A 61,241-nucleotide genomic window follows, 5' to 3' on the forward strand; every position below is an offset into this window, starting at 1 on the left:
TCCTAAGGCAGCATTAAGCTACTACTAGAGTCTTCCTCAGGCAGCGTTAAGCTACTACTCGAGTCTTCCTCAGGCAGCATTAAGCTACTACTAGAATCTTCCTCAGGCAGCGTTAAGCTACTACTAGAGTCTTCCCAAAGCAGCGTTAAGCTACTACTAGAGTCTTCCTCAGGCAGCGTTAAGATACTACTAGAGTCTTCCTCAGGCAGCGTTAAGCTACTACTAGATTCTTCCTCAGGCAGCATTAAGCTACTACTAGAATCTTCCTAAGGCAGCGTTAAGCTACAACTAGAGTCTTCCTCAGGCAGCGTTAAGCTACTACTAGAGTCTTCCTCAGGCAGCGTTAAGCTACTACTAGAGTCTTCCTCAGGCAGCGTTAAGCTACTACTAGAGTCTTCCTCAGGCAGCGTTAAGCTACTACTAGAGTCTTCCTCAGGCAGCGTTAAGCTACTACTAGAGTCTTCCTCAGGCAGCATTAAGCTACTACTAGAATCTTCCTCAGGCAGCGTTAAGCTACTACTAGAGTCTTCCTCAGGCAGCGTTAAGCTACTACTAGAGTCTTCCTCAGGCAGCGTTAAGCTACTACTAGAGTCTTCCTCAGGCAGCATTAAGCTACTACTAGAATCTTCCTCAGGCAGCGGTAAGCTACTACTAGAGTCTTCCTCAGGCAGCGTTAAGCTACTACTAGAGTCTTCCTCAGGCAGCGTTAAGCTACTACTAGAGTCTTCCTCAGGCAGCGTTAAGATACTACTAGAATCTTCCTCAGGCAGCGTTAAGATACTACTAGAGTCTTCCTCAGGCAGCGTTAAGCTACTACTAGAATCTTCCTAAGGCAGCGTTAAGCTACAACTAGAATCTTCCTCAGGCAGCGTTAAGATACTACTAGAATCTTCCTCAGGCAGCGTTAAGAAACTACTAGAATCTTCCTCAGGCAGCGTTAAGCTACTACTAGAATCTTCCTCAGGCAGCGTTAAGCTACTACTAGAATCTTCCTCAGGCAGCGTTAAGCTACTACTAGAGTCTTCCTAAGGCAGTGTTAAGCTACTACTAGAATCTTCCTAAGGCAGCGTTAAGCTACTACTAGAGTCTTCCTCAGGCAGCGTTAAGCTACTACTAGAGTCTTCCTCAGGCAGCGTTAAGCTACTACTCGAGTCTTCCTCAGGCAGCATTAAGCTACTACTAGAATCTTCCTCAGGCAGCGTTAAGATACTACTAGAGTCTTCCTCAGGCAGCGTTAAGCTACTACTAGAGTCTTCCTAAGGCAGCATTAAGCTACTACTAGAGTCTTCCTCAGGCAGCGTTAAGCTACTACTCGAGTCTTCCTCAGGCAGCATTAAGCTACTACTAGAATCTTCCTCAGGCAGCGTTAAGCTACTACTAGAGTCTTCCCAAAGCAGCGTTAAGCTACTACTAGAGTCTTCCTCAGGCAGCGTTAAGATACTACTACAGTCTTCCTCAGGCAGCGTTAAGCTACTACTAGAGTCTTCCTCAGGCAGCATTAAGCTACTACTAGAATCTTCCTAAGGCAGCGTTAAGCTACAACTAGAGTCTTCCTCAGGCAGCGTTAAGCTACTACTAGAGTCTTCCTCAGGCAGCGTTAAGCTACTACTAGAGTCTTCCTCAGGCAGCGTTAAGCTACTACTAGAGTCTTCCTCAGGCAGCGTTAAGCTACTACTAGAGTCTTCCTCAGGCAGCGTTAAGCTACTACTAGAGTCTTCCTCAGGCAGCGTTAAGCTACTACTAGAGTCTTCCTCAGGCAGCATTAAGCTACTACTAGAATCTTCCTCAGGCAGCGTTAAGCTACTACTAGAGTCTTCCTCAGGCAGCGTTAAGCTACTACTAGAGTCTTCCTCAGGCAGCGTTAAGCTACTACTAGAGTCTTCCTCAGGCAGCATTAAGCTACTACTAGAATCTTCCTCAGGCAGCGGTAAGCTACTACTAGAGTCTTCCTCAGACAGCGTTAAGCTACTACTAGAGTCTTCCTCAGGCAGCGTTAAGCTACTACTAGAGTCTTCCTCAGGCAGCGTTAAGATACTACTAGAGTCTTCCTCAGGCAGCGTTAAGATACTACTAGAGTCTTCCTCAGGCAGCGTTAAGCTACTACTAGAATCTTCCTAAGGCAGCGTTAAGCTACAACTAGAATCTTCCTCAGGCAGCGTTAAGATACTACTAGAATCTTCCTCAGGCAGCGTTAAGATACTACTAGAATCTTCCTCAGGCAGCGTTAAGCTACTACTAGAATCTTCCTCAGGCAGCGTTAAGCTACTACTAGAATCTTCCTCAGGCAGCGTTAAGCTACTACTAGAGTCTTCCTAAGGCAGCGTTAAGCTACTACTAGAATCTTCCTAAGGCAGCGTTAAGCTACTACTAGAGTCTTCCTCAGGCAGCGTTAAGCTACTACTAGAATCTTCCTAAGGCAGCGTTAAGCTACAACTAGAGTCTTCCTAAGGCAGCGTTAAGCTACTACTAGAATCTTCCTCAGGCAGCGTTAAGCTACTCCTATATGTATTCCTGTGTAAATATTTTGTTGACATAGAAGTGGGGGCTTTCTCCTTGAAGACACCTATTAGGGAAATACAAAGAGCACATTTTCCATAACCTGAAGGTAGGTCAATTTATTTGGTTGTTCCAAAATTCTTACAATTTCAAATCAATGTGGTTACTATTCTAAAACAAACAATTCAAACAATAAGTAATCAATCCAACTTAATCTAATGAAATCAAAAGAAAAACCAACAAGAAAAAAATATAAAAACGAATGAATGCATTCAATTAAGAAACAGGTAGCAATAATCAGTCTATCAATTAGTTAGTCAGTCAGTCATGGTTGTTCTGGTGGAGTGGTTGAGTGTCTTTGTGTTGGGGGATGGGAAGCGGGGTGGTCTGGGCTGGCAGTTTCTGGATGGAGGGGGTAGTTGTGGTTGGTCAGTGCCGTGTCTAGGGTTGGGGCTGGTGTTTGGGCTGGGACCAGGAAAACCTGGGTTTGTGTTGGGGCCAGGTTGGAAATCATACTGGTACTAGGACTGGAAACCAGGGGTTGGTGCTGGGTCTGTTGCTGGAGACCTGGGAAGAACATGAACCGGGAACTGGGGATGATGCTGGGTCGGGATCTGTAGAGGGGAGGAAGGACAACCTGAGAAGCAAGTAGAGACACCAGGGAGCCATAGACCCAGAGGTCAATGGTGGTACTTCCCTGTGGCCTGCTTACTCCAGGTGAAGGTCTGGTGTTTGGTCCCTCCTCCGCGCCACATCCGGTGTGATGATGAATGGTTCCTGGTCCTGGTTCTGTGAGAGGCTTAGTGTAGATGGAGGAAGAGATGGAGAGGGAATGGGGTGGTGGAGGGTATGTCCATCGGCCTGTGCTGGTGTTGGAGGAGGATCGATGTGGTGGCAAGGCTGGAGGCTGGAAGACAGAGGGAGCAAACAGGGCCCAGACCCTCCTGGACACGGAGCACTCACAAACAGTTGGTGGGTGTGTTCAGTGCGAGTGCCACCGTGGGGGAAGTTTTCTGTAGGTACCTTGTGTCGTTTATAGATGGATTCCCTGGTGGAGAGGCAAACATGAACAGCCAGCCATCTGAGGAAAGTCCTGTTCGGATCAGAGTATGTTGTCATGGTCATGATGATTGTTTATTGGGGGGGAGTCCTGGTTTGATCATTTCGTTGCAGGGGTGGATGAGGGAGGTGGATGAGCGCATCTAGTGGGTCGTTTGTGTTGTTGGGTGGTTCTTGGCTGTTCAAAGGTCTTGACGTGCCTCACCACTGACTGCCTGGTGCCCCCCTGTACTGACTTGATGGTGGACTGGAGGTGCGAAGGGTCTGGACTGAGGCTGTAGGTAGGTAGGTAGGTAGGTAGGTAGGTAGGTAGGTAGGTAGGTAGGTAGGTAGGTAGGTAGGACGGACGGACGGACGGACGGACTGGGGTCTGAACGTATTGTTCAGAGCTTCTGCTCTTTACTATAACCTGTAGGGAACACAATATATTATCTATACTCACTTATGGGTGGCACAAATTGGGATATGGGAATGGGTAGTATTTACTAAAGTGTTTTTTAATGTATTATCTTTGGCAGAAATGGTGGCTTTCTCCTTGAGGAAAACTACTGGGCAAATACTAAGAGCAAATGTTCATTATTCTGTAGAACTGGCATATGAACAGATAGTTCAGTGCCTCTGCTCTTTTCTATAACCTGTAGGGAACACAATGTATGGTTCATACTTGGCATGTAGGTTTCTCACTCATGATTGGCATAAATTGGGATATGGTGGATGGTAATGGATGGAGTATATGCAAATTAAATAATGTAGTAATACTATAGTTTTAAAAAAAATAGTGTTTTTGCATATAATAATGTAGTGTTTAATATATTACTCACCAGTCTACTACACAATTCTATAGTAAGCACTATATTATCAAAGAATACTACAGTGCGGAGTATAGTATTCTACATTATACTACAAAATTATATAGTAAGTACTACACATGACCGAGGGATACTACAGAGTGTAGTATAGTATTTTACAGTATACAAATCAAACTTTATTGGTTGTATAAACATATTCAGCAGATGTTATTGCGGGTGTAGCGAAATGCTTGTCAGGAGCCATAAACAGGGTGACCATGTCTATTGGTGCCATACTACAGTTTCCTTCAGAATACTATACAATTCTATAGTAAGTACCATGGTATTCTATAGCAAACTGTAGTATTTTGTTATGTGGGGTCAACCTCTCTTTTCACACGTGCAACATGTCTCTCAATATATTCAGTGGAATGGACAGATTGCATGGTCCCAGATCTGTTTGTGCTCTTGTCTACTCTATTGTCATTGTCAAGCCAAACAGTATTATTTGTATGTGCTGTGAATGGCAATTCAGCTTTTTGCTGCCAAGTACAGCCTACATGTAGTAATAATAATAATACTAATAAACTACCACTAACTAAAAATGTAATCAATTTCTAATTAGGAGTTAGCAAGAGAGCAGTAAGAGACTTGCAAGCAGGCCACTGGACTGATGCATCACAAACACATACCATGAGTCATGGTGCTTCCCTGCTAATAACAAAAGGACTCAAACATCACACAAGACAACAGAAACTTGGTAAGGGTGTGAGCAGAGACTGATGCCATGCCATCCAGCAAGGTGTTTCACTCAGAACTATTTCCTGTGAGAAAATTGTGCTATTTATAACTTTAGTGTACTGTAGTAGTACTGCATTAAAGAGGAAGAGGTTCATTTATTTGAATGTTAGAAATAATCTAATCATCAAGAGGTGTGCAGAGAGGAAATATTTTGTTTACTATTTGTCCTTCCACATATGTCAGCTAATACATGTGGTACTAATACTTGACCTACTTTATGCATGTGTTTGTGATATCACTTGCCATTTAAATGGGTATCATTTTCCTTGGAGGGATGTTGTTGTAGGCTGCAAGGTTACTGACCTATGAAGAAACCAAAATGTGTGCTATCAGTAACAATTGAATTTAGCGGATACGTGCTTAACAAAGATTATCCATTGATGTTATATGACAAGTCAGGCTGCAAAATTGAATAGAGTCTGGACAACCGCTTTTTTTTATGAACAAATGGTTGAATTCTAGTCAAATATCCAGTGTAGCCAAAGACCGTGGACTAGTTTTATGTAACTCTCTATGTCCCCATTGATTTGTCAATCACTTTGTTTGACATGTTAATGAGACAACCAGAGAGGAGGGCATAATATAGTATGTTGGCCTCATAAAAGTTAACAGAAATGTCTATAACATAACTGAGGTAGGGAGGTCAGGTCATGGTGTAACTGTTTAGTCAGCATTTGTAGTGCCCAACAAGTGAAGCCACATGGCAAGTGGCAACTGTGCTTGAGTGGCATGCCTACAATGGGCGAATTTCACAACTCACACAGGTAGATATGTAATACTATCACTCCTACAGAGCAGAACTCTCACTCTACAACAAACAAGGGTAGAGTTGACTGAAGCCATGCTTGTGTTGCATTCTAGGACACAAATATCCTTCTGAGAAAAACAGCCCATGTGATTTAAAAAAAAAAGTGTATTTCTTAATCTTTTCATTCGGTCAACAACACCCATGGCAAATTCTATACATGTATTAATTCTCCAGTCATCATAAAAAAGGCTATGGAGGGAAGACACTGTCAGAGGTGGAAAGTAACGAATTACAACTTTTACTTGAGTAGTTTTTTTCACCAGTAGTATTACTTCTAGTGAGATTTCATTAAAGTAACAGTACTTCTACTTGTGTAGGATATTTCAGTACTCTTTCCACCCCTGGACACTGTGTTTGCTTATAATTTACTGTATGTGTAGTGCTTGACTTGAACAGGAACACACCAGTTTGTTTTCTACTGCTAGAGTTCCGGTCCCTCTTATAGAATATTGGCTATTTTCTGGCACCTAAATATGTACAGTACTGTGTGGTACCCAGAAGAGTACCAGCACCTATTTCAGTCCACTTCAAGCACTTTGTATGTGTACAAAGCAGTGATATTTTGTGGTGACAGATACCTGCATAGGACTGTGTTTCACCAAGGAGGTAGACAGAAGAAGCAAACACTGTCCAAACCAATGCGACATGATCAAATGCAAATTCCTGTTGATATAGCTCTGGTTTCTTCACCTAGTCATCCCAGCTTGTGCCATGTGTTTCTATACTGAGCTCAGTTAACAACAAACAACAAATACATTGCTACATGTGTTAAATGCATACCTTTCAATAGTTGTGACATGAAAACCCTTGTACCATCCCGTATCAATGCACAAAACAGACCTTACTTTTTTATCCTTAACTGAAAACAAAGCTTCAGCTAACTGACACAATGTTGCGATTGTGACCTTAACATTGTTTCTTGATACCAGTGATTCTAATGTTAAATTGCAGTAAAGTCACAGACCGTAAATCTGAGCCAGAGATTACTTTCTATCCATGACATGAGGTATTTGTAATTATGGTGAACTATCCCTTTAAAAAGATTACAGAGACCCAATTGTCTGTCTAAAACGACCCACTTCCTGTCTATTATTAAAAATGTGATCCTCGGGGTATTTACTTTAATCTTAGCATTGTCTTGTGCTGGATCTGTTTTTCTACTTTATTGTTGGACAAAGTTAGATCGACCTCTCATCAGATTATATTTTGTACTACCATTTGACATTTTAAGATTGTTAATCATCATACTAGCAAACTAAAATCCCTGAAATCAAGTCAAGACTAGGAGAGGTGGGTGAAGGTAAGTAGCGTGTGTTCTCACACAGCAGAGAATAAGAGTCACACATGATGGGCTCCCGGGTGGCGCAGCGGTCTAAGGCACAGCATCTCAGTGCAAGAGTCGTCACTACAGACTCTGGTTTGATTCCAGGCTGTATCACAACCGGCCGTGATTGGGAGTCCCATAGGGCGGCGCACAATTGGCCCAGCATCGTCCGGGTTAGGGTTTGGCCGGGGTAGGCCGTCATTGTAAATAAGAATTTGTTCTTAACTGACATGCCTAGTTAAATTTAAAAAACACACACAAAAAACACTAGGTTACTGGGCATGTGAGGTTAGTGAACCACATAGCAGGAGAGATGGAGGGTACCTAAGCACAGAGGGAAAGACACTTGGAGCGATCACTTTCCCACTTGTCCCAGGTTCACCCAAAGCTCAAACCCTTACACCCTCACTGAGGTCGCTGGCTGGAGTTACAAACATGACCAAGCTCAAGACACAGTCAGCTCAGGTTTCTCTCATGGCAGCACTGGTCAGCTGTCAGAAGTTTTTACTATGCCTGCTGTGTGTGTGTTTGTAACTAATCTGTAATCCACCAGAAGGTAGTTGAAAACAAGCTGCACCCAGAAGAGTCAATTACATGGATACACACAGACCAGTCATCGGTAAATATATCTAACTCACTTCTGAAGGAGGGAGACATGCTGCGCATCTGGTCAGTATGTTAGTAAGAATATCTTACAATAAAACTATGCGAATTCTAAATTGTAGTTCAATGATTTTGCGCTATGTCATCTGTCTATGAGAATTACTATTGTGAAATGACATTCTAATTGCTGATATCTATTGCATACATTCTGGCCAAAATACACATGGCTAGCCTAGCTTTCCCCACGTGTCCAATTTGTTATTTCAATTAGTATAATGTCTTTACATCTCTTTCATCAATTTAAATGTCTCTCTGAGCTGGAGACAAAAATAGGAAATTTTAACGTGTGCTGTTCTTGGATCGTTTACTATTTATGCCTTTACACCCACGGAATGGCGATCATCATTAATATCCTCCTCAATAATGGATTTCAGTTTCTATTCATATTCACTTACTCCAGAGAATTGTCAAGCCATCTAGCACAGTAATTGTGGCTGCTGGCCATCATTTAAAAGGTGTCCTAAAATAACCTAATCATCAACAGACAGCAGATTATTTGACTGTGTGAGTATGTATGTATGTATGTATGTATGTATGTATGTATGTATGTATGTATGTATGTATGTATGTATGTATGTATGTATGTATGTATGTATGTATGTATGTATGTATGTATGTAGAGGTGATATCCATATTTTGGACTGTTGGATTTTTATTTTATTTTATTTAACCTTTATTTAACTAGGCAAGTCAGCTAAGTACAAATCTGTCTGTCTGTCTGTCTGTCTGTCTGTCTGTCTGTCTGTCTGTCTGTCTGTCTGTCTGTCTGTCTGTCTGTCTGTCTGTCTGTCTGTCTGTCTGTCTGTCTGTCTGTCTGTCTGTCTGTCTGTCTGTCTGTCTGACGAGCTGATGACCAGTAAATTAGCTACAAAGATCGAAATGATCAGCTGCGCCCTCTGCTGGTGTAGCCAAATCAGTAAAGATGACGGTTACACGTCATGGCGACGTTGGCTGGCTAAACTCATAAGTAGAAAACGTCATCGGTCTGACGTCGTGTCGCGCCAAACTGCGCATGTGCAGGCCATCAACTCAAAGGCACTCTTTCTCTCTCTATATATATATATATATATATATCACTTTCACGAGGTTGGAGTACTAACATGTTCAACTACTTAAGACATTGGCTCAAATCTAGGTTTTGTCTTTCAAATTTGAGAAAATTAACAACTAAGAACTAATTTTTCACTTGTCTCATTGACTTCACAAACTCCAAACCCTGGTCTGTTTCGCAAGCGTTCCCGGAAGTCTTGCGATGTTGTGCCTCTGGGTTTAGAAACTCTGACCACAGATGTGATCTCATTAAAGTTTTAAAATTCAATATGAAAATGGCTTCCATAACAACCACAGAGCTTTTTGATGCACAACTCCTGGTAATAACGTTATATTGTCCTCTACATGTATTTAAATTGTTGTAAGTTGCCAGCAAACGATACTCAACACAATATTATTTTAATGTTGAGTAAAATCTTATAAGCTTCTTCGCTAAGAACAAAGGAAACCAAAATAGCTAACCAGCCAGCCAGGTTGCCAACAACAAACACAGGGATTATATTTGTGTGCATGCTATGCTAGCTAACCTTGCTTTCTAACGTGCTTCACTTTAAACATAACATACACGTTTTGGTCTTCTGTTTGCGTTGCTGTCTGACAACTCTTTTGGGGTATTTCTGCAAATATCTATTGACTAGAGACAGTAAATAATGACCACCGTAGGAGTTGTCAGACAGCACAAACAGATCTGAGCCCAGGCTAGAATATTAGGTATTGCATTTTCTAATGACAGCAAAACGTATTGGCTGACTGTTTGTTAGACCTGGTTCATACTAGCTTTTGTTTTCTCATAAGGAAGGTGACTTCATCACAGCTACTCACCACAATGCACAACGTTTGGAAGATAAAGTTTCCCAACAAAAGACAGAGTTTCTCAGAAATGCAGAGAAACTTAGGAAACAGTAAGTTCCTCGTATGAATATGCAGGGAATTTAAATTACACATGCACATCTATTGTATTGAGACTCATTTTCTATTGTTCTTAAAACAGGAATGAGAAACTTGAGAAAGAGAAGATGTTGAATACACGAAACAGGAAGAATGGTCTTTCAGATGGATTTAGAGTATTGGAAGAGTTTGATAAAGGACTTCAGGATGATCGAAATACTGAGCGTGTGTATTTTTGTTGTTTTAGTACTCTGACTAAAACTAAATTTGAACATCTTTAATAATCATGTTGTTCATGTTCTTTGTCCCTCAGATATGAATGTGCAAAAGCATCTGGTGAAAATCCATAATGGTGTAAATAAATTTCAGATGCTGCTGACTGACGTGAAGCCTACCCCTGAGTGTAAGTCATATGCTGGTTGATGGTTATACATGTGCACGGAAACAGTACAGATTGGGGAGTCATGACATTCATGTTTTTATGAGGTCAGTTCAATTTGATACCCAATTCACCTCCCTTTATACAGGCTGTTATACTTTAACTACTAGAAATGCTGTTGTTTGTTTTTTAGTAATTGAGAAACTGAAAGAAATAATGACAGAAGTTGAAAATTCAATCAACACTTTCAAGGAGGATCAACGTCAAAGGTATGAGACGTTCAATATTTTAACAGCTGTCAGCTGTCATGTAATGCATGTTTCAAAATGACTTGATTATAGTTTAGACTGAGATGAACTGCCTCTTTCTTTTTAGTTTTGAGGATCTATTGAAAGAGGAAAGAACATGCAGCCAGGAGATAAGTGCTTTTGAAAAGAAGATTGAGACTTGGTCTTTGGCTGTAAAAGCAGACCCAAAGTTGCCCCATGCTCCGTCAGGCAAGGTGTGCCTGGCCAAAGCCCTAGAGGAGGACCTCCCACCAGAGGTGACCGCACTAGAGAGGTTCCTACAACAAACTGGAGGGAAGCAGGGGGGCTGGGACCAGTATGACCATCAGAGCTTTCTGAAAGTGTGGACCAAGCACAATGGCAAACCAGCCTATAGGAAAGAGGCTTTGCTCTACCTGCCAGGCAAAACTCTGGAAGACGTTGAACAGCACGAAGATTGGTATCTTGAGCTCCTGTACCTCCAGGAGAAGAAGAAAGAGGTAGACTGGGCATCACTTTGTAGGCAATGTAATGAGTTTCCAGTCACTTTCAACTGTGGATGGGTAGAACAGTACCGCCATTTATGAGCTCTGAAATGTCAGTCAGCTATTTGTTTTGAGCTGTTAAATCGCATGAATATACTTGTAATATTCGTTTTGTCTTATAATTTTGCGGATTTTCACTATCCATGCACCAGGCCATTCACCGGTGGAAGGCTGAGAGACAGCAGGAGAGGGCGACAAGGCTGCAGCACCAAGATGAGCTGGAGAGCGCTGCCAGGAGGGAGAGGGAGGCGCAGGCTGAGACCCAGCAGCATAGGGCTGAGGAGGAGAGGAGGGAGGCGGTGGCTCGCCTGGAGGGGTGGAAAAGGCAGCGCAGGCTGCGCCTGGAGCAGGAGGAGGAGCAGAGGCTCACTGAGGAGATCCTGCAGCGGAGAAAAGCCAAGGAGGAGCGCAGGAGACAGCTGGAGGTGAAGCTGGCTCTGGAGGCCCACATTCGGCAGAAGAAGAAGGAGGAAAAACTTCTGACCATGCAGAAGGAGGAACAGGAACAGGCTGACATGGAGGAGAAGAAGAGACTGGCAGGCTACGGCATCAAACGCTTTCAGGAAAGGGTATGTGAAGGATCAGTATTTCCAATGGTACTACTCAAGGTATTTTGTATATACAGTGCATTCGGGAAGTATTCAGACCCCTTCACTTTTTCCACATTTTGTTATAGCCTTACGCTAAAATGGATTAAATAAAACATTTTCCTCATCAATCTACACACAGTACCCCATAATGACAAGGCAAAAACCGGTTTTTAGAAATGTTTGCAAATGTATTAAAAATAAAAAACAGATGCCTAATTTATATAAGTATTCAGACCCTTTGCTATGAGACTCAAAATTGAGCTCAGGGTCATCCTGTTTCCATTGATCCTCCTTGAGCTGTTTCTACAACTTGATTGGAGTCCACCTGTGGTAAATTCAATTGATTGGACATGATTTCAAATCAAATCAAACTCTACCTACATGTATATATTACACCAATTGCCTCGACTAACCGGTGCCCACGCACAATGACTCTGTTCCGGTACCCCCTGTATATAGCCACACTTGTTATTTTACTGCTGCAGTTTTAATTATTTGTTACTTTTATTTTCTATTTTTTTACTTAACACTTATTTTAATACATTTTTCTTAATTTCTTAAAGCATTGTTGGTTAAGGGCTTGTAAGTAAGCATTTCACTGTAAGTTCTACACCTGTTGTATTTGGCGCATGTGACAAATACAATTTTATTTGATTTAAATTCAATTGACAGGCACACACCTGTCTATATAAGGTCCCACAGTTGACAGTGCATGTCAGAGATAAAAACCAAGCCACGAGGTCGAAGAAATTGTCCGTAGAGCTCCGAGACAGGATTGTGTCGAGGTACAGATCTGGGGAAGGGTACCAAAACATTTCTGTAGCTTTGAAGGTCCCCAAGAACACAGTGGCCTCCATTGTTCTTAAATGGAGTTTGGAACCACCAAGACTCTTCCTAGAGCTGGCCGCCCAGCCAAACTGAGCAATTTGGGGAGAAGGTCCTTGATCAGGGAGGTGACCAGGAACCTGATGGTCACTCTGACAGAGCTTCAGAGTTCCTCTATGGAGATGGGAGAAACTTCCAGAAGGTCAACCATCTTTGCAGCACTCCACCAATTAGGCCTTTATGGTTGAGTGACAGACGGAAGCCACTCCTCAGTAAAACAAGATTCTCTGGTCTGATGAAACCAAGATTGAACTCTTTGGCCTGAATGCCAACCGTCAGGAGGAAACATAGCACCATCCCTACGGTGAAGCTTGGTGGTGGCAGCATCATGCTGTGGGGATGTTTTTCAGCGGCAGGGACTGGGAGACTAGTCAGGATCGAGGGAAAGATGAACAGAGCAAAGTATAGAGAGATCCTCAATGAAAACTTGCTGAGGACCTCATACTGAGATAACGGTTCACCTTCCAACAAGACAACAACCCTAAGCACACAGCTGAGACAAAGCAGGAGTGGCTTCGGGACAAGTCTCTGAATGTCCTTGAATAACCCAGCCAGAGCCCGGACTTGAACCCGATCAAACGTCTCTGGAGAGACCTGAAAATAGCTGTGCAGCAACGCTCGCCATCCAACCTGACAGAGCTTGAGAAGACTGGGAGAAACTCCCAAATACAGGTGTGCGAAGTTTGTAGAGTCATACCCAAGAAGACTTGAGGCTGTAATCACTGCCAAAGGTGCTTCAACAAAGTACTGAGTACTATTTGAGGTTGCTCAAATAGTACTTTTCCCAGTTATATCTACTGGAGACTGGGGTGGAGGAAAGACTGGGCTGGAGGAAAGACTGGGCTGGAGGAAAGACTGGGCTGGAGGAAAGACTGGGCTGGAGGAAAGTCAAAGTATAATGGTTAACTGACTTATCTGCAGGACTTCCAGAAGTTGGAGACAAAAGTGCAGGAGAGACAGGAGAAGGAAAAGCAGGAGCTGGATAGACAAAAGAGACTGGCTAAGCTGAAGGAGAAGGTAAGACCTTACACAGCAGCAGGCACTGATTCCATTGTACACAATGTATGCCATCAGTAATGTTCTGCTATTCATTTGATCTCATTAGGCAGAGGCTCATATCAGCAGAGACCCTTCCAGGCTCTGCAAACTCACCAAAGGATGGGAGGAACGCACCAAAGAGATTGGACCCACTGGGGGCGGACCTGTATTACAGATGTTTCATAGGTGAATTAGCCCAAAACATTCTCATTACCTACTTTTTCTTCTTTCTCTGTAACTAATCTATGCTCATCACCATCTTCTTACAGGGCTGTCCCAAGCTGGAGACAAGACTTATGAGGATGTCTGACTGGAACAAGTATTTTCTTTGCTAATTAGTTTTTTATTTAATCATGCAAAATTCAAACCTCAGTGTGGTTATTTGTCATTTCAACACACTTGTATCTGTGCTTTGTGTCATTTCCATTTTTATACAATAAATGATCACATTTTTTATCTGAATTAAAACATGAATAACTGTCGGCCTACACTTATTATTCTTGCTACTTATTCTGAAATTAATATTATTATAGAAGTGCATTTGACGGTAAATATTTTACCTTCTTCAAATATATTTATCCTCCAGTGTACCAAAACAAACAAAACATTTAAAACGTTGCAATGCAAAAGAATGGGAAACTGAGCAAAGTTGGGTTGGAAAACAGAAGGTTGAGCTCTGCTGGAGTCCCCACTTATCTTGTGTGGTTTATTGAGGATGACCACCTGGATGAAACTTGAGAAACCCATTTCAGATATGAAGAGGTGGTGGGTGAAGTAAAGGCTGTGAGGATCAAGAGAAGTGGGCTCAGGGAGAGGGACAAGAGGGCGGTTACACCCGAATGGTTGTCGGACGTGGAGATTGAGTCAGAGGAACCCATAGAGGTCGTTAAGAAAGTGGGCAGGGGGAAAAGGAAGAAAGCGGAACATTCTAAATGAGAGTGAGGTTGAATTAACTGCGGTCGCAGGTGTGGTCGTCCCGTCCGTGATTGAAGATGATTTTGGCCCAATTGGAGTGAGATTTTTGGACATAATGGATCGTTGCCTTCTGGTTGATCCATATGTGGTGTCAGGTTGAGTGGAGAAGAGGTTGGGTCAGCGAAAGTGGCTCGAAGTGGAATTGTGTTTTTTTTGCGTTTCTGCCGTCCAGAGGGAGCGTGCGCTCCACACCATGCGACTGGGGTCAAGAACTGTGACTTGCTATGTTATCCGGAGCAGGGCGCCATTGAAAGGAGTGATAACTGGTGTGGCGTTGTATTGAGGAGGATTAACTGAAATTGAAGATTTCCTGTGTCTGTGATGCTCGCTGTTTTGTGTGACGCAGACCCGGTAGAGAGCGTGGGGAAACAGAGAAGACACTATTACTGAGTTGTGATGCAGAGTCTTTAAAAGATAAAGTCAAGTTAGGATCTGTAAGTTATGCTGTGAGAGCTTTTGTCCCGAACAATTTTAACGTGTTTGATGTTGCAGCAGTGTAGGAGGGAGATTCCTAGATGTGAGAAGTGTACAGGAGGACATGAGACAAAGGAATGTGTAGTATTGGTGTGAAAATGTTTGTGTGAAAACTGTAAGGGTACCGATGGTGCTGGAGATGAGAGGTGTCCGGTGAGAGAAAGGCAGGTTGAGGTTGCCAGGATCAGAGAAGTACAGAAGGTGTCATATGCTGAGGCAGTGAAGAGAGTAGTAGTGGAAGATGGGTCCAGGGTGAGGGATCCTAAAAGGGTCCCTGTGACTAGGCTGAGGTCAACAGAGAGTGTTAGGATGTGCTTCAGTAAGGTCGTTTTTTTGGTGTTCATGGTCATGGTTGTCCACTGTACCGCAGGAATGGAACGTAAATCACAGAGGATAGTGTTGTGGTGGCAGTTGCAGAGAAGTACTTGGGTGTCACAGGAGGTTGGTGGCACCTTAATTGGGGAGGATGGGCTTGTGGTAATGGCTGGAGCGGAATAGGTGGAATGGTATAAAATACATCAAGCGTGGTTTGATGCCATTCCATTTGTGCCGTTGCAGACATTATTATGAGCCGTCCTCCCCTCATCAGCCTCCACTGTTGGGTGTATGAGATTTTACTGCAGGAAAGTTACAAGGTGTTTTGAGTGATTAGTGTCCCGTCCTCCCATGTGGCTGGCCTGGACCAGGATCAGATAGGGCCAAAGTAGTGGAATAGTGGTGAGATTTTTAATGGGTGTAGGGTTTGTTGGTCTGGCAAATGTTTCACAAAGTGTAATGATACTACACAAATGTGGGCCTGATACACAGCCAATACAGTAGGTGGTGGAATGTACCTATAACATTTGCTTGCGGACCACTATAATACCAAAGAAGTAGAAGTGGAAAAGAAGGCGCGTGTGGTGAGTCTCACCCATTTCCAGAACTATGATGTGTTGTGCGTTGCTCTTCAGAGCAGGGTATTTGTAAAGGGGATATTATCTGGTGTCCTGAGGGATGTTGATGTTGGACAAATTAAGAATATCCCAGGAATGGTTGATGCACATCGGATGAATCGTGTGGTGAATGGAGTGAATGTAAAGAGTCTGTCTGTTCTTCTGTATTTTTAATACGGAGTCCCTCCCTGCCCAGGTGAAGTTGTGGTATGTGAATCATCATGTCGGAGGGTTCGTCCCAAGACTGATACAGTGTAATCATCACTGTATGGCTTTCGGACATGCCAAGTGTCTGTAGAAAAGAGAAGCTGAGATCAACACCATTATCCCAGAAACCCTAGACCCACACCAATTTGCATACCGCCCAAACAGATCCACAGATGATGCAATCTCTATTGCACTCCACACTGCCCTTTACCTCTTGGACAAAAGGAACACCTACGTGAGAATGCTATTCATTGACTACAGCTCAGCGTTCAACACCATAGTACCCTCAAAGCTCATCACTAAGCTAAGGATCCTGGGACTAAACACCTCCTCTGCAACTGGACCCTGGACTTCCTGACAGGCCACCCCCAGGTGGTAAGGGTAGGTAGCAACACATCTGGCATGCTGATCCTCAACACTGGAGCCCCTCAGGGGTGCATGCTCAGTCCTCTCCTGTACTCCCTGTTCACCCCCGACTGCATGGCCAGGCACGACTCCAACACCATCATTAAGTTTGCAGATGACACAACAGTGGTAGGCCTGATCAACGACAAGACAGCCAATAGGGAGGAGGTCAGAGACCTGGCCGGGTGGTGCCAGAATAACAACCTATCTCTCACCGTAAACAAGACTAAGGAGATGATTGTGGACCACAGGAAAAGGAGGACCGAGCAAGCCCCCATTCTCATCGACGGGGCTGTAGTGGAGCAGGTTGATAGCTTCAAGTTCCAATTGGTGTTCCAATTATTAAAGTGACCAGTGATTTCAAGTCCATGTATAGGGCAGCAGCCTCTAATGTGCTAGTGATGGCTATTTAACAGTCTGGTGGCCTTGAGATAGAAGCTGTCAATGTAGAGGCTGTCAAAAGGGTTGAGGGAACGAATTGTAGGAAGACTCCACTGTGTTGGATAGGCCTTCACTGCAGGCTTCACAGTTTGCCTCTCATCAGCAGGATCCAGATACTGTATGTTACATGTTAATTTTTAAGTAGGTGGACTTTGTGGGTTTTTGACAATGGTGATTAACGGCACTGCCGGAGTGGAGAAGAAGTCCAGTAAGATGGCTGTCATTGTGTCTGCGGCAATGAGCTATAACAAGAATGCGATCTGCGCTAGAACGGCTCCTGGGATTGAAAGATCTTTCAGTGGTGGAGTTATATGGAGTGCTGTCACGAGCAGTGCCACGAGATATGACATGTTTTATTAAGAAGTGGGACTTATTTTTTATTTGTTAAGTTTCTGTTTGTGTGGAATAAGGTCCCAGCTCCCCATTTTTCCCTGTTTCCTTTTTTTCGCCCCAGGCCAGCTGGTGGCGGTAATGCACCATAAACGTTGGATGCCAACCGCCGTTAAACCGCAACAAAGAAGGTTGCAAAGCCTGTTTACGCGGAAGTTGTTTCAAACTCAAAGATGGCGGAAGAAGAGAACCCGCTTGCCGAATTTGAACAAATTGACTTTTTAAAAGATCGACATGTACGATTCTTTCAAAGATGTCTTCAAGTTTTACCAGAGAGATATTCGTCATTAGAAACAAGCAGGTACATATGTTGGCATGAATCTCCTATTTTCATTTGACGTCTTCGCTAGCCAGAATGCTAATGAATGACAGACGAGCCTGCCAGTGCCGCTGTCATCAGGCCAAAAGTGTTTTGGTTAACGTTAGCTAGCTATAACATTTTCAGACAAGATACTCAATATAAAAAATAACAACTAAACATTGGTGCTTTTTGCAATGCAACCAACTGAATTAGCTTGCTACCGTTAGGTACCTAACGTCAGCTACGTTCGGTTAACATCCTATTATCTCGAGTTAGATTTTAGCCTGGCTGGCTAACTATCACATAGAGTTGGCCAACCTTAGATTTGATTCAGTTATGGTCACTACTATCCGTGATCCTTGAGACCATCCCTGGTTTAAACCCTAACCTCAACCCTAGCCGAGGAACGCTCAACTCCGTTCTCGTATATCGAGACGGATATAAATACATACGTTTTCAATAAACGTGAATCAAATGCCACCGACTGTTTCCTTGTTGAGATAACATTATATTCAATTTTAGAGCAACAGCAGTGAGCAAACAGTCGGTTGTATTTGATTAACGTATAATGACTCAAGACGGAGCCAGAGATCAAAATAGTCTAACAAAAGGAAAAAAATCATCCTCCCACTACTGCTGGCCTTGGCAGATTCTGCCATTACAATCCCAAAGTTGCCAAGTAACTTGGTCCAACCTGAAGCTTGCTCTAACAAACTTGCAACATTGTATAAAATATCCTGGACCCTCAGAGTTTCCTGTGCCCTGAGCTCCAGACAGACACGGCTGTAGGCTATTTGTGCAAGGGTTAAGAAGTAATCAGGTAGGCCTATTTTATGAAGTTCCCACCAGATCAGAAAATGACATTTTTTTCCCCCTCTTTCAAATGGAGTGGTTATCAAAAGGGAGATAACTGGAAAGGTTTTTCTAATAGGCTACATTGACAAACTATTGTCATTCTGAATGGATGCAAAAACAGACTTTGTTTACTTGCTGTTTGAGTTTTTTTTTTAAATGTACTTTGAGAAGCTCCACAGTTCATTAGTGGCGGTGAGTTAAGACGATCAGAAAGACTGTCAGATCCCCAAATGGGAACATTTATAGGCCTACATTTGCACACAGGCCAGGTAGCCTAGTCCTAGTTCTATGTGTAATCAGGTGCATGCACTTACTCAGGATTGACAGGAGTGCTCCAAACTAAACACAATTAATACATTGACTACTTGTAAATGGAATGAAATAAACCAAAACTTGTTTCTCACAAGTGTAGCCTAGGTTGTGTGCTCTGCAAACAATGTGTCCACTCCGACAATGACAACAGTAAAAGACTGTAATAATTAATATTTTGAATGCATTAACAGAAATGATGGTAACCAAACAAACAAGAAATGATGGGAATTAACGGTAAATGTAGAACTGGTGATACTGGTGTGCCCTCACTGCGGCCTCCACAATGGATTATTCCACTGAGACGAGCATCAATCAAGATGTGCCACAACAATTGTCATTTTTTTTGCAACTGCTCGACAAAAAAAAAGTTATTGCTCAATCAACAGCCTATTGACCAAACAATTGACCAGCCAACTAAATGGGGTCAGCACTAAATTCTACACTTTTTAATGAAATATGTTAATATTGTATCTGAGTGAGAATGGAGTGTTCACTGGAGGTCAGGGCCCCTGGGCACGTGCCCTGTGGGCCAGGTCGGTATTCGGTCATGATTACTACAAGTTTAGATAGCTGGATAGACTTAACCAATATCAAATTGTTAGCTGACAAGGCTAATTGAGTGACTGTCAGTGACTGACATAACAAACTGCTGATACACAACCACATTTTGAAATTGCACCTGGTGTATTTTACTGTTCTTACTCTCAATAGTAAGTTGTTTTTCTTTGGGTGGCGACCACTTATGTCACTTATGCCTGGAACCAGCCCTGGGGTTAAGGTTTAAGGTAAGGACGTCCTAATGAATCTAAATAGCACAGACCCAATGATGACTCTGTTGTTGGTAGCAAATCCTACGACCAGTTATTAAAACTCTGCCTCAATATGAGAGAACTGAATTGAGCGTTCCACAGCTACCCTAACCTTTTACCCTTACCTTAACCATTTTAAATGTCAACTTCAATGGGGTAGGGATGTCCCAGTGATCCATGATAGCACAGACCATTCAGATATAGCTAGCTAGTTGGTGGCCATACCTGCCATAGCTTGGTGGCCATAGCTGGAGTTCTGCTATCATGCCAACTCCCTGTCACTCATTCTGTCATTGTCATGCCAGCAACACAAACAGGTCTGGACTGGGACCAGGCTTAGTTGGTCATTTAAAAGCATAGATACATAACACAGCACACATTATTTGTTTATTAGTGGTTGTCAAAAACAAACTAGCTATCTAAGTGGTGCACTTGGATTGTTTGGAGTCCTCTAGCTATCCAACTAACACATGTAATCGTGCATTGAGTTGGCTATCCAGCTGTCATCATCATGTAAATTAACCACTCATTTGATTTACTTTTCTGTTCTTACCTCAAATATGCTGTGGCCAATTCTAATAGTATAATATTACTAGGTGAATAAATGTTTGTTTACCTTTGTCCATCCCTGTCTAGGTTGACCATTGTGTTCTTTGCGCTCTCTGGTCTTGATGTCCTGGATTCTCTTAATATAATAGACAAGCCCAGCTTGATTGAATGGGTCTACTCACTACAAGTCATTCCTACAGAAGACCGTAAGTGCTGCTTTGTGATTTATATTGTTTTTGGGCATTCATGTGTCAACAGCCTTCAGGAGGCATCCACGCACGCACGCACGCACACACACACACACACGTAATTCACTTAATTTTGGTGGAACAGAAGAAGGGCGAACTAAACAGTCAGCTAAAACCAACTGATTTTTTTTTTGTATGCCTTGGTACACTGTTGGCTACTGAAAAGCAACCATTTAGCCTAGTTTTCTATGGTTTAGGGGTTATTTGCTCTCTACTCTTAGATTATGTGCATAATACACTGTGCCAAGTCCAGTCGATCAGTGTGAATTCTAGGGCCATTTAGCTATAACAGTGGACAGTATATTAAAAAAGGTTTAGGTCAACCATATATCGCATGTGTAAATCATACAGCACAACAATGCTACACATTACTCCCTGGATTTTGTGTTAAATGCTCTACAACAAAGCTTTCTTAGTGTCCAACAAGCTTTCTCTGCCCTTAACCTTGTTCTGAACACCTCCAAAACAAAGGTCATGTGGTTTGGTAAGAAGAATGCCCCTCTTCCCACAGGTGTTATTACTACCTCTGAGGGTTTAGAGCTTGAGGTAGTCACCTCATACAAGTACTTGGGAGTATGGCTAGATGGTACACTGTACTTCTCTCAGCACATATCAAAGCTGTAGGCTAAAGTTAAATCTAGACTTGGTTTCCTCTATCGTAATCGCTCCTCTTTCACCCCAGCTGCCAAACTAACCCTGATTCAGATGACCATCCTACCCATGCTAGATTACGGAGACATAATTTATAGATCGGCAGGTAAGGGTGCTCTCGAGCGGCTAGATGTCCTTTACCATTTGGCCATCAGATTTGCCACCAATACTAATTATAGGACACATCACTGCACTCTATACTCCTCTGTAAACTGGTGATCTCTGTATACCTGACGCAAGACCCACTGGTTGATGCTTCTTTATAAAACCCTCTTAGGCCTCACTCCCCCCTATCTGAGATATCTACTGCAGCCCTCATCCTCCACATACGACACCCGTTCTGTCAGTCACATTCTGTTAAAGGTCCCCAAAGCACACACATCCCTGGGTAACTCCTCTTTTCAGTTCGCTGCAGCTAGTGACTGGAACGAGCTGCAACAAACACTCAAACTGGACAGTTTTATCTCAATCTCTTCATTCAAAGACTCAGTCATGGTCACTGTTACTGACAGTTGTGGCTGCTTTGTATGATGTATTGTTGTCTCTACCTTCTTGACCTTTGTGCTGTTGACTTTTCCCAATAATGTTTGTACAATGTTTTTGTGCCGCTAGTGCTACCATGTGTTGCTACCCTGCTGTTTTGTCATGTTTTGCTGCCTTGTTATGTTGTTGTCTTAGGTCTCTCTTTATGTCGTGTTGTGATGTGTGTTTTGTCCTATATTTATATTTATATTGTATTTTTTATATATTTTTTTAATCCCAGGCCCCCGTCACTACAGGAGGCCACTTGGTAGGCCGTCATTGTAAATAAGAATTAGTTCTTAACTGGCTTGCCTAGTTAAATACAAAAAATGTGTCAGGCATAGACACAGGTTGTAGAAGCGCTCATGTACTAGAGTTTGCGAGGCATGTATTTGGCCAGCAGCCATACTTTTTCACTTGCCCCACCCAACATCCTGTAGTTTGCTGTGCATATTTTAAAGAGCTCACTCCTCTGGATGATGGGCCAACTCTGACCATCTGCTCAGTGCTCACTTTTTAAATTATTCAGGCGCCGAACGCAAATCAAATCTTATTGGTCACATATACATATTTAGCAGATGTTATTGCGGGTGTAGCAATGCTTGTGTTTCTAGCTCCAACAGTGCTGTAGTATCTAACAATTCACAATACACACACGTCTAAAAGTAAAATAATGGAATTAAGAAATAAATAAATATTACGACAAGCGATGTCAGAGGGGCATTGACTAAAATACAGTAGAATAGAATACAGTATATACATATGAGATGAGTATAGCAGTACGTAAACATTTATTAAAGTGACTAGTGTTCCATTATTAAGTACTTGTTTGTCCATTGGACATAGAAAGTTACAAACATATGTTACTTCTCTGGCCTGCTAATATTCAGAGAATCCATTTCTCCTTTATAAAGCTGACCTTATAGCTACCCACTAGATGGCAGCATTGCACCTAGTTGAGTTGCCCCACAGCAACAGACAATGCCTTGACTTGTGTTTATGGACTGTTATAAATAGTATCAGAGTAGGTAGGAGTGCTGGTCTAGGATCTCTTTATGAATATGGGATCTGATTTTAGAACAGTACACACAGAAAATCTATTTATGCATTCATTTCCTTAAATATTATTATTATTATTATTATTATTATAAAATGTTTAAATTTTTTTAGGTGGTAGATCAGCTTTAGTATTGCAGATAGATGGTGTCTTCCATGAATGCAATTGTCTGCATCATTTCCAATCCCCTCCATATATTTTTATTGTGTGTGTGTGTGTGTGTGTGTGTGTGTGTGTGTGTACACACAGTACCAGTCAAAAGTCGACACACCTACTCATTTCAGGTTTTTCTTTGTTTTTATTATTTTCTACACTTTTGAATAATAGTGAAGACATCAAAACTATGAAATAACACATCAAATCATGTAGTAACCAAAAAAGTGTTCAACAAATCGAAATATATTTTATATTTGCCTTGATGACATCTTTGCACACTCTTGGCATTCTCTCAACCTGCTTAATGAGGAATGCTTTTCCAACGGTCTTGAAGGAGTTCCCACATATGCTGAGCACTTGTTGGCTGCTTTTCCTTCACTCTGCGTTCCAACTCATCCCAAACCATCTCAATTGGGTTGAGGTCGGGTGATTGTGGAGGACAGGTCATCTGAAGGCTGCACTCTCCTTGGTCAAATAGCCCTTACACAGACTGGAGGTGTGCTGGGTCATTGTCCTGTTGAAAAACAAATGATAGTCCCACTAAGCGCAAACCAGGTGGGATTGCGTATCGCTGTGGTGCCATGCTGGTTAAGTGTGCCTTGAATTCTAAATAAATCACTGACACGGTCACCAGCAAAGCACCATCACACCTCCTCCTCCATGCTTCACGGTGGGAACCACACATGGGGAGTTTATCCGTTCACCCTCTCTGCGTCTCACAAAGACTCGGCGGTTGGAACCAAACATCTCAAATTTGGACTCATCAGACCAAAGGACATATTTCCACCGGTCTAATGTCAATTGCTCGTGTTTCTTGGCCAAAGCAAGTCTCTTCTTATTATTGGTGTCCTTTAGTAGTGGTTTCTTTGCAGCAATTTGACCATGAAGGCCTGATTCACACAGTCTCCTCTGAACAGTTGATGTTTAGATGTTTGTTACTTGAACTCTGTGAAGCATTTATTTGGGCTGCAATCTGAGGCTGGTAACTCTAATGAACTTATCCTCTGCAGCAGAGGGAACTCTGGGTCTTCTTTTCCTGTGGCGGTCCTCATGAGAGCCAGTTTCATCATAGCGCTTGATGGTTTTTGCGATTGCACTTGAAGAAACTTTCAAAGTTCTTGAAATGTTCTGGATTGACTGACCTTCATGTCTTAAAGTAATGATGGACTGTCGTTTCTCTTTGCTTATTTGAGCTGTTCTTGCCATAATATGGACTTGATCTTTTACCAAATAGGGATATCTCCTGTATTTCCTCCCCTACTTTGTCACAACACAACTGATTGGTTCAAACGCATTAAGAAGGAAAGAAATTCCACAAATTAACTTTTAACAAGGAACACCTGTTAATTGAAATGTATTCAAGGTGACTACTCATGAAGCTGGTTGAGAGAATGCCAAGAGTTGACAAAGCTGTCATCAAGGCAAAGGGTGGCTACTTTAAAGAATATAACATATATTTTGATTTGTTTAACACTTTTTTTTGGTTACTACATGATTCCATATGTGTTATTTCATAGTTTTGATGTCTTCACTATTATTCTACAATGTAGAAGATTGTAAAAATAAAAAAAAATAGAACCCCTGGAATGAGTAGGTGTCCAAACTTTTGACTGGTACTGTATATTTTTCTTTATTATTTTCCCCTAACCCTACCACCCCTCCCCTAATTGGAGTAAATTAATGAACAACCACTTAGGCTTCTACTTCCAACTTATACATACTATATACTTTTTACTGACAGTATTTTTTTCTAATAGTTATCTATTGTTTGTTTTTAGTCTCATCCTTCAGCTAAACCCCTCCCGTCTATCTCTGAACACCATCCAGTTTTGATTTCTATTTGCCATGTATTTTTCAACTGTGCTGTTTCACAAAAGTTCTGAACCTTTCTATTCTCATGGTTTCAACATATATACATTTTTGCTAAAAGTGTTATTATATTATTGATCAATATGATTTTTTAAATCACCCAGCAGTGCTATTTGCAGAGTTGGCTCCAGGTAAATGTTGCACTTCTTCAGCCATTCCTGAACCTGCGACCAAAAACAAGCTTCATATGGACAGTACCAAAACAAATGATCTAATGATTGTCTCTTCACAGCAAAACCTGCAGTTCTGGGATGGTTGTATCGCCCATATATATAACATTCTATTGGTTGCAAGAATTTTGTATAATCATTTTAAATTGGAAAAACTCAATGTTTTTAATCAAGCGCCGTTTTGTTTATCAGTTAAAGAAAAATGTGCCATGGAATCGGTATATCAAATCTTTTCCCAGCTATTTTTCAATCTATATGGCACATCTGTCACTTTTTTGGTCCTTAAATGAAACTGGCATACTTTTTTAATTTATCCCAATTTTCTTTAACCAATTTGGTCTTTAATGCAGGGCCGACAGACAAGTTCCTTACTTTCTCCCCCTTCCACTAGCCTCTAATCCTGCAGTTAGTTGGTTGTAATTTTGAGTAGAGCAGACATTTCCATATATTTTTGTTAGCTGCATGTATGAGAACTCCACCAGTCCTATTTATGATATAATTTACATAGATTATACCATTTAAAAAATAAATAAATACGATTTTTTTATTTTTTCATCAATTAGTATATTTGAGTTTAACCATACTATTTGTTGTAGTATTTGTTATTTTTTCTGGTGGATTAAACTGAAATTGCAACCAATTTTCTATGGCTTGTTTTAAAAATAGCGATATTCTGGAGATTTCATTTTCAAATAACTGAAAGTGAGAGGTTGTAATCTGAATAAAGGGAAAAAAGCCAATCTTGAACACGGGGTGAGACTTTCTTACTAATCTGCTAGAGAACCAGTTCGGATTTAAGTATACGCCTTTAGTGAGAGGTCTAATGCTTTAATATTGAATCATTTCTGCCCTCCAAATTCATATTCATTATATAAATAGGCCGGTTTAATTTTGTCTGGCTTGTCGTATAAAATGAAATATTTTTTTGCTCATGTAATTTCAAAAGCAAGATGCTAGGTGTAAGCAGGGCCATAGTTAAACTGCAGTATGATTAAAGAGTTAATCGGAGTGATTTTTCCATTTTTATGTCGTCTGGCATTACCATTGTTTCTCATACAACAAAATCCAATTAAAATATTTTGTGTGTGTGTGTGTGTGTGTGTGTGTGTGTGTGTGTGTGTGTGTGTGTGTGTGTGTGTGTGTGTGTGTGTGTGTGTGTCCCCCAGAATCCAATTTAGGACGTTGTGGGTTTCGAGGGTCATCACACATTGGAGTTCCATACAGCACCTCCAAGGTATTGATCTTGAAACACATCCTTGTCCAACATATTGATTAAGTGGTTGCCATTAAAGGGATAGTTTGAAATGTTTTGCAATAAAGCCCTTTATCTACTTCCCTAGAGTCAGATGAACTTGTGGATACCATTTATGCGTACAGTATGAAGGAAGTTAGAGGTAGTTTCATGAGCCAATCCTAACTAGTGTTAGTACAATGACTGGAAGTCTTCGGGATCAGCTAGCATGCTTCCCTTTAAATGTCTATGGCTGTGTTGACACAGGCACCCCAATTCTGGTATTTTGCCCAATTATTGACATTAGTGCTGATCTGATTGGTCCAAAAAGGGGGAAAAAATATCTGAATTGGGCTGCCTGTGTAAACACAGCCTATATAAGATAGCTGATTCAATCAATTTGCCTCCCCAGGGCCCAGGAGTATCCCACCCGTATGACAGTGGCCATGTGGCCATGACGTACACTGGCCTGGCCTGCCTGGTCCTACTGGGGGACGACCTGAGTCGTGTCAATAAGGAGGCCTGTCTGATGGGCCTGAAAGCCCTGCAGCTGGAGGACGGAAGGTAAACACCCAGTTACTCTCCTCTGTCTTTACCATATCTACGAACAATGAGCTACTGTTTTTCTTTCTTCCTGGTAGTGCCTTTCGCAAGGCACTTAACATACACAATTGCTCCAGGGGCACTGTGCCTGATCCAATGCTTCCAACCTAGTGAGGGGTGGGGGTTAGGTTGTGAGCATAATGACACATTTCTGTTCATTATGTGACAGATCACATTTTGTTCTTGGACAAGTATTCTTGTTCTGTTCGTTTTTGGTACTTTATAGGTCTTTGTGCTTTATGTGAAAGGAGACCCTGTTTAACCATGTCAATGGGGCGACCGCTGTGTCAGACAGATCACTGCGTCTTGTTTGAAAGTATTGTTCTGCGAGGATTTAACCAGTAAAACACTTTGACACAGCACACCTCGTCCTTACTAATAGAAAAAAAGCCCTTTAACATCTGCCGCGATGTCTGATTCCAGTTTCTATGCGGTCCCAGAGGGAAGTGAAAATGACATGAGGTTTGTGTACTGCGCAGCATGCATCTGCTACATGCTCGATGACTGGTCAGGCATGGACATCAAGAAGGCCATCGACTACATCAGGGGAAGTATGGTAAGTCCGCTGTTTCACAGTCTCTGTCATCAAGCGTCCTGCGGCCCTGAGCCTTTCAGTATTCTCTAGAAGGGTTCAATCCTCAACCGCTGACCTCTTTCTACTAAATGTACTCTCAAATACTCAAATCTACTTGCTAGATTGTAAAACTGTGTTTTAACCCAACATTGGTTTAACACAGTGTTTATTTCTCTTATCATAGACAACACGTCAGAGAGGTAGGCCTAGGTCAAACAGCTCATCTTGAAGGTGCATTGGAATCAAAGGGCCCTCACCTGTTAACAGCCTGCCTTTAACAGCCCTCTCTGTAGTCCACGACTTCAGAGAGAAACAGTTTACATAGAATTCACCCCAACACAAAATGTCTGAGGGTTTTGTTACCATCCTGTCTTCATTCATTCTAACATTGGTTAGTGCGTTGGACTTGTAACCGAAAGGTTGCAAGATTGAATCCCCGAGCTGACAAGGTAAAAATCTGTCGTTCTGCCCCTGAAGAAGGCAGTTAACCCACTGTTCCTAGGCCGTCATTGAAAATAAAAATGTGTTCTTAACTTACTTGCCTAGTTAAATAAAGGTCAAATAAAAAATTTCTCCCCTCTGCAAGTCACGGGGGGCTGGCCAGACGGGGGTTAGGAGAGCAGGCACTACTGGATCCTGCTGGGTCTAATGATAGTGATGGTCTCCCCTGTGGTCCCCCTTCGTTCCGATGTAATCCAACAGAAGATGATATAATCCAGTCTACACTCCACAGGGCAGGCAGCGGTATTCCTGTTTAGGTGGCTGTAGTGGATTACACTGAGCTGTGGTGTGTGTGTTGTTTGGGCCATGCTGTTGGCTGGTTTTTAAGAGGGCTCCAGGGCTATTCTCAGATGCCTATAAATAGAGGATATGATCCCACGGGAGGAAAGGCCTTTACCGGACTCTAATCCTCTTACTCATTCAAATTTGGTGGGATTTTATCTCCTGGGGCGTGGAGCTCCAGTAAACATCACTACCTGCAACATTGTTACTTCCTCATTGTTATTGTCCCCAAAGCTGATCAGTCTCATCAAGTGTGTGTATGAAGTGTGGTTTCGTACGGTATACAAGCAGCACTGTGGACATGGATAACTCCACGTGGTTGATTGAGCAGCTTGTTTCCTGATCTCTCCTTACGTCATATATCACATCTGTCACACCACACTTGATCTGAAAGTTATTACATGGTTTCAGTGATGGCTATCCATCCCTCACATGGTCTTTGGTGCTATGTTTGCCTAATAGAATGTTGTTTTTGCTTCCTTAGTCATATGACAATGGCATTGGCCAGGGGGCTGGATTGGAATCGCATGGTGAGTATGGCATGCAGCACTCGAGGTTGATGGATAATATGGTTCTAAAAAGGGATTAGCCATTTGTCCAAAACCATATTAGAATAAATATCCTATTTAAAAAATATATATTTAGTGCTTTGGTACTATTCTCCCAAGTATGTGGTACATTTTCACAACTCTTAGTACAAAACTCCATAACTGGTCACACTTGTAACACAGCCAGTCTTTCATTCAAAACCTGTCATGGTGTATTCATTTGGATTGTAAACATCCCTCACCACACAACCATTGATTAAAAATAAGTTTATTGTGAAATGTAATGAGAACATTGGTTTAATCACCAAAACGCAACAAAATAATACACTATATATACAAAAGTATGTGAACAACCCTTCAAATTAGTGGATTCGGCTATTTCGGCGGGGGGGTTTTACTTGGCTCATCTAGCGATTCCTTGTGGCGGTGCGGCTGGCTTCCGGGTTAAACAAGCTGGTGTTAAAAAGCGTGGCTTGGCAGGTAGTTTTTCGGAGGACGCATGACTTCGCCTCTCCCGAGCCCGTTGGGGAGTTGCAACGATGACACAAGATCGTAATCACGAAATTGGGGAGAAAAAGGGGGTAAAAATAAACAAAAAGGTGCTGAAATTAATATGCTACAGTACTGTAAATTACTGTAAATTACTGTAAATTACTGTAAATTACAGTAGATTACAGTTTTCACATTAGGCAATACACTTACATTACCCAACAAAATTGACTGAAAATATAGGGTCACAAATCAGGGATGGGCCTGAAACCATGCCTGAACCACCTCTGCATGGTGGAACCTGACATTGTCCCACACGATGACATAGGTGACTCCTTCACCTTGACAGGCCTGCTCAATTCCATTCAGAAACATAATGAGCTGTGCAGCGTTGTAAGATCCAAGTAATGACCTACGTCCTACCACACCATCTTCTGAGATAGCTGGGCTCATGGAGATGTTGTCCCCACTCTACAGGCACTTGGACGGTCGCCCGTTGGTCGATGAGGTTCTGCCCACGAAGCCGTTATTTGGCCAGGTTGAAGCCTGCCTCATCAACAAAGATATACTTGTGTTTCATGATTCACAGCAGCATTAAGCACCATCACCCTCTAAAATTATTTTTTGGTTAGTTAATTTTACAGTATAGTTCCAGTATGATATTGTGAAGTATCATGTGCATTAATAGTAACAGTAATACAGTATATAGTGCTCTACCTGAACATACTCGGACTGCAGTTCTTTCACCCGGTCGTTGTTTCTCTCAAAAGGCACCAGGTAAATGTCTTTCATAGACACCTGGTGCCTCTTCAAAAGGCGGGCGATTGTTGGTAGGCTGAGGGATGCCACATTGGCAAAGGTGTCATCATTCTCCTCAATCAATAGCCTGCTTTATTTCAGACAGTCGTATGTCATTTCTGGCCCTCACCATTTCCTCCACTGTCCACTCCTGCTGGTTGGTCAGCACATGGCCATGCCATTGTGAACATTGCATTCTGAAAGGCAGTTACTTAATATGAAAAGGTATTTCTAGATGAAACACTGATTAGGTTTGGTGGAAAAGTTATTGTGTGCTTTGATGTGTTGTACTTAGTCAATTGAAAATGTGCTTAAAGTTAGAAAAAATAAACTTTTTGATGACATGTTTGGAATTTTGTACTAAGAGTTTTGACATTTTACTACATACTTGTGAAAATAGTACCAAAACGAATTCCTGCCAATTAAACCCTATTATTCCAGGGAAACCCCCAGGCTTAGCTAAGCTACTACCGGGAGAGATTTGTGTAATGAAACCATGGCACGTTACACAAAGCATTTCTATCAGTTCAATTCAAGTAATATAAAAAAAAGTGGAAATTATAACCTTTTATTCAACCCTGGATGCAAACCGTACAATTTTGGGGAGGAATGGCTTGATTATTCATATTATCTCAAATAGGTAGGTACACACATTCCTCTTAACTATCTGCAGAGTGCAAGATCCTCTTTCATTGTTAATGGTCTCCACACAGAGCTGTTCCCCGGGCCTCTGCATCTTCCCCCACAATTACAGCTCTGCAGTTGGGAAGTGATAAGCAGGCTCTGATGCTGATGTTGTGACAGTTGAAAAGGGAAACGGGTGATGGATAGTGGCGCTGTGCCGGTGGCTAATAAACCCTGTCATTAAGCATTTTGTCTGCCAGGTGGGTCCACGTTCTGTGCCGTCGCAGCCCTGAGTCTGATGGGCAAATTAGAGGAGATGTTCAGCCAGCGCGAGCTGAACAGGATACGCCGCTGGTGCATCATGAGACAGCAGAACGGCTTCCAAGGCCGCCCCAACAAGCCCGTCGACACGTGCTACTCCTTCTGGGTGGGAGCCACACTGGAGGTAACAGGAACTCTGCTGGAACCTCCGCAGACATACCAGCGTACCTTTACAGTCCATTAACGTTGCTTTATTATCGAAGCGTCCAGTCCATTAATAAAATATGTTGGTAGTATGCTTTGACGTACATTTAGCAGCCCATACTCCCCTTATGTTAAAAACCTTTTTGGAGTGATGCAGTTCAATGTTTGCCAGTGCTGTTACAGATGGTCCGCCCCCCAATAACGGTGTTGTTCATAATGTCATAAAGAACAAGAAAGGTGCATGCCATGCATCCAATGGGACTGGGTGGCATTAGCATACGGTCTGGGAGCGCTCACTGAAGTGTCAGTAATCGAGACAGTGATGGCGTGTTTAGCCAACTGTCACTGTGCAATGTTTGTGGAACAGGAGACGGTCAGGAAAACACCTGAGTCTTGAGAAATGGGCTCTGGATACATACAGTGAGTGTACAAAACATTGAGTTGCACCCCTCCCCCGCCCTCAGAACAGCCTCAATTTGTCGGCGCATTGATTCTACAAGGTGTCAAACGTTCCACGGGGATGCTGGCCCATATTGACTCCAATGCTTCCCACAGTTGTCAAGATGGCTGAATGTCCTTTGGGTGGTTGACAATTCTTGATACACACAGGAAACTGTTGAGCGTGATAAACACAGCAGAATTGCAGTCCTTCACACACTGTAAGGTTGTGTCTACACTTGACACTTATAATCCTAATTCTAACCTCTCCCATTCTCAGCTCCTAGACGTCTTTCAGTATACTAATTTCCAGAAGAACCGGAACTACATCTTGTCAACTCAAGACCGTTTGGTGGGCGGCTTCGCTAAGTGGCCAGACAGTCACCCAGGTAAGGTTACAGGTGTGGAGAGGGTGGGAGGGAGTGTTGGCCTTTGTTAGTGGAAACCTCTCCGTAAGTCAACACGCAGGTGGCTGGGATGTCTAATTGATGAGGTGATTGTCCAGAACGAGCCCTCAGGACACAGGAGAGGAACAGGCCTCGCAATACAGAAACTGTTTGCTTCTCAGGCCATGGAGATGGAGAATGTAGAGAACAAGAAGACAAAACTGTTACACAAAGTGATTGTGAGTGCAAACAGTGTAGTCTAATAGTTGTTTTAAAATAATTTTGTCCCACCAATGTGTATGTAGTATTTCATAGTATTTCATAGTTTAGTTGATTGTCTTTAAAGTCCCAGATGCAGTTAAAAGATATTGTACACAGAAGCACTAAACAGAAGTTTATCGTCATCATTGAAGTACACATTAATTATTTTAAAAACATTTCCACAGGACCTTGAGTCATAATTCATGTCGAAATGGCTCTTTTAATTGATTTGGATGTCTGCTTCCAAGCTGTTGTCTTTTCATTATAATTCAATAATGGTACATTTTACAGTGCCTGGAAGGCTTTTAGTAGGGTCCCACGGGAGATGGATGGTTAGAATGGATCATGGTGCATTATTTATGCTCCCTTAAAGGGCCAGTCCAACAACAATGCATCCATTGACTGTTGTTATTACTTACAAAGACTGCAATTTAGGTCGTAAGTATCATGTACTTGGTTGTATGTACTGTTCTTCTCTCAAGTAATGTGTACCAACCTATTCATAGGTTCTTAAGAAAAGAGAAATCTTGATAAATGTAGGATCACTATTTAAAATCACATTAGAAATTCTATAGAGTGGAAGTCTGTTATCAAAAGACCAAGTATGGAAAAGTGTTGCGATGTTTGACTCAAGACATACACTAAACAAAAATATAAACGCAACATGCATCAATTTCATTTTACTGAGTTACAGTTCGTATGAGGAAATCAGTCAATTGAAATAAAGTAATCTATGGATTTCACAAGACTGGAAATACAGATATGCATCTGTTGGTCACACAATGGGCATCGAGATCTCGTCACAGTATTTTGGTACATTTAAATTGCCATCGATAAAATGCGATTGTGTTTTGTCTGTGGCTTATGCCTGCCCATACCATAACCCCACCGCCACCATGGGGCACTCTGTTCACAACGTTGACATCAGCAAATCACTCACCCACACAACTCCATACACGTAGTCTGCAGTTATGAGGCCGGTTGGGCATACTGCCAAATTCTCTAAAACGATGTTGGAGGCTTATGATATAGAAATGTAACATTCAATTCTCTGGCAACAGCTCTGGTGGACATTCTTGCAGTCAGCATGCGAATATCACGCTTCCTGAACTTGAGACATCTGAGGCATTGTGTTGTGTGACGAAACTGCACATTTTAGTGGCCTTTTATTGTCCCCAGCACAAGGTGCAGCTGTTTAATGATCATACTGTTTAATCAGCTTCTTGATATGCCACACCTGTCAGGTGGATGGATTATCTTGGCAAAGGAGAAATGTTAATTAACAGGGATATAAACAAATTTCTGCACAAAATGTGAGCGAAATAAACATTTTGTGCATATGTAAAATTCCTGGGATCTTTTATTTCACCTCATGAAACATGGGAGCAACACTACATTTCTTTGGTCAGTGTAATTGGGAACAGACAGCCAGATGTATTGGCAACCTGCCAATTATCATGTCAAGATCTGTTATATTTATAAGCGTGTAGTCAGTCCATTGTGACGGGTTGATGTATGCCAGGAGTTGATGTATGTCATTAAACCTGTTTTGGTAGCAAGTTATATGAGCTCTATTATTTACTTTATGATATTTTATGTGGGGCAAATGTAAGGTTGTTAAAGGAGCTGTGTGGAACTGGTTTTCTATGTGATTTAAAAGCCCATGGCCGCGTTCCAGGCTGACTACATTGCAGACACCTGCCATATTATCTCAGCTCGCTGGTCACCATAGCAGCACCCACCTGTAGCACGCGCTCCAGCAGGTATATCTCTCTGGTCACCCCCAAAGCCAATTCCTCCTTTGGCCGCTCTCCTTCCAGTTCTCTGCTGCCAATGACTGGAACAAACTGCAAAAATCTCTAAAACTGTTAACACATCTCCCTCACTAGCTTTAAGCACCAGCTGCCAGAGCAGCTCACAGATTACTGCACCTGTACATAGCCCATCTATAATTTAGCCCAAACAACTACCTCTTCCCCTACTGTATTTATTTATTTATTTTGCTCCTTTGCACCCCATTATTTCTATTTCTACTTTGCACTTTCTTCCACTGCAAATCTACCATTCCAGTGTTTTACTTGCTATATTGTATTTACTTCGCCACCATGGCCTTTTTTGCCTTTACCTCCCTTATCTCACCTCATTTGCTCACTTTGTATATAGACTTATTTTTCTACTATATTATTGACTATATGTTTGTTTTACTCCATGTGTAACTCTGTGTTGTTGAATGTGTCAAACTGCTTGCCTCAAATTGCTTGCTTTATCTTGGCCAGGTCGCAAATGTAAATGAGAACTTGTTCTCAACTAGTCTACCTGGTTAAATAAAGGTTAAATAAATAAAATATGTCACAATGCCTGGATAGGTGTTTAACATGTCAGCTAACCACATAATTTGGGCTGCCGAGTGGCGCAGCTGTCTAAGGCACTGCAGACACCCTGGTTTGACTCCAGGCTGTATCACAACTGGCCGTGATTGGGAGTCCCATAGGGCTGTCCACAATTGGCCCAGGGTCGTCTTGGTTTGGCCGGTGTAGGCTGTCATTGTAAATAAAAATGTGTTCTTCACTGACTTGCCTAGTTAAATAAAGGTTAAATACATATTTTTTTTAATCATATGATATAGCAATCTGATGTTCGACTGTGCAGTCGATGATGTGGAACTGCATGAAATGGACCTGGAACGCAACCAAAGCCACAGTGCCTTTTAAAGTGGCAGGTGCTGAGGCGTGTCACTTGGCTGACCTACTTTCCTCCTCTCTCCTGTCTGTTCCAGACCCGCTGCACGCCTACTTCGGGATCTGTGGCTTGTCTCTGATAGGAGAGGCCAACCTGCGGCGAGTTCACCCCGCCCTAAACGTGAGCCAGAGGGCCTTTGAGTATCTGCAGCATCTGCACCGGACGTGGAGAGGCACCTGACGGCCAAACCCCTGTCCCCTACCCCAGCCTCCAAGCACTACCACAGCCCCTAAGCCATGCACAGCCCCCCCCCCCCCCCCCCCCCCCCCCCCCCCCAACTTACCTTAGCAATAGAAACGATAGTGGGTAGACAAAGGACACAGTCCCACTGAAATGGCTGGGAGAGGTGAATAAATAAATGATCGGGTCTATCAATAATTGAGAGCAAACTGGCGGAGTAGACGCTCAGGCCCGGGAGAGAGCTCATTCTGCTTAGCGTCACATGAGCCAGATTCAGTGTTATCTGTTTTTGCTTGACGTGTTGACTTCCCTTCCTCTGAGACATGTTCTTTTAAAGTGAACTGAACTTCGAGCTGCTAGATCAGGGATAGGCAACTGGCGATGCACACCCCTGTTTGTAAGCCCACGGGTCAATTTCCCAAAACATTATTTTTATGTAAAAAACGGTAGAACTCAATTGGGGTTTTAACTTAATGTTGAGGGTTAGAATAGTAGAATACACAAGGTCAAATTTCTACATTTGGTTGTGCATCAGAAATGTTTCCTCTGTCAGTCACTGACAGTCACTGAATTAGCCCATGTCAGCTAACATTTGTAAGATTGGTAAATTAGCTGGCTAGACAATCTAAACTGGTCAAATTACAGACCGTGGGACCCCGGTTGATTTTGTTAGTCATTTTCACTCTTATATCATATTCAAAACTACTAATATTTCTCTCTGCCCCATGGCAAAATGTGTAGAATTGCAGAAAATGTAACTCTTAAAACAAAAACAAATTCTCTCCACTGTCAATACAGGGGCCTCTAAGATGTTTTGCTTGAAACAACATTTAACTTAGGGCCCCCAAATGGTTAGGGCCAGCTCTGACTGCATGTCGAGGTAGGTATGCAGACCCGCGAGCCACTGCAGCCCCTCGTGATGAGTTCAGATTTTTTGTGGACCCCCCACCCCCCCATCAAAGTTGCACATCACTGAGCTTGATTCACTGTAGGTTTGTATTCTCAAAAGATCTCAGAACGTTTGAAATCATTTCACTGACTTTTTGCCTCTAATTGTGTGTTGTTCTTTGGTCAAAATGTTCTTGTTGAAAACCAACATGGTCGCTACACCAATCAAGCCTCTTGTATTTATCCAGGACGAGTGGGTTTTTAGCATCTGTCTTTTGTTAACCTGTGTAGGTGGCTCCAGACATATTTTCGGGTTATGGCAGTGTGCTGTGCTCCTCAAGGCTGCCAAGTTACTCAGACTTGATTCCCTTCTCTGAAATGTGCCTCCCACAGCAGACTCTGGGCTCTCTAACCTGGGAGGGTCCTTAACTGTATGGACTTGCCTGTCACTGCAGATGAGTGTTATTGAGTCAAAATACACATGAATGTTTGCCTCAACATGAACAACTATATAGAAACAAGTGAAATTGAATTTATTTTTTCTATACTTTATAGAAATATTGAGTGTAGATAATATATAAATATCAATGTCATCTCTATCATGCAAGTGCTCAAAATCTAATCGTTGCTATTTCAGTGAGATAGGAGGATTTGATATGCAATGTTGATATGTGAAATAAATAATAGCATATTGTCTTTATCATGTCAAATCAACTAAACATGTGCTAAAACTGGCTTGGCAGTGCATATTTATGTGAAATGAATAAAAATGCCTAACTTTTCATTGGTTCAGTGTGAGTTAGTAGCCTGTTAATGTTTCCGTGAAAATGAACAGTTAAATGTCATGCTCGTCAGAGGTTATGTCTAAGATTTAATCGAGGATATTTACCTTTTTCTGCTATAGAATTTATACGGCGTCCGACCTTTCATGTGACATCACATAAATCATATCACTCGTCCTAGGAGTACTTTACTTTGGTTACATAATTGCATTTGTTTTGCCCTGTGAAATCTAGTAGTTAATTAAAGATAAATTACTTTTTTTGTTCGTATTCTTTGCTCAATCCAGTGGAATGCAGGTTCCAAAATGTGGCCTTGTTGTGCACTGATACTTCCAGAATGGACCACCTACCATGTGTCCAGTGAGGTGAAATCCGCGTGAAGCTGCCATCTGGTGACGCCGACGCCATGCATGGAACAAGTGGCATCGCCAGCAATTACGCACAACTTAATCCTCTCATCCACCCATCTATCCAATAGAATTCACATATTTATCCTAAAACAGTTGTCTTAATAGGTGGTATTCGTTACAGAACGAAATAATGTTGATTTTAAGGGATATAAACTAGCCTATAATGTCTATTGTTGCAAAAACTGTTAAATAAATAACAAAATAACGTATAAACGATCAGGCAGAAAGGCATGTTTTCAGATCGTCTAGAAACTAATATGTAGGCTAAACTAGTATATTTATAGGCATAGCATGCATACATGAACGCACTGTTTCATTCGACTCCAATGAATTCCACAGTTTTATTTCGTAATCCATTCTATTCCCAAAAATCATTACAGATTATTTTCTGTCATTTAAAAATAGCCATAGTCTATTCATTGCTGGGTGAGTAGGCTAGGGTTATATCTGAAGAAATACAAAGGGCTCAGTTGGAGACATCGCCGATGATGCTGCAGATGCCTAAACTGCGCGGGCAAGCGCACGCCTGAGATGTACAGTGAGGGCGGGGTTAAACATCAAAGATGATTTCTAGCTAAATCAAATGTTCTCAAGCAGCTGGGGCATGAATGAAGTGTATGCTACACAGGATGCTCGAATTATATAGGATGAGGACGAAGAAGCAACCATATTTCTCTGACTGTGACATTCACTCTTTGGGAAGCCATTCGATTTTTACAGTGTTTCGTATGCTATTTATTCCTTATTGACCCATTGTTTATTATATTCCCACCATTGTCTTGTCGACACTATCTGCCATTATGTCGGATACCGCGGATACCGAAGATAATCAGGATATGTTACCGAGTTTGGTCCAGCAGATAGTCCAGCGGATAACAGCGGGAGAGGTAAGTGAACGTCAGATATGATTTATGTTAATGCCAGATCTGTAGCCTGTTGGAGCAACGCTGGCGTCTTCAGTATTGCGTCTGCTAGATCTAGGTGTGTAGTCTAGGTAGAGGAAGGATGCTCAAGGTTTTGTGCGATCCTTGGAACAGGATTAGGGATGTAAAGATTAAATGTGCATGAAATATGAGGATTTGTAGATGGCTGTTGTAATTGATTGTATTTTATATGTATCCATCTTATCTGTATGCTATCTGAAATTGTGACGTGAGCAGTTCATGTGGGGTGCAAGACTCACAAAGGTTTTTCTTCTCCATATAATCTCCATGAAGTCCTTTATTTTCCTTTATCCTTTTATAGGCTGCAAATAAATGCCGTTATCTTATGTCAAGGTTGTCAATCATCATAAATCGAAATATTGAATTTAAATATACTAATTCGCCTTTGCAGGATGCCAAGTGGTTACATAAAGAATATACTGCAAATGCAGTCCTACGAAATATTCTAGTCTTTTGACCTATTAGCATACATTATTAAAGACATGCTCCGGAACTTTGGTGACTACTAAGTATTTTTTAAACATCCCACTTTGGGCTGGATATGCAGTTCATACATGCATAATCTATGAGCAGAATTCATGTCTTACCGCAATTAGCCACGAAATCCATAGTTTGAAAGTGACAGTTTTTTTGGAAGCTGTGCTGCGCCATTTTCCTACATTTTCCTCTACGTTGGCCAGCCCCATAGAAATTCGAGTTCAACCAATGAGCTTCAGCCCCAATCCATATGAGTGACAGCTAGCGAGAGGCACATCATGCACCTACAGCAGAGTGAGCGACAGCAATGGCGTGGTCCACAAATCTGCATATATGCGAGATTCTACGCAATTTTTCAGGGACCACTTTTGGCTTGTGAAGGCTACGGTCAGAACTACTGAATACAAAAGTACCAGATAATCTCTTTAATGCCCATCATTTGTGTAACTAAGACCCATGTAATATTTACATTTGGCGTGAACTTCATTTTGGACAATGCACCAGATGTGCAAACTGGTAGGATAAGCTTTAGTCTACATTTTAAGCCATTCATAATTAACATGGGACTTCATGTACTATAATATAGTCTATTCCTAATGCCCTTCCCTAAAAATAATATTCAACGCTATGAGTGCATGTTCTCTACAAATGATAGGCCAAACAGTTGCTATTTTGGTAATGCAACAATGTAGCATCTCTCAATTTTGAAACATTGTTGCAAACCTCAGGTTTTGCCCTCATACTCAACTGGCGGACAGCAGTCCGGATCCGGACCCAGAATGGGGTCAATACGGACCCCAGGTAACCGACCCTTGGCATCATATAAAGACACATAAGACATGGAACAATTTGTAGAATTGCAGGAATTGTTCTTTTAAAAAGCAAAAACATATTAGACCCATGCAAAATGTGTAGAATTGTGGGAAATTAGCTTTAAAACTGAACAAATTTCTGTCTGCCAACAAGAGGGGTGTGAACAGTGTGAGCTAGGGGTTTGTTACTGTAATGACGATATCCATAAGGACTTTAGCCACCTAGGACATTTGTGTGACCCAACCTTCTCAAATGTTCTTGGTGGCAAAGCATTTATCGGCCAGTGAAAGCCGATCCTTTTGCCCTCCCTCTCTTTTAACCCAATGAGTCCCACCGTATCGCCGGCACGTTTTGGACTTCTAACCCTTTTTAAACATTGTGCGTTCGAACTACACTTCTGTGTTGTATGATTGGATTCGTCTATTTCTTCTGCATCTGCCGTAGATACCAACCATTCGTCTGTGTGATTAACGTGGGCTGAGCTAGAGCTGTGTTTGTGAGACAAGGATGGATCCCGAAGTTGCCCGGAACAGGATCTTGGAGTCCGAATGGCTTGAGTTACAAACTATTAATAGCTATCTATGAAAATCTGATTTCCGTCCTCGCAATGGGAGTAATTTTCTGTGGTCCCTTTGATTTCCGTCTTCGCAATGGGCTGTCTAGCTTCCGCCCATCCTTTCTTTAGATTGGCGGATACACCTCCATAAATAAAATAACTCCTTGCTTGGTGGGCGAAATGATGAAAAACGCCACCTGCTGGAGGGAGACCGATTTTCCGTCGAGGTGGGCCTCGCCTTTCTCTTCCTCTGATGATGCTCACAAGCCACACAAGAGTCGTTAATAACACATGTCAAAGTCGTTACACGGAGGTGCCAAGTGTCTGCGGGGTTTCACTCCTCCCTTGTACTTGATTGATGAATTAAGGTCACTAATTAGTAAGGAACTCACCTGGTTGTCTAGGTCTTCATTGAAAGGAAAAAAACATAAGCCCGCAGATACTAGGCCCTCCATGGTATGAGTTTGACACCTCTGTTCTACATAGAAGATCATTGGAAATCCGAGGACAAGGTGTCTCTAATACTGTAATAAGCTCACATAGTTTCTGTCACAAACTCCAAACAGTTGTCACTGACTAGTTGGATATTAATTACCCAGTGAGCAAACTATTTCTGTAGCCCACTAGCAACATTCATAAACATACATTTTTCTCAGATTTTTGCTTTGGCTGACATTTTATTTTTTATTGAAATGTGTCAATAAAACTCATAAATGGTACTGCTTATGTCCAGTTGTTTTGTGTTGTACTTAGCTCTCATTGTCCTGAAAAGAAAATGGTAAAACACTTAATTGTGAGGCTAAATATAGTCTGTAAATGCAGATAAACGAGTCCGATGATTTTGACTGGGATCTCGGGACTGATCTCGGGACTGATCTTGATCTCGGGACTGATGTCGGGACTGATCTTGATCTCGGGACTGATGTCGGGACTGGGATCTCGGGACTGATCTCGTCTCGGGACTGATGGGGTTAAATACTCAGGGCTGCAGCATTGTTACTATGGTGATTTGAGTGTCTCCAAGCCGCCCCACACAGCTTGCTGCTGTCTGTCACTGCCTGAACTGCAGCAGCGCTGTTGCTGATTCATCCATAGCGTCTAGTCACGGTATTTCATTCATTGTCGACACAACAGCGCTCTTGAGTGCAGTAGTCGTGATCTTTAACAAACGCTGGAGAACTTTTAATAAACTAAACGCCTCAAGAACAACAAACAAACAAACAAAAAAAGATATTCATCATGTCTGCGGTGTCGCGACGTAACTCAATTGTATCGGTAAGTGGAAATTGTACAGGTAATACTGGCTTTAATACGACAAACTAAGTTAGGAACACCCTCGTGAAACGATACTGATTAATCATTGTTCGAGGTTTACAGACTCGATGGTTGACCTTGCTTTTATTATTATTTCAAATTGCGAGGTTGAAATTAGGGTATTTCTATAGCAAGAACTCCCTGTCATAGGGTAATGAGAATCTGTGGTTCCTTTTTTTATTTTTCCGAGGAATTGTTAGCTTTGTTGTAACCATTTTGTGCTTCCTCAGCTAACCAACAAGCTGATGCATGAACTTCCTTAGTTACGTGCATGGCCTACCAGGGTAGACGCTACACTTTAATGTTTAGTTTAGGAACAATCTAATGTATTGATTAGTGTCAGGTGAGTTTGTTTTTGTTTGACTGTTTTGAAGTAGGCAAGCCTAATACAATGAAGAATGTGGTTTGTTTTAGACGTATGCCTAGTCTATTTAAAACTGTCTTCCTTTTCAAATGAAATGTTTAAATAGTAACGGTAATATCGGTTCATACTATGTATGTTACTGTAGGACAGCGTTTCCCAAACTCGCTCCTGGTTATGACAAGGTGTGCAGGTTATTTTTGTTTTACCTTAACAGTACACAGCTGATTCAAATAATCAAAGCTTGATGTTGATTTTAATCATCTGTGTAATGTAAGGGCAAAAAACAACAATGTGCACCCCTTGGAGACCCTAGGACCGAGTTGCTATAGGCTTTGTCTTGTCCACCGGCCTGATCTGGTATGTGGGAGCAGTTTGCCTGAGACTACTGTAGACCTAATAATGCTGTCTGTGTCCACACCAGGTTCCTATCAAGAATATTGAGCGGGAGCTCATTTGTCCAATTTGTAAGGAGCTGTTTACGCACCCCCTCATCTTGCCCTGTCAGCACAGTGTTTGTCACAAGTGTGTCCGAGAGCTGCTGCTGTTGAACCATGAGGATTCCTTCGACGCTGGGTCTGAATGTTCCCTCCCTGGGAGCCCAGGACCCCGATCCAGAGTTCCCTCGCCAAGCATGGAGAGGCTGGATAGGCTTGCAAGATCAGGTGCGTTTGGGTTTGGCCAGTCCTCATGCCCATAGTGTGATTCTGACAACATCACATGCAATTTGCAGTAAAGTTCTATGGACATGTCATACCCAGGTTAATCTTTCACATGTATTTGCTGAAAGTCATTCTCTAGGTTGTAGAATGAAATGGACACCACCACCAATCTCATCCAGTTTAAAATCATCATGTTAGATGTTCATACTTTTCCTCTAATCTTGTTAACTTTGAGGCTGGTCTTATGTTTCTTTAACAGAATGAAGTAACACGACAAGCATTTAAGTCATCACTTTTGTTTTGTCTAGACTCTAGTTCCATGTCTGTAAGGCATTCACTTCAAAAAGCCTTTAAATTATAGTTCTATTGTGTGGATATTAGCAATACCAAGCAATTTCTTAACATAACATGCCTATCATTTTCAGCACCTTGATAGAATGAGGCTTGAGTTATGTACAGATGGTGGAACAAAGCATGATTTATCCCACTAAAGCATTTAAAATGCTTGAGTATGGGGGGGCGCAATATTATTATTTGCTTTGCAAAAAAAAAAACAGAGGTCTAAGTCCAAGGCGCTAGCAGCATGGAGTGAGACAAGGCAGTCTTTCACTTAACCATAAGCTGGTCCCTGCCACTCCAAAACACCAACCAATTCACATTTGCCCAACCTGAATGTGCCCATTCTTCATGTCCAGGTCTGCATCTATTAAAACAGTGGATACATTCAATGCTGTTTAGAAAAACAGGGTTATAGAGCTGGTAAAAATATAATACTTCCTTGGTCATCTTAAGAATCATTAACTAAATTACAATCCCTGTGGGGTTAGTAACCATGGCACTCATGCAGATTTAGTAAAACAAAATCTGATAATTACATTGACAATCTTCAAGGACATTATTTTAAGGAATATTTTAGCAATGGGGTCCTTTATCTGCTTCTCCAGTGTCAGATGTACTCGTAGATACCATTTTTATGTCTGTGTCCAGTATGAAGGAAGTTGAAGGTAGTTTTGCGAGCCAGTGCTAACTAGCGTTACCCATAGCGCAATGCCTGGAAATCTATCTGCTAACGCCAACTTCCTTCATACTGGACACTGAGGCATAAAATGGTATCCACATGTTTATCTGACTCTGGGGAAGTAGATCAAGGACCCCATCGCCAAAATCCTTAAGTATTCCTTTAACCTACCTTTCAGTAAAAGTATTTTACCCTTGCTGATTGGATGTCAGCCCAGTGGTGGTCATGGTGACAAAACCAGCCTGCGTGGAATGAATGGGGGATTAAATGAACTGAAGCCAGGACTCCACTATATTTATCAGACAAGTGCTTTCAAAGCTAACAATGGTTTGTTACTGCAACCTCAATGTTTTCTCCACCTTTTTTTATTAGGATTCAGACCAGACTTTTTTTGTTTTAGAGTACACTCAATGTACCTACAGATATTTTGATTTCACATGTTTTGACCTAAACCTTTTTTTAAGAGGGCAATTTCTTTTAAGCACTGTTGTTGGCACTTGTCCACTGTTATTGGAAATACATCAGGTTTGACTCCACTTCTGTTCACATACTGTATATGTTAATCTCACTTCACTTCTTTGTCCATTGCTTGCAGCCACACTGCAGAGAAGGTCGTTTGGGAGGAGAGGTAGACGCGGGTTCCATTTTTTGAATAGCTGTAGTAGTGAGTACAGTGTTACTAGATCCCTCCCCTGTGAACCCCAACTTACTGTTACACTACTGTTTGTAACACACAGCTGACAATAGACCACCTGTTTTTGGTAGACGTGGCATTCTGGCTTTTTAAAAAGTCTACTGAGCAAAGGCATAAATGTAAATTATGTCCTACCAATTTGTCTACATTTGGTGTTATTTTTTAAATGTTTTATTTTTTCTGGCCTGGTGCTTTCAGGGTTTAGTGCTCCCCTTTCAACACATGCATGTCTTAGTAAGTAGGTTGGAGAATGAGTGAGCTACAGCTCTGTATGGGAATCTCAGAGGTGAGAGAAATGGGTATGGATGTAAAGGAATTGGTTTAAAGTGGAATTTCTTAATGCCTGGGCAAATGTAGAGGGGTTTCCCCTCCCTGTAGCCTCTGATGCATTCAGTACCTTGTGGGGGAGGCCAGTAGATTCATGTTTAGAAGCAGCAGGGGACCTAGTTCTATGTAGCACAACACAGGGTTAGTTTTAGATATGCCAAGATTCTCTAGAGCAATGGTGTCAAACTCATTCCACGGAGGGCAGAGTGTCTGCAGGTTTTTGTTTTTTTCCCCTTTCAATTAATACCCAGACAACCAGGTGAGGGAAGTTCCTTACTAATTAGACCTTAATTCATCAATCAAGTAAAAGGGTGGAGTGACTACCAGCAGACACTCAGCCCTCTGTGGAATGAGTTTGACATGTGCTCTAGATTATACCACTGCAACCTTCAATCATATGCCTGCTGACAGGCTTGCCCCAAGGATGCTTTTTTAGCACTACGGTTCAGCTGTAATTGAAAATGATAATGTTTTAGAGACTCATGTGTTTGTAGAGATTGCTCTTAGCCACAAGCCAACGTTCTAACCAACTAATTTGTTCTATTTGATGTGACACGCCCCATAAAGCACACACATTTGTGACACGCCCCTAAAGCACAATGCCAAACAAAACAATGGTCTTACTGAAACTTTAGCAGACATTTTATTTTTTTAATTCAGGTTTTACTTATTTTTTTATGTTGTGCTCAGTAGATGTTTTAAAGTCTATGCCGCAATTGTCCTAACGCTAGTGAAAGATTCCCTCCATTATAAACACTTCACAACATCTCTCCTAACAAGTGCATCTGAACAAGTATCTAAAATGGCACCAGAATGAGTCATACTTAATGCAGGATACCAACCAGTTCTCCCTTTCATAGAGATCAAGTATTAAAGGCAACCAACAGCTTTGTCTGAAATCCATTCATCTTGACAGTTTATATTTCAAGTAGAGTTAAAAGAAGGTGTAGGGAGGATGAATTCCTCCATTTTAGATGTTTCTCCCAGCGTGTACACTTTGGTTAAGTCACATACTCTTGGCAAGATTGCCTGCATCCCTTTTGTAATGCAGTCCTGGTTATGGTGACAAGGCTCTGTCGCATTATGATGACTCGAACCATGTTAATGATGTGGTTCTGTAGGTAACCCACCCCTTTGCCCTGCTATAATGGCCTTGCAATGACTCGTCAGTTTTTGCCCTGAGCTCTTTCTCTGCACTGGCAATCACCCTCTGAATCCCACTGTGGCAGCAGGCAGTGTGTCTCAGCCTGCTACCGTACACCTTGCTGTTGGCACATGCTGCAGCAATCTCCCTCCCTGACCAGAACACCCACTCAGCCTAAGTATCTGTCCTTTTAATCTCCCCATCGCCTTCAGGCCAGGACACGTGGCCCCCACCTCATCGATTTCCATCACAATCCCCTCCTGACCTGCCGCTTCATCCAAAAACATCAAGCCTGCTCACCCACTTCTCTATCCTCCTCAGTCTGCCATTATTATACACAGTCACACGCACATTCCAAACGCAAACGCCATGATTGACCCGCATGCTTGCTTTGCGCCCACCACTCGTCTGTTGGTGTTCTGCAAAATGTTTTTTTTCTTCCTTTGCTTGCCATTTTCATAAATGCATTTTATGCTCAGTGACAAGGTCCAGCTGCTTGCATCTGTCATGTGTCATGAATGCCTTTGTCCTCATATTTTCTAATAATATGCTACAGCTTTGTAGTCTTTCTAGATGATGATGCTTTACAAGGCATCTGGTTGTGATGCATTGAACTGGACAAATGGTTTCAAAATGAATTTCCTCTGCAGGTAGTGGAAATCACTTACCCTTTAGTTGATCTGTTCTGTCATTGCTTTTTCAGTTTTGTCAGTGGGTTTCCCACCTTTTACTTTCCGCATGATTTTGTAATTTATTTAAAATCATTTAGATTTTACGTGAATCTTTATGTCCAGGTCATTGTAAACACATGCTCTTCCTATCTCTTGTGTGATCCATTGTTGAGAGGGGTCTGTAGCGATAGCTGCCCGGAAGGAAGGACCTGTTTGTTCTGTCGGACACTGACCCTTCCAGTCTGCCTGTCTCTGTGCAGGCCCACCCTTCGATTAGTCCTCTAATGGCTGTTCTGTCCTAGCAGGCTCCATCTCCTCACCAGGATGGAGACGTGGCTCTGTGACCCCCCGCGTTACCACTTTCCCGTGCCCAGGCTGCCAACACGATGTGGACCTGGGTGAGCGGGGCATGAGCATGCTCTTCCGGAACTTCACCCTGGAAAGCATTGTGGAGCGCTACCGGCAGGCGGCCCGCGCCGCCGTGGCCATCATGTGCAACATGTGCAAGCCGCCCCAGCAAGAGGCCACCAAGAGCTGCATGGACTGCAAGGCCAGCTACTGCAATGAGTGCTTCAAGTTCCACCACCCATGGGGCACCCCCAAAGCCCAGCACGAGTATGTGGGGCCCACCATGAATTTTAGGCCCAAGGTAGATACCATTGTCCACCTCGGAGGGGTTTTCATTGTTTATCGCGAGCAGGTTTTTCTGGTGTTGATTTTAGATTAGTGACCTGCTCATGTCAATGATGGTGGATGACTCATTGAGTTGATCGGGTTAATGGTGCAGCCATCAGATTTGTTGACAGGACTGGTCCTTAACCAGCTCACTAGCATTCATTGTTTGTTGCGATACGTTTTAATTTGGGCTGACAATACAAGTCTCTTCTCTGCCTGTCTTTTGTTGTGCAGTTGCCCATTCAGAGCTAATTCATTCTGGCCATTAAAAATGTCCTCCAGTACTTCTGTTTTGCATTTTGAGGTGTGACGTGTTTGCGACATTGAAAATGTCAGCTAGTCCAATGTGTTTCTCACGTTCATCAGGTGCTGATGTGTCCGGAGCATGAGATGGAGAAGGTCAACATGTACTGCGAGGTGTGCCGCCGTCCAGTCTGTCACCTGTGCAAGCTGGGAGGCTCCCACGCCAACCACAAAGTCACATCCATGAGCAGCGCCTACAAGATCCTTAAGGTACCGTATAATGAATTGTTGTCTCGAGCCGTTCACTTGACCTGACTTGAAAGCAATCAGGGGTGTGTACTCTAGGAACCAAATGGGCCGAAATGGGAGGGACCTATCTGAATTTGTCCAATAAGAAAGTTTTGTTTTCTGTTGCAAGTATTTTTGCTACGGTGTATACTAATGAATACATCCTTGAGGAAAGTGTTTGTTTTGAAGTGGTTGTCTGCTCAACTAGTCAGTGAAGCAGTGATGTTTACATACTTCATGGCCAAAAGTATGTGGACACCTGATCGTCGAACATCTCATTCCAAAATCATGGCATTAATATGGAGTTGGTCCCCCCCCCCCTTGCTGCTATAACAGCCTTAACTCTTCTCTGAAGGCTTTCCACTAGATGTTGGAACATTGTTGCGGGGACTTGCTTCCATTCAGGGCATTAGTAAGCTCGGGCACTGATTTTGGGCAATTAGGCATGGCTTGCAGTTGGCATTCCAATTCATCACCAAAGGGGTTAAAGTCAGATTTCTGTGCAGGCCAGTCAAGTTCTTTCACACTGATCTCGACAAACAATTTCTGTATGGACTTCGCTTTGTGCATGGGGGTGTTGTCATGCTGTAACAGGAAAGGGCCTTCTCCAAACTGTTGCCACAAAGTTATAAGCACAGAATGGTCTAGAACAGCTTTTCCCAAACTCGGTCCTTGGGACCCCAAGGGGTGCACATTTTGAGTTTTGCTGTAACACAGCTGATTTTAAAATGATCAAAGCTTGATGATTAGTTCATTATTTTAATCAGCTGTGTAGTGCTAAGGCAAACTAAAACGTGTACCCCTTGGGGTCCCGAGGACTGAGTTTGGGAAACCCTGGTCTAGATTGTCATTGTACGTTGTAGCGTTACAATTTCCATTCACTGGAACTAAGGGGCCTAGCCCAAACCATGAAAAACAGCCTCTGACCATTATTCCTCCTCCACCAAACTTTACAGTTGGCACTATGCATTCGGGCAGGTAGCATTCTCCTGGCATCCGACAAACCCAGATTAGTCCGTCAGACTGCCAGATGGTGAAGCCTGATTCATCGCTTTACACCACTCCAGCCGACGCTTTGCATTGCGCTTGGTGATCTTAGGCTTGTGTGCGGCTGCTCGGCAATTGGAAACCCATTTTCATGAAGCTCCTAACGAACAGTTCTTGCTGACGTTGCTTCCAGAGGCAGTTTGGAATTCGGTAGTGAGTGTTGCAACCGAGGACAGACTACTTTTCCTGAATTCACTTTAGCACTCGGCGGTCCCGTTGTGAGCTTGTGTGGCCTACCACTTCTGAGCTGTTGTTGCTCCTAGATGTTTCCACTTTTGAAAGGCTAATTGACATCATTTGAGTCAATTGGAGGTGTATCCGTGGATGTATTTCAAGACCTACCTTCAAACTCAGTGCCTCTTTGCTTGACATCATGGGAAAATCAAAAGAAATCATACCTCGGAAAAAAAAGATTGTAGACCTCCACAAGTCTGGTTCATCCTTGGGAGCAATTTGCAAATGCCTGAAGGTACCACGTTCATCTGTACAAACAATAGTACGCAAGCATAAACACCATGGGACCACGCAGCCGTCATACCGCTCAGGAAGATGTGTTCTGTCTCCAAGAGATGAATGTACTTTGTTGCGAAAAGTGCAAATCAATCCCAGAACAAGGACCTTGTGAAGATGCTGGAGGAAACAGGTACAAAAGTATCTATATCCACAGTAAAACGAGTCTTATATCGACTTAACCTGAAATGCCGCTCAGCAAGGAAGAAGCCACTGCTCTAAAACCGCCATAAAAAGCTACGGACTACGGTTTGCAACTGCACATGGGGAAAAAGATCGTACTTTTTGGAGAAATGTCCTCTGGTCTGATGAAACAAAAATAGAACTGTTTGGCCATAATGACCATGGTTATGTTTGGAGGAAAAAGGGGGATGCTTGCAAGCCGAAGAACACCAGCCCGACCGTAAAGCACGGGGGTGACAGCATCATGTTGTGGGGGTGCTTTGCTGCAGGAGGGACTGGTGCACTTCCCAAAATAGATGGCATCATGAGGTAGGAAAATGTATAGGGATATATTGAAGCAACATCTCAACACATCAGTCAGGAAGTTTAAAGCTTGGTTGCAAATGGGTCTTCCAAATGGACAATGACCTCAAGCATACTTCCAAAGTTGTGGCAAAATGGCTTAAGGACAACAAAGTCAAGGTATTGGAGTGGCCATCACAAAGCCCTGACCTCATTCCTATAGAAAATCTGTGGGCAGAACTGAAAAAGCGTGTGCGAGCAAGGAGGCCTCCAAACCTGACAGTTACACCAGCTCTGTCAGGAGGAATGGGCCAAAATTCACCCCAACTTATTGTGGGAAGCTTGTGGAAGGCTACCCAAAACGTTTGACCCAAGTTAAACAATTTTAAAGGCAATTCTACCAAATACTAATTGAGTGTATGTAGACTTCTGACCCACTGGGAATGTGATGAAAGAAATAAATGCTCAAATAAATAATTCTCTCAGCTATTATTCTGACATTTCACATTCTTAAAATATAGTGGTGATCCTAACTGACCTAAGACAGGGAATTTTTACTGGGAATAAATGTGAAACTGAGTATAAATGTATTTGGCTAAGGTGTATGTAAACTTCCGACTTCAACTGTATATACGGTTGTGGGGCGGCAGGTAGCCTAGTAGTTAGAGTGTTGGACTTGGAACCTTAAGGTTGCAAGATCAAATCCCCGAGCTGACAAGGTAAAAATCTGTCGTTCTGCCCCTGAACAAGGCAGTTAACCCACTGTTCCTAGGCCGTCATTGAAAATACGAATTTGTTCTTAACTGACTTGCCTAGTTAAATAAAGGTTAATAATACTGTTTTCTAGGCTCATCCTATATAACTACTTATGTATACCTATTCACATACTGTCTGCCCATCATTCACATGTGTATTTATCTTCCGGTCTCTGGTCCGGAAGCTTATTTCCCATGGATTTTTTTGCATTGTGTGTTTAGACACTGTTTTCTCCACATAGCTCATTCCAGTAGATCTACTGCTGTACATAGCATTCTTAGTATAGTGTCTTGTGTAAATCTTTGTATAGATTGCATTTGGATGACTGTTAGTGCTATTTGGATTTGTTCTGACGTTTTTATTTGTCTACTTAATTTACATCATTGTTAGGAGCTAGTAACTTAAGCATTTTGCTGCACTACATCTGCTGAACTATGTACACAACCAATAAACGATTTGATTTTGAGCCCCCTAATGAAATATTGATCAGTCATTTGTATCTGTGCTGAGTGGCACATGTCCACAGGATCATTTTACCTTTGAGCAGTGTAATCCACATGTGCGGTCATCAACAACAAGCAACCCCCCCCCAGACTAGACAGAGGTCAGTCAGCCACTGAAAGCAGAGGGACAGAGGACTCTGTCCTTTGACTGTAATCTTAGAGGCCTATGGACACGGGCACTGGGCCTGACTCATCCATATTTAATGTAATAATTTGTACCTTATGCTTATCTATCTATTGAACATCTCTGATCTCTCTGCTGGCTGTACTGTATGCAGAGGCATATTGGGTGTTTTGTTCTGATGAACAACCGGAACATTCCGGGATGAGGTAGGATTTCAATCGGGTTTCTCAATGCTCTCAAATGTTATTTTTTGTGTTACCAACAGGAGAAGCTATCAAAGAGTATCCATTACTTAATCAGCAAAGAGGACCAAGTGAGGACTCAGATTTCCCACCTGGAGGTGTTGATCAATGAAACTGAGGCAAGTAGTTGTTGACGGAATAAAACTAGTCCTGTGTCTGACTGTCTTATACTAAATAACAAAGGGACATTGTCTGCACTGAGAAGGAAGGTCACATATTCAAATGCATGTAAATACATACTAATTTGCATGAATTCCACTGCAGAAGGGTTTGCTTAGTCTGACTTTGTCTGTACTGTATTATGATGGCTTTCTCTTGTTTACATTTTGTTGTAATATTACTTATATGTTAGCCTGGTCCCAGATCTGGTTGTGCCATCATTCCTACTTTGTCATGCAAAACTCCCTGTGGTAAGGAGGCATGATGGCACAAACAGATTTCTATGCAGTTTTATTGCACCATGATGCATTGACACCCTTCCCAACCTCTACAGGAGAATGGCCAGGTGGCGGAGTGTGGGGCCTATGAGCACTTTGAGCGGCTGTTCCAGACCCTCCAGGAGAGGAAGTCTGAGATGCTGAACTCCATCGCACAGTCGAGGATGCGGCGTCTGGAGCAGCTCAGGGGCCAGGTGGAGGAGTACCAGGGCATGCTGGAGAACAGTGGCCTGGTGGGCTACGCCCAGGAGGTCCTCAAGGAGACAGACCAGTCCTGCTTCGTTCAGACGGCCAAGCAGCTGCACACCAGGTCAGCCTCCGCTCCAGGGACACATTTCCTCTAGGTGCAGATCTAGGTTCAGCTTCCCCTCCAATCATAACCTAAACCAGTAGTGGGGAATTGCTAATCTGAGGGAAGATCAGCATCTAGGGCAATTTCACCCTACACCGTCAGCCTCCAGCCCTGACTGCCTGCCACTCTCAACACACCTTAGTATACAAAGGCACAGTAGAGACTGGCTCCTGAAGGTTACCATCAGTGGCGATAAAGGCTAATGGTTATTAAATATCACCATTGTTTAAGAAAGGTCAGTAATCGAAAGACCTCCATTCTTAAAGGACCCGTTTTCAAACTATTACAGAACATGATGCTATTTCCCTGTGGCTGCTCTTGTCATCTAGGTTTCCTAATGGGGATTTGGGCCCCGTGACTCCTCCAGTACTAAAATAAATCTGCTTATGGGTAGGTTGAGTGTGTCAAAGATCCATGACACCACGTATCGGGGACACTGGGACAGATTGGAATGGTGACGTGCTGTTAACATTCCCCATGTCCTGCTCTAGCTCTAATCCTGCTAATTGATCTAAGTTTGTACAAAAAAAAAGCAGCTTTGGGATTTCATTCACCTAACACTTACATTCACCCACCCACACAAGTCTCCCATGCTCATTTATCTTGCCTGCCCGGGAAATGGTTCCTTCTCTGATGGTGGTCTCTTTGCTAGCATGTATTTATTTTGAATCCCCATTAGCTCTGCCAAGGCAGCAGCTACTCTTCCTGGGGTCAAGCAAAATAAAGGCAGTTATACATTTGAAAAACATTACAATACATTCATAACAGATTTCACAACATTAAGTGTTTCCTCAGGCCTCTACTACCACATCGATAACACAATCCATTGTGTATAGTGCATATGTTATGTGTCTGTATGTTGCTTCAGTCCCTGCTGTTCCATAAGGTGTATTGTTATCAGATTTTTTTTTTTTTAATCTAATTTTACTGCTGGAATAGTTCCATGTAGTCATAGCTTTATGTAGTACAGTGTGCCTCTCATAGTCTGTTCTGGACTGTGAAGAGACCTCTGGTGGCATGTTTTGTGGGGTATGCATGGGTATCTGAGCTGTGCCAGTAGTTCAAACAGACCGGTGCATTCAACATGTCAATACCGCTCATAAATACAATTAGTGACGAACTCAATCTCTCCTCCACTTTGAGCATGTGATTGACATGAATATTATTGTTAACTCTCTGTACATCCAAGGGACAGCTGCCCTGTTCTGAGCCAATTGCAATTTTCCTAAGTCCCTCTTTGTGGCACCTGACCACACGACTGAACAGTAGTCTAGGTGCGACAAAACTAGGGCCTGTAGGACCTGCCTTGTTGATAGTGTTGTTAAGAAGGTAGAGCGGCGCTTTATTATGGACAGACTTCTCCCCATCTTAGCTACTGTTGTATCAATATATTTTGACCATGACAGTTTATAATCCAGGGTTACTCCAAGCAGTTTAGTCACCTCAACTTGCTCAATTTCAACATTATTTATTACAATATTTAGTTGAGGTTTAGGGTTTAGTGAATGATTTGTCCCAAATACAATTTATTTTATTTTTCGAAATATTTAGAACTAACTTATTCCTTGCCACCATTCTGAAACTACCTGCAGCTCTAAGTGTTGCTGTCATTTCAGTTGCTTTAGTAGCTGACGTGTTGAGTCATCTGCATACATAGACACACTGGCTTTACTTACTCTATGCTTTTTCCCAGCAACAGACTATGATCGATAATGTCAGAAGCTGCACTGAAGTCTAACAAACAGCCCCCGCATTCTTTTTGTCATCAGTTTCTCTCAACCAGTCAGTCATTTGTGTAAGTGAAGTTCTTGTTGAATGTCCTTCCCTATAAGCGTGCTGAAAATCTGTTTACTATAAAATAGCATTCATTGTATCTGGTCAGACTATTTTTTTTTATTCCGGAAGTTAACTAAGGTTTGGTAACAAGCTGATTGGTCGGCTATTTGAGCCAGTTAAGGGGGCTTTACTATTCTTAGGGAAGGGAATAACTTTTTCTTTCCTCCAAGCGTGAGGGCACACACTTTCTAGTAGGCTTAAATTGGGAATGACAATATTTTCCACTATTGTCCTTAGTAATTTTCTATCCAAGTTGTCAGACCCCAGTGGCTTGTCATTGTTGCTAGACAACAATTTTTTTTCACCTCTTCAACACTTGCTTTACCGAAGACAAGCATTGTCATTTTGAATATGATAATTTGGTTGGATATACTTGGATGTGTAATGTCAGTGTTTGTTGCCTTCATTTCATGTCTACGTTTGATAATCTTGCCAATGAAAACATCATGAAATTAGTTGTCATATCAGTGAGTTTTGTGATGTATGAGCCATCTGATTCAATGAATGATGGAGCTCTGTTTTCTGCCCAACATGTCATTTAAGGCGCTTTAAAGCTTTTTACTGTCTTTGTCATTTATCTTTGTTTCATAGTGTTGTTTATTTTTGTTTAGTCAGTTTTGCCAATCGGTTGTACAGCCAGACCAATTTGCCATCTCTTTTGCCTCATCCCTCTCAACCATACCATTTTTTAAATGTTTTTATTTTTTTAAATTCCTCATAAATCCCCATGGATTGAAGTCATTTTCTTAATGGGTGCATTGCTTATCCCAGTTACTAACTGGGATAAGCAATTTCATGAATGTGTGACGTGCAGCATCTGGTTGCTCAAAATGGACCAACAAATATTATTCACATCAACCTCACTACAAAACATATTATATGACCTCTTATACACTATTAGCCCCAGCCTTTGGAACTTTGGCTTTCCTAGATATGACTACTATATTGTTGATCACTACATCCGATGGATTTGGATACTACTTTCAAACAAATTTCTGCATCATTAGGTAAGATATGATCAACACATGTTGACGATTTCATTCCTGTACTGTTTGTAACTACCCTGGTAGGTTGATTACTCAAACCAGGTTGCAGGCACTAGTTTGAAGCTCTAATTTATTTTTTAAATTTAACCTTTTTATTTAACTAGGCAAGTCGGTTCTTATTTACAATGATGGCCTACTGGGGACCAGTGGGTTAACTGCGTTGTTCAGGGGCAGAATGAAAGATTTATACCATGTCAGCTCTGGGATTCGATCCAGCAACCTTTCGGTTACTGGCCGAACCACTAGGCTACCTGCTGCCTCATGAGTGGGGCAGCCTGATGAAAGCCAGTCAATATTTAAATCACCCAGAAAATATACCTCTATCACATGCATTTCACACATTATCCAGATACTGACTGTTAGCACTTGGTGGTCTACAGCAGCTTCCCACCAGAATGGGCTTTAAGTGAGGCAGATGAACCTGTAGCCATATTAGCCAACAGTATTTAACATGAGCTCCTCTCTAAGCTTTACGGGAATATGATTCTGAATATAAACAGAAACACCTCCAACTCTGGCATTTTGTCTTTTCTTTAACGTTATAACCAGGTATTGCTACCACTATCATCAAAGGTGTTCTGAGTGAGTTTGAGGCATAAAATCAATTACATCTGTTACTAGCAAATTATTGATTTCGTGAACCTTGTTTCTTAAGCTACACATGTTAACGTGGGCTATTTTTAACACTTCTGGGATGCTTGATAATTTTTCTTATTTTACTGGGAAGCTTAGCAGAGCTGCAATAGTCTCGTAGCCAGTTATGGAGGGCAGCTATTCACTTTGTGTTCACTACAAAGTGAATAGCTGCCATTTTGTTTCCTCTTTTCTTTCTCTCCAGAATTGCGAAATCCACCGAGTCTCTGAGGACGTTCCACCCCGCGGCTGACCCCTCCTTTGATGAGTTTGTGCTGGAAACTTCTAGAGAGGAGACTCTGCTGAAGGAGCTATGTTTTGGGGGAGGTGAGTTCCACACTCCTAATATGTAATGATGTATGCAGACATTGCAATGCAAGCCCAAAGTTGAACCTTAATTTGTTGACACTCCTCATTGGGTCCCCTTTAACTCACCTCCGCCTCAACCTGTCAGTCACTTTCACCTCCTCCTGGGCTCTGCTCTCTGTTAAGACACTGGTAACCAGAAGCCCTTTTAATTGATTAAGCTGGTTACACTCCTGATATACACACAGGGATTTTGGCACAGAGAGCATTGCAGGGCTTTTTGCTGGTCCGCTGCTTTGCATATAGACTCGATTTGGAGAATAGGGAACTGTCTGGCGGGCTGGATATAATTATGTTCCTGTGAAAAGGAACTGATTTGACATGCGCATATTAAGTAGGGGCAGCGCTACCCTGGAAGTAAACAGGAGGCTTCTTATAGGCTCCCATCTAACTGTGGTTGTCCTCAGAATGAGTTCCAATCCTGCTCCCTCTGTCCCACAGGTATTACTGTGTGAATTGAAGGGGCTTGTGGGCTCGTCGCGCTATAAAGATTACTGACCACAAAGGAGCCCTGCTTTGTCTCCCCGTAGTGAGACTGGAAGGGTCATCTGTGTTCGTTAGCGACAGTTGGTTGGCAGAGCGGGGGCCGGTCTGTCCTTGAGGACAGGGTTCAGACCTGTAAAAGTGGGCTACATGGAGCAGCGCTGCATGGATGTCTCCTCATTAAACTAGACCAGACAGAGTAGAGGAACAAACAGCTCCAACCCAGGACCAGGATCACGGCAGGGTTGTATTCACAAGGCAACAAATGGAAGGAAACGGTGGGGGTCTGGGGATGGGGACAGTGACCTCCCAGATATCACCCCAAGAGGTGAAGTGTAATTTCAACCCCAGTACTCAAGCAGATCTCATTACGGTGTTGTGGAGTCTTCTATGCTCACACTGGCTCTATATTTGAATCTATCCCCCCCACTAGTTGAACCATAAAGGCATTGTGTTGTGCGTTTTCCTCCTTCCTAATCCAGCCCCTCCAGAGGCTGCAGTATGGTCTGGTCTCACAGCCAGTGAGAAACAAGGAGAAGCCTCTGTTTGGTGTAATGCGTCCTGTCCTGTCCCGTCCCGTCCGTAGCCTGATCAATAGGTTGTTTCTCTGAGAATAGCGGCGCTCTCAGGCTGGTAGCCCGCTGGGTTGGCAGGCCGCCCTGTCCCCCGCCCCTCCAGTCCTGATCAAACCTGCTGGACCTGGCTGTGGCTGACAGGAAGCTATGTCTGCAGTGAGGGGAGGGGGGGGTGAAGGATTAGCAAAGTGCTTTTCCTGGCAATATATTTTTTTTCTTTTTAGCTTCTCAATCTTCCTGTCCATATTCTGTCTGATCTGAGTTCAGTCACATCTCGGAAGAACTCCATGCACTTACATAAACCAATGTGTCTATCTGTTTTTCTTTTATTTCCAGATAACCAATACCATTTTAAAATAAGGTCTAGCATGTTTTGTATGGACCGTTATGTCTCTGTCAAGGCTTGCTTATGTTAGTTTGTCAATTTAGATATTTGTATTTTTTTGGGAGAATTGGACTTTAACCTGACCCCCTCACTCTGCCATGTGCCTTTTCTCCGCTCTCTCAGTCCCCGAGCCCCCTATCATTGATCTGTCCCGTAGTCGCGTCTACAACGAGGGCTTGTTGTGCTGGCAGCTGGCTGAGGATACCCTGGCCACAGACCACCAGGTACTGGAGTACAGGAGGCTGGGCGCGGAGCAGGATGAGGAGGGCGCCAGCCACTGGCGCCTCACAGACAGGGTGTACGGCCCTAGCACAGTGGTGTGTGATCTGGAGGCCAACAGCCTCTACTCGTTCCGAGTCCGCAGCTGCCGCAACTCCCTCTACAGCCCCTACAGCCCAGAGGTCACATTCCACACACCACCTGCCCCAGGTAGGCACCAGGCACTGATGTCTCACAAACGCACTGAGGATGATGTCGTATTCATGTGTAGGGGTGGCACTCGTGATGGGCAGGGAGAGAGGTGGGCCTTGGCCATATTCTGAAACACGGCACTACTGGAATTGCAACTCATAACCCCCAAAAAATGCTCGGCAATCATGTAAGCTTTAACGCCATTTCTGTGTTGCAGGAACTGGGAAAAACTAGTATACTGGGCTATATAGCCGGCGTATATCTACTAGGCTGTGAAAGTAGAAGATGCTCCACTGTTCAAAGTGAACTGTGGGATAAAATACAGTGGACAGTTATGAAACCTCTGACTATCACTTCTGCAACCCATCTCCTTTGTTGGATTGCAGAAATCACAGCCTTTTGAATGCTTTGTTGCTTTTAGACTGACTGAAGCAATGCAGCAGAGTCCCAGAGTAACAGTATATCGGCTTATGACTTTCAGTGTTTTTCAGCCTCTGATGGTTAAGTGCTCTGATTTTTAACTGTCATATACTGTCTGTAAAGGACTAGATATCGCTTTAATTCCTCAAGTCTATTGAATTGGACAGTCCCCACCCTCTCATCCTAACTTCCATGTGTGTACAATTGCTGATCCATTTGGATTTTGTTTATCCTCCGTTGCCTCATTAGTCTGCAGTAAACTAGGGCTGAGAGCTGGGTCCACTGTGGATTGAAGCCCAGTGATGGGACTGGGAGCCCACATTCCTGTGTCCTGACTGGGGATTTTTCGCAGTGGGGTGTGCAGTGTGTTAGTAATGAGGTGGAATTCTGGGTCAATACAGGCCTCAGACAGACCAGACATTACAGTAGCTGCAACACGCCTGACAAGTCAGTGTAGGCATACTGCAGACTTATCATTACTGTACGACAATACATTTAACGTTCATTTTTTAAAAAAAAAGGACATCTTTAAGATCACTAATTTTTGTGTAGTTCATGCAACAAGTGGTAAACGGCTAGTATTTTTGTCCTTGTGTTTGAGGGATTTTCATGAATTAAATGCTCTACCATGGAGACAGAATGCAATGGCTCATTGCACAGGCATAACTATTAGTTGGTAAGTGAATAGTAATTATGGCCTTTGGTGTTGTAACTATTTTGAGACTTTGAGCCGCAGCAGATGTGGCTTAAATAATTTCAAATAACCTTACATGAGAAATAAAGCATTGTTTTTGTCTTTCAATACATGTAAATGGATAAATTTGGAAATTCTGTCAATTCCTTCACTTTTTTAAAAGATCTTTACAATGGCGCCCTCATGTGACACTTTATGAAAGCCCAGCTTCTCCCTGGCATCCTGAGACGATGATCACAGGACATCCTATCTGCGTCTGACTGTTCCTTTTGTGTTGCTCTCTTCCCGTAGCATTTGGCTTCCTATTCAACGACAATTGCGGCTTCAGCTCGGAGCGGCTGGCGTTGAGCAAGCGCCGTGACTCTGTGGAGAGCATGGCCGGCATGGCCTTCCTGCTGGCTGCTGAGCGCGTGCAGACAGGCAGCTACATGGGTCTGGACTACATCATCGGTGACACGGGCATCTCTCAGGGCAGACAGTACTGGGCCTTCCGTGTGGAGCCCCACTCCTACCTGGTCAAGGTGGGCGTGGCCTCTGATTCCAAACTGCTGGAGTGGTTCCACAACCCCCGAGACACTAGTAGCCCCAGGTAAACTCTGCCGCCTCAGACTAACTCTATCACTCACTAAGGATTAGGACTGAGTCACAAAGAAGCCTGCAACGTAAAAAGCATTAACTTGTAAACCAGGGGTGTCAAACTCATTCCATGGAGGGCCTAGTGTCTGCTGTTTTTTTCTTCTTCAGATAGCCCTAGACAGCCAAGTGAGGAGTTCCTTACTAATTAGTGACCTTAATTCATCAATCAAGTACAAGGGAGGAGCGAAACCCTGCAGACACTCAGCCCTCCGTGGAATGAGTTTGACAGGTGCTGTCGGATTAATTCACAGAAAAGGCCTTAGTTTTTCAACAATTCTTTCAAATATGTTTCTGCTATTACCTACTGTGTGGTTTTACTGTTGTGTATATTTGAACAGGCTTTCAGGTAACAATGAGGAAACAATCAGTGTGACAGTATTATTGAATGGGCTGTAGTTGTAGGCTGACTCTGCCTGTCTCCCACCTCCAGGTACGACCACGACAGTGGGCACGACAGTGGCAGCGAGGACACGTGCTATGATCTGTCCCAGCCCTTCACTCTGCTCACTGTGGGCATGGGCAAAATGTTCCTTCCCAAAGCTTCCGGCGGTGACCATGGCGACCACAGCAACCGGGTGCTGCCCATGCCGCAGCGTATTGGCGTGTGCCTAGACTACGATGCGGGCCGGGTCTACTTCTACGATGCAGACACCATGAGGTGCCTTTATGAGCGGCAGGTGGACTGCTCCGGTACCATGTACCCTGCCTTTGGCCTCATGGGTAGTGGCAAGGTCCATCTAGAGGAGTTCATCACAGCAAAGCGGCTGTCGTATATGTGAGATGCTGGGCCTTCCACACACACAGTTCCCTCCCTCTCAACACTTGCCTTTGCGTTCATGTTGGTCTCTGCTTTCAGTCAGGTATGTTTGTAGTGATTTTGTTTTTGTCTGCAGTATTTCAGCTGACTATTAATCCAGTTCTGTTTTTAATGAACACCTATTTATGTATCACTACTAAGTCCAGTAAAACGTAGCCAAGAGAAACCTGAAGAGCCTTGCAGCTACGTCTATGCCTCTGTGCCTTTCACAATAAATAGGTAATCTAACGAATGCTATGATTTGTCTAACTGTGCACAACAGCAAGGCTAGTCATCACTTACAAGGGTGAGTGTATGTAGGTCACAAGGACCCCTCGGTTGAGAAACATCCCCACAAAATGTGTAATACAAATCATACCTAATCAATGTCCTTAGTCAAGAGTCTGTCAACACCAGTTTGTTACACTGCATTTGATTTGGACACATGCTCAAAATTTGCACTTTTTTTTTTTTAAAGACGAGCACACTTTCTTGCACTTAATCTCACTACCTAACCACTCTGAACACTATTTCAATGCAGAGCACATTTATCTGAATTGTAACACTAGACATCCACATTCAGGGTGTAATTCTAACGAGGTCTGTGTGTGCTACTCAGACGTAAATCGTGTGTTGGTGTCAGTGGGAGACTTTTGTTGTCACTTAAAATTACACTCACGGAGATTAGTTGTTGGTCACTAAATTGTCACGTTAATGAATTTACCTTGCACTGCTGCCTCGGATGCAGTTGTTCAATAGCAGTGAATGTTTTGTGTTTATCACTGGGAATGTGAAACTTCAAACACTACAGGTTCTCACTACACGCTGTCCCACAGAACTCTACTACCATGCGACTTCTTCCTGACACATGTCATGTTACTGTACAGAACTTACACATTTGTTACGCACGTTGACGATTGGCTCTTGAGTATCAGCTAGGACAACAAGGTTTTAGGGCATACCACGGGTCTGTTCAGCGTTTCAGATCCTTCCGATTTAGAAATATATTGTGTAAACCGATCAGATGCTTTGTCCTCTAGAAAAGGGAGAAATTGTCTCTACACTTTCAATTTCTGAATGGTTACCCCTGCTGAACATAGCCCTGGTCCCCTCTGGCTTCCTTACATGGGTTTTTGGACTATCTGTACATGCGTTTTGTTTTCTTGAGGGTAAGGATAATCTGTTTTTCTCAGGTTTGTGGCCTACGGGCCTTGTGCTACTGGCCTATCAGCCCT

General features: G+C 42.7%; 3 protein-coding genes across 7 annotated transcripts; all 3 read left to right on the forward strand.

Moving 5' to 3' along the window:
- The first annotated feature begins 9,196 nt into the window (after positions 1-9,196).
- On the forward strand, positions 9,197-14,062 carry ccdc112 (coiled-coil domain containing 112). Of its 2 annotated transcripts, none has more exons than XM_029717935.1 (10): positions 9,197-9,309; positions 9,785-9,891; positions 9,981-10,102; positions 10,191-10,280; positions 10,450-10,525; positions 10,632-11,022; positions 11,220-11,636; positions 13,464-13,559; positions 13,648-13,766; positions 13,850-14,062. In XM_029717935.1, the coding sequence occupies exons 1-10, from the start codon at positions 9,259-9,261 to the stop codon at positions 13,878-13,880; spliced, it is 1,500 nt and encodes a 499-aa protein (XP_029573795.1). In that variant the 5' UTR covers positions 9,197-9,258; the 3' UTR covers positions 13,881-14,062. The 2 variants fall into 2 exon arrangements, with proteins under 2 accessions (XP_029573795.1, XP_029573796.1); XM_029717936.1 differs by having other exon boundaries at positions 10,247-10,280.
- A 3,482-nt stretch (positions 14,063-17,544) lies between these two features.
- On the forward strand, positions 17,545-36,694 carry pggt1b (protein geranylgeranyltransferase type I, beta subunit). Its single transcript, XM_029717937.1, has 9 exons — positions 17,545-17,705; positions 20,318-20,436; positions 26,070-26,137; positions 26,547-26,698; positions 27,161-27,293; positions 28,579-28,624; positions 30,814-30,998; positions 31,737-31,845; positions 34,880-36,694. The coding sequence occupies exons 1-9, from the start codon at positions 17,578-17,580 to the stop codon at positions 35,020-35,022; spliced, it is 1,083 nt and encodes a 360-aa protein (XP_029573797.1). The 5' UTR covers positions 17,545-17,577; the 3' UTR covers positions 35,023-36,694.
- Positions 36,695-37,637: 943 nt separating this feature from the next.
- On the forward strand, positions 37,638-60,725 carry trim36 (tripartite motif containing 36). 4 transcript variants are annotated; one of them, XM_029717938.1, is made up of 11 exons: positions 37,638-37,989; positions 41,992-42,232; positions 43,843-43,911; positions 46,389-46,732; positions 47,125-47,271; positions 50,960-51,055; positions 51,430-51,683; positions 55,446-55,567; positions 57,173-57,478; positions 58,866-59,163; positions 59,641-60,725. In XM_029717938.1, the coding sequence occupies exons 1-11, from the start codon at positions 37,903-37,905 to the stop codon at positions 59,987-59,989; spliced, it is 2,313 nt and encodes a 770-aa protein (XP_029573798.1). In that variant the 5' UTR covers positions 37,638-37,902; the 3' UTR covers positions 59,990-60,725. The 4 variants fall into 4 exon arrangements, with proteins under 4 accessions (XP_029573798.1, XP_029573800.1, XP_029573799.1 ...); XM_029717939.1 differs by lacking the exon at positions 37,638-37,989 and adding an exon at positions 40,667-41,167; XM_029717940.1 differs by lacking the exon at positions 43,843-43,911 and having other exon boundaries at positions 37,640-37,989.
- The last annotated feature ends 516 nt before the right edge of the window (positions 60,726-61,241 follow it).

Source organism: Salmo trutta, chromosome 27, assembly GCF_901001165.1.
Source record: "Salmo trutta chromosome 27, fSalTru1.1, whole genome shotgun sequence".
Taxonomy (NCBI): domain Eukaryota; kingdom Metazoa; phylum Chordata; class Actinopteri; order Salmoniformes; family Salmonidae; genus Salmo; species Salmo trutta.

Excerpts from the sequence above, each read along its gene's own strand:
- ccdc112 (XM_029717935.1), top strand. The coding sequence starts at position 9,259 with ATGAAAATGGCTTCCATAACAACCACAGAGCTTTTTGATGCACAACTC. Across the intron at positions 9,310-9,784 it reads TTTTTGATGCACAACTCCTG|GAAGGTGACTTCATCACAGC; the intron begins GTAATAACGTTA and ends TTTTCTCATAAG. Across the intron at positions 9,892-9,980 it reads GCAGAGAAACTTAGGAAACA|GAATGAGAAACTTGAGAAAG; the intron begins GTAAGTTCCTCG and ends TTCTTAAAACAG.
- pggt1b (XM_029717937.1), top strand. The coding sequence starts at position 17,578 with ATGGCGGAAGAAGAGAACCCGCTTGCCGAATTTGAACAAATTGACTTT. Across the intron at positions 26,138-26,546 it reads TTCCATACAGCACCTCCAAG|GGCCCAGGAGTATCCCACCC; the intron begins GTATTGATCTTG and ends TTGCCTCCCCAG. Across the intron at positions 27,294-28,578 it reads ACTACATCAGGGGAAGTATG|TCATATGACAATGGCATTGG; the intron begins GTAAGTCCGCTG and ends TTGCTTCCTTAG.
- trim36 (XM_029717938.1), top strand. The coding sequence starts at position 37,903 with ATGTCGGATACCGCGGATACCGAAGATAATCAGGATATGTTACCGAGT. Across the intron at positions 43,912-46,388 it reads TTTTTTGAATAGCTGTAGTA|GCTCCATCTCCTCACCAGGA; the intron begins GTGAGTACAGTG and ends CTGTCCTAGCAG. Across the intron at positions 51,684-55,445 it reads GCCAAGCAGCTGCACACCAG|AATTGCGAAATCCACCGAGT; the intron begins GTCAGCCTCCGC and ends CTTTCTCTCCAG.